This window comes from Hypomesus transpacificus, chromosome 17 (genome assembly GCF_021917145.1).
Source record: "Hypomesus transpacificus isolate Combined female chromosome 17, fHypTra1, whole genome shotgun sequence".
Lineage (NCBI taxonomy): Eukaryota > Metazoa > Chordata > Actinopteri > Osmeriformes > Osmeridae > Hypomesus > Hypomesus transpacificus.
The window spans coordinates 1,139,749-1,209,282 of record NC_061076.1 but is presented as its reverse complement, the minus strand read 5'-3'; the positions used below and the strand labels follow the sequence as shown (position 1 = coordinate 1,209,282).

General features: G+C 50.1%; 4 protein-coding genes across 5 annotated transcripts; 2 read left to right on the top strand and 2 right to left on the bottom strand.

The window, feature by feature from the left end:
• Positions 1–2,192: 2,192 nt before the first annotated feature.
• On the top strand, positions 2,193–5,508 carry myl4 (myosin, light chain 4, alkali; atrial, embryonic). Its single transcript, XM_047039123.1, has 6 exons — positions 2,193–2,493; positions 3,851–3,878; positions 4,118–4,267; positions 4,410–4,583; positions 4,826–4,903; positions 5,168–5,508. The coding sequence occupies exons 1-6, from the start codon at positions 2,389–2,391 to the stop codon at positions 5,194–5,196; spliced, it is 564 nt and encodes a 187-aa protein (XP_046895079.1). The 5' UTR covers positions 2,193–2,388; the 3' UTR covers positions 5,197–5,508.
• A 14,396-nt stretch (positions 5,509–19,904) lies between these two features.
• On the top strand, positions 19,905–27,045 carry maptb (microtubule-associated protein tau b). The gene is made up of 8 exons (XM_047037515.1): positions 19,905–20,625; positions 22,777–22,829; positions 24,215–24,302; positions 24,471–24,718; positions 25,424–25,516; positions 26,021–26,102; positions 26,378–26,484; positions 26,753–27,045. The coding sequence occupies exons 1-8, from the start codon at positions 19,935–19,937 to the stop codon at positions 26,966–26,968; spliced, it is 1,578 nt and encodes a 525-aa protein (XP_046893471.1). The 5' UTR covers positions 19,905–19,934; the 3' UTR covers positions 26,969–27,045.
• Positions 27,046–30,062: 3,017 nt separating this feature from the next.
• Positions 30,063–54,104, bottom strand: kansl1b (KAT8 regulatory NSL complex subunit 1b). Of its 2 annotated transcripts, none has more exons than XM_047037514.1 (14): positions 54,003–54,104; positions 46,647–47,898; positions 37,624–37,765; positions 37,111–37,203; positions 36,044–36,144; positions 35,485–35,641; positions 35,193–35,370; positions 34,831–35,025; positions 34,495–34,668; positions 33,941–34,134; positions 33,667–33,794; positions 33,220–33,444; positions 32,617–32,872; positions 30,063–31,577 (listed from the first exon to the last, which is right to left on the bottom strand). In XM_047037514.1, the coding sequence occupies exons 2-14, from the start codon at positions 47,789–47,791 to the stop codon at positions 31,359–31,361; spliced, it is 3,207 nt and encodes a 1,068-aa protein (XP_046893470.1). In that variant the 5' UTR covers positions 47,792–47,898; positions 54,003–54,104; the 3' UTR covers positions 30,063–31,358. The 2 variants fall into 2 exon arrangements, with proteins under 2 accessions (XP_046893470.1, XP_046893469.1); XM_047037513.1 differs by lacking the exon at positions 54,003–54,104 and adding an exon at positions 52,662–53,139.
• Positions 54,105–56,908: 2,804 nt separating this feature from the next.
• Positions 56,909–66,351, bottom strand: cdc27 (cell division cycle 27). Its single transcript, XM_047038737.1, has 19 exons — positions 66,177–66,351; positions 64,948–65,023; positions 64,454–64,601; positions 63,979–64,104; positions 62,787–62,884; positions 62,429–62,598; positions 62,034–62,248; positions 61,796–61,907; positions 61,142–61,257; positions 60,919–61,018; positions 60,114–60,318; positions 59,758–59,930; positions 59,413–59,565; positions 58,810–59,018; positions 58,504–58,621; positions 58,119–58,247; positions 57,885–57,959; positions 57,577–57,739; positions 56,909–57,469 (listed from the first exon to the last, which is right to left on the bottom strand). The coding sequence occupies exons 1-19, from the start codon at positions 66,201–66,203 to the stop codon at positions 57,384–57,386; spliced, it is 2,499 nt and encodes an 832-aa protein (XP_046894693.1). The 5' UTR covers positions 66,204–66,351; the 3' UTR covers positions 56,909–57,383.
• Positions 66,352–69,534: the final 3,183 nt, after the last annotated feature.

Below are 69,534 nucleotides of genomic sequence, written 5' to 3'. Positions count from 1 at the left end.
GTTTAGTTAGTGTTTACATATTTTTTATAAAAGCCGATGTGTCTGTGTTACTGAGTCGCCTGTGTCTTAAGCTACTGTAAGTGGCCTTAAGCGATGGTTTCGTCTGCAGCTGGTCCTCAAACCATGTTAGACTAAGTGTTGCTTCATGACACGGAAGAGCAAGTGTCTATCAATTTATTTTATGAATTCTTTTGCATTTAATTAATTCACTAAGGCAATCCTGGCTCCTTAGATTATGCCTATTTACCAATATTTGGGGTGACCTGATCTGAGCGTGTGGAGAGCGGTGGGCATTTCTACACTCGGTTATTCTCTGAGAGTTCTGGAACCTGTTGGGCCAGGAGAGATCGCTTTGACGTCTTTTTATCTTTAACCTGTATATATATATATATATGTTATATCTATCAGATTATATGTCAATCTATTTGTGGGCTGCGATTTAGCAGTGTTGTAGTATTTTGTTCACCCGCGCATAGAGGCCTCGAGCACCGGGCGCGTGCTGTGCATCTGTGTGAAGTGAATGCAGACTGCAAATCTGCTGAGGGTCTGATCACCCGCCACCAGTTTCCAAAAGCCGGTTTATATTTCCCGTCGTACGTGGTTAGTTACGGGTAAGCGAGACCGTGTAATAGATTCGACACATGTTGTGGTTATGTCAGTATAACGCGCCTTGAGATTGCCGAACTGACGTTCCCAAGAGTGTGTGGGTCTCACGCCTCAGAGATTCCTCTAACTGGCACAGGTATTTGTGGCGAATGCTGAATGTTCAAATATGTATTTCTTTTTTAACAACTGTTAAATAAAATGTCCCACTGCTTAATCTTTTGGGATATCGAGTTGAAAAACTAACAGATCCACTCAACTATGAACTTCAAATAACCCTCAAAACAGCACATCCAGTGCAGAACAAGACTCTTTTGACTGATCAGAGAAAAACACATTTCCAGAAGATTCGGTCATAGTCTCTCCCTTTCTCTCACAATTTTTTTCACTCTTGTTTTCAACCCTTTTTTTTTCATTTTCCTCTCTTCACTGGAAGACACATTCTCACTATACGTTCCCATCCCGTCTCATGGGAGTAGACCTCTCCGTATCCCCCAACAGACTTAACACCTACAGTAAATCTACGGTTACTTTCCGAGGGACCGGCTGTGCCAACACTGACTTATTTAGGGTTTAATTATGAGCACCACCTACCGCGGCGACTACAAGTCTGGGACGATATGTTTTTTGGAGTTTGGAAGATGCGTATGGTTGAGATTTTCAAGATGTAGGCTATAGTTCAGAGCAAGGCCGTTATCATAATATATATTGGGGGGACACATCTACTTTGGGTCAGCCAGCAGAAACTTTTAGTTCGGCCAAAATGCAGACTATCATTGAACCAACGGTAGTTGTTGATAATTTGTCGGTAGTGAGTGAGCCAACCTTGTCACCTAGCGGCACCTAGCGGTTGTAATGGAGAGGTACACACCGCTGCTGTCTGTGTCTTTGCTGTTGACGCAGTTGACCAGAAGATAGCAGCACGCACCCACTCAGATACTGAATCTAGACTCATATTATAAGAGATTTTAACATGTTCTATAGAACTTCTTCAATCTGCACCATTCATGTGCGGACAGTGGTGTAGTCCACTGACGTAGTAAACTCGATGCCAACGAGGATGTCCCGTACGCCCTACTGTAAACAAGCAGGGTCACGTGGTTGGGGAGGCCACATGGAGAAGGCCTTATGCCCATTACTTTACACTAGACTACAACCATAAAATAACAACAAAGCAAAATGAAGGTAGATGCTTCCAACATTAAGATCCAATCCATTATCTAATCTCACTCCTACACCTCTCATCTCTTCTCCTTCACTATTTTATATTTTGTCTTCTCCTGAGGATTCCTGGAATGTGTGGAGTCTTTGGGTGTTTCAGCACACGTGTGTGTGTGTGTCTGTGTGTGTGTGTGTCTGTGTGCGTGTGTGTGTTTGTGTGCGTGTGTGTGTCTGTGTGCGTGTGTGTGTCTGTGTGTGTGTGTGTGTCTGTGTGCGTGTGTGTGTCTGTGTGCGTGTGTGTGCGTTAAGATGTCAGTGGGGAGAAGTCAGTCTTCCTGTCCTTATATAGGAAGTGTGTCATGTTGTTGGAGGTCTGGTCTCAGTTGGGACCTTCAGAACCGCTATAAAACCCTCCTCTCCTCACACAGCATCCTGAGCTCTCACACACACACACTCTCTCTCTCCCACTCTCTCTCTCCCACTGTCTCTCTCCCACTGTCTCTCTCCCACTCTCACTTCACCCACACACTTTTGCTGTAGCTCTTCTCCCACACAGCCTTTCTTTAAAGCACTCACACACTCACACACACACTCACACACTCACACACACTCAAGATCAAGAGAATGGCCCCAAAGAAGCCAGAGCCCAAGAAGGAAGCAGCCAAAGCGGCCCCCCCTCCGGAGCCAGAGAAACCCAAGGAGCCCGAGTTCGACCCCAAGAGCATAGCGGTGGGTCAAGGGTGGATGTCGCGTGTGTATGTGTGTGTGTCTGAAAATGTGTGTGAAAGTGCGGGAATGGTTTTCTGTGTGTGTGAAAGTGTGTGGGAATGGGAATGTCTACGTGTGTGTGTGTGTGTGTGTGTGTGTGTGTGTGTGTGAGAGAGAGGGAATGTGTGTGAAGGAAGAAAGACTGTGATGCACTGTAGAGACAAGGTTTACAGCACAGTCTACTGGTAGACAACTCTGTTCAAAAGAGCTTTGCCACCATTTTTCTGTATTCAAAGCCAAGCTCATCATTCCACAGTGTGTCCATGTCTTGTTGTGTGTTTGCGTGTGTGTGTGTCTATGCCTTTTTGTGTGTTTATTTGTGTCTATGCATCTGTGTGTGTTTGTAGAGTATATTTCTGTAGTTTGGATCAAGGTGTGGAACAGTTAAAACATGGTTTAGGCAGAGTGACTTTTATTTTTGCTTATCTCCAGGCATGATCTCTGAGGTTCTAGGTGGAGACACAAGTCTTCCACATATATTCATCCCTCAGAGATGTTTGAGGGAACAGACTTGTGTGGATTGACAAGACTTTGGGATGAATAAATCACATTTGTTCATGGTCCACTGTCAAGAAACTGAAAAAAGGTGGATCTCAGCTGTCTATTCTGGTTTCCTCGACTCCTCTTTCCCTTCCTTCCTTCCTTCCTTTCCTCACCTCCTGTCCGTTCCTCCTCCCTTCCATCTGCTCTGACTCCGTAAAGAGAAACTGTTGAAACACGGATGGCATCTCATTCCTGGTGGACATCCGTTTAGCCCTCCTGGACGGAGAGGAAGGTACTCTAGAGTATTGAGATGCCCCCGGGATTACAGTCCTGTACCAGGAGCTGTTAACGTCACACTGTATACATAGCACCACCCACAGAGAGAGGACGAGAAGCATCTCTCTCTCTCCATACCTCCGCTGGAGACGAGACCTTTATCCTAGGATCGCTAACGGCACCCACAGGGAGGATCAGCATACCTCTGTGTGTGCGTGTGTGTGTCTGTGTGTGTGTGTGTATTTGTGTGTGTTTATAGTTGACAGGAACTCCCATAAAGAGTTGTGGCTCCAAGAATACCAAGCCCTTGTTTCAGGAGGGACAGATTAGGGTGTAACCAAACTCTTCTTCAGAAACAGACAGCTGATGTAAGAGTCCCCTGGGGTCTCTATGCCTCTACAACACACACACACACACACACACACATGGACACACACATGCTCACACACACACATACACACACGCACACATACACACACGCATATGGACACGCACGCACACACTTACAAACACACAATTTCTCTTTGACCTTCTGATTTTGTCTTTCCTCTCCTCTCAGATTGAGTTCAGCCCTGATCAGATTGAAGGTAGGCAACCATCACAGTGATGGAGAATCATCTTATCTCACTCTTGACTCTTGACTCACTATCTATGGCAAGGACAAACAATAATTACACTAGGTGGCTATGCTGAAAGGCTAATGTTTATACATATTATAGACTGTGAATTACAGGTTATTTATTGTAAGAGCATCACCATACCTACACTCATGCACAGATGTCGTTGCTGTGGTAACGCCCCTCTGTCTCTCTTCCTGTTCTTCCAGAGTTCAAGGAGGCGTTCATGCTGTTTGACTCCACCCCCCGCGGTGAGATGAAGATCAGCTACGCCCAGTGTGGTGACGTCATGAGGGCGCTGGGGCAGAACCCCACCAACTCTGAGGTCATGAAGGTGCTGGGCAAGCCCAAACCTGAGGGTCAGTATGATTGGTCCGTTCATGCTTGAGGGTCAACATGATTGGTTGGTTTTTGCTCCGGGGCTCAGTGTGATTGGTCCCTCTCTCTCCCTCTCTCCATTGTTCTCTCCCTCTCTCTGAATCCCTCCATCTGCTCCATCAGAGATGAACACTAAGATGATCGACTTTGAGACCTTCCTGCCGATGTTCCAGCATGTGTCCAAGTCCAAAGACCAGGGCACCTTCGAGGACTTCGTCGAGGGCTTGCGAGTCTTCGACAAGGAGGGAAACGGCACCGTGATGGGGGCGGAGCTACGTCACGTCCTTGCCACTCTAGGTTTGACTCCGCCCTCACCCTGTGTCTTACTCCTCCCACAATCCAAAACTCAACTGATGAAAACAGAATATTCAGTCTCTTTGCTCCCCTAAAGTTAAACGAAATCCGAGTTTGCATGATCCGGCTGGTCAATGATATTCTATGAGAACACTGAGAGGTTCTGGAACGGTCATGGTACCTCAGAGTTAGAATGAGCTGAGCTGTGAGTTCTGGGAGCTGCTAACATTTGTGGTGGCTTGCAGGGGAGAGGATGTCGGAGAAGGAGGTGGAGCTACTGATGGGAGGCCAGGAAGATGGCAGTGGCTGCATTAACTATGAAGGTACTAAGACAACACTACAACTACTACAGTTCTACTACTACAGTACCACCACTAAAATACTACTAGTACAGTACTGAGAACCTGTCAAACAATTTATGACTTTACATTTGATTCTGTCTGTCTGTCTCCTTCACTCTGTCTCTCTCCCCTTCCCTCCCGTTCTTTATTTGTTCTCCCTCTCTGTCACTCTGTCTCTCTCTTTATCGCACTCTCATATCTTTAATTCTCTGTATACCTCTCTCTCTGTCCCCCTCTCTCTTTCAGCCTTCGTCAAGCACATCATGGCTGGGTGAAGGAGTGTCCCTATGTTACTCCAGATTCAGATGAAGCTCTCCTCTTCTCTACTGTCCTCCCTCAGGATCTCCTCACCCACATGGCTCTCTCCTCCCTCGCTCTCCACCCCTCCCCTCTCCCCTCTTCCACTGTCTAGAAAGTGTGTGTGTGTGTGTGTGAGTGTGTGTGCATGTCCTCAGACAGGACGAGGAGTTAGGATATCACTGTGTCTCTCCACGGCTAGTCTCTCCACTGTTCTCTCATCCAGAGGTCTTATTTATTGACGTTAGCTCTACGTCACGTCAACTTTTCAACAATAAAAAAACGTTTGTGTCAAACGCTGTCTGAAGTGTGAAAGTCTGTGTTACCATGACAACGGTGTCTCGGCGGCCGGAATATCTTGGATCTCTTGAGTTAGCTGAGTTAGCTGAGCTAGCTAAAGTTAGCTGAGTTAGATGAGTTAGCTAGAGTTAGCTGAGGTAGCTGAGTTAGCTGAGTTAGCTAGAGTTTGCTAGCTACCACCACAGAAACGACTCCTCGGGGCCACAGCAGAGGAGCCACTAGCTTTCTGCCATGACAGCAAGATAAAGACACATCATGGAAATGTCGCTGAGGACAGCCACTAAACCACCTCAACACACACACACAAATGCACACACACACACAAACACACACATGAACACCTACGCTCAAACGTACACACATTCATAGATACACACAAACCTACGATTACACGTACACACACACACACACACACACACAGAGACACACACAGAGACACACACAGGCACACATGCAGACATACACACACGCACTGACACACACACACCAGTTGTCTAGGTTGCTGTCCTGTGCTTTGGGTGGGATAAGAGGCCAGCTGCTGGCACGCCCACACCTCTGGAGGATTCTGGGTAATGGGGAGTGATGAAAACATTTAAACAGGTGGGGGACCTCGTCAATGTTTGGGGAAGGCTTGCAGGGAAGCTGGTGATTGGCTGGGGGAGAGAGGGGCTTGGGGCAGTGATCCTGGGGGAAGCTGGTGATTGGCTGGGGGAGAGAGGGGCTGGGGGCAGTGATGCTGGGACAGGCTGGTGATTGGCTGGGGAAGAGAGGGGCTTGGGGCAGTGATCCTGGGGGAAGCTGGTGATTGGCTGGGGGAGAGAGGGGCTGGGGGCAGTGATGCTGGGAGAGGCTGGTGATTGGCTGGGAGAGAGAGAGGCTGGGGGCAGTGATGCTGGGGGAGGCTGGTGATGTGGAGATGTTTTCGTTGTGAAGCATCCAAGACCAGTCTGTGAGTACTGAGAGCAGAGAGCATCAGTCACTCTGGAGTCTCTGGGACAACTGCTAGGATCTCTGATACTCCCAAAGCCGCTACCTAGGCAACGACACAGAGATGCAGCTGCTGCTGATCAGCACCACACACACACACACACACACACACACACACACACACACACACACACACACGGATGTCCTTCTTATAGGAGGTTATCCAAACAGTTTGTTCTGACAAAAATGTGACAGTGGTCAGAGCTTAGCTTCTCATAAACTGCCACGACCTGTGTGTGTGTGTTGACACAGGGATTCCCACAAACATGATCTTATTCACACATCCTTATTGGGATCCACCCCAGCTGCTGCTCTCTTTTTGTCTTTGCACACCAGCTTACAGAGAGAGAGAGAGAGAGAGAGAGAGAGAGAGAGATAGAGAGAGACAGAGAGAGAGAGAGAGAGAGAGAGAGAGAGAGAGAGAGAGAGAGAGAGAGAGAGGACAGGAAGACATGTGTTGCATAGATGCACTCTGGGCATAAAAAACGAATCACGGAGGCTAAAATCTCTCACCAGATGGGAGTGCAGTCAGGGCTTCCTAAGTATGTGTGTGTGGGTGTGTCACCTAATGCCAGACAATCCTCTGGACAAAAGCCTTGGCCAGTAAACTCTCCCTAACTGACGCCCCCCCCACCACCTGTCCAGGAATAAACTCTGACCCGTCTGGGCTCTGGCATGTGTGTGTGTGTGTGTGTGTGTGTGGTTTCTTGACCCTGTGTGTGTGCAGCTTCTTGTCTGTGTGTGTGCGTAGCTGTATTCTGTGTGCGTATGCGGCTGTTTGTCTGTGTTTAACTTAACGTGTGTGTGTTCCGAGGGCTGAGGGATGGCAGTGAAAGGAGCAGACAGGCGTTCCTGACATGTCTGCAGTCAGAGCTGTCTGAGGCAGGTTAGCAATCAGAGCTGTCTGAGGCAGGTTAGCAGTCAGAGCTGTCTGAGGCAGGTTAGCAGTCAGAGCTGTCTGAGGCAGGTTAGCGGTTAGCAATCAGAGCTGTCTGAGGCAGGGTAGCGGTTAGCAATCAGAGCTGTCTGAGGCAGGTTAGCAGCAGCGTGACAGGAGAGATCAGTCACACCCTGGAAATACCTGCAGGCTCTGTCTGGACGCCGGCCACACCGCACACGCTAGGGGAGGCTCAGAGGTAAGCCAGGGCGCGAGGTCGAAGGCAAGGTTGGCCAGGAAGAAAGCAGACAGTAGGCTAGGAAATAGGAGATTTGATCGACCAGGAGATGAGAGAGGGAGTCAAAACAGAACCGTTCCTTGACTTTAAAATCCAGTTGGAACTTTGTACTTCTGATCCTTGATCTTCTACTGTACTGTCTATGTGCACTCTTTGCACTCAGCTTTAGTCAAAGACAAGCGCACCCAAATATAGGCCCGCTGTGAGTAATGGCAGGTAGGGATCAGGGTAGACTAGGGTATCTCTAGACTAGAAGGACCGGGGCAGGCTCAGGAATCCAGGGTTTGTAGGCCTATGGAAGGGGGGTTGTTGCAGGGTTGGGGTGAGCCTAATTCTGACCTTGCAACTTCGACATACCACCACGTTCCTTTAGTAGTTGGAGCAACACTGCCCTCTTGTGGTACACGTGTGAAACAACACCAGACAGCTTCTCATTCTATGACCTTTGGTGTAAATCCAGCATCCTTGCTGCCAGATCAAAAAAGACAGCTGCCCCTCTTTATCTCTCTCTTTATGCCCTTCAGTCTGTGTCCCTCTCTCTTTTTTTAATACCTCTTACTTAGTCTCTTTACCCTCTGCCTTGGAATCTTTATACCCAAATTATCTTTCTCTCTCTCTCTCTCTCTCTCTCTCTCTCTCTCTCTCTCGCTCTCTTTCTCTCTCGCTCTCTCTCTCTCTCTCTTTCAACCCTCTCTGTCTCTGTTCTCTCCCTCTCGCTTCTTTGTCTTCATTTGGCAGAAACTGCATGCTCACTCTAGTGGTGTGGTTGCTAGGCAACTCCAGGGGCCATCCCCTCCCATCCTCGTGGCTCCAGTGAGACTTCTCGTCCAACTGGTGATGTAACAACAAACAAACACACACAAAGGGGTACCTGATATGAGATCCCAAATGTATGTTTACAAATGCATGTGTGTGTGTGTGAATCTTGATTAGCAGGTTTGTACAAGTGTATCTTTGTAACCCACTAGTGTAACATACCCTCAGAGCATCACCGGTCAACACCACACCCAGGGAAACAGAAATCCTCAGCAGTATTCAGAGCTCAGCGTTTTCTTGACATATCTGGAACATGCCTTGTATAAACCATAAGTCTCTGACATTACATTAGTTTGCATCTGGCATAAAACTTGCTTTGCTAGAAATTCACCAGGAATTGCTTTAAGAAACATCAACATTTTTGTTTTTTATTTCTCTTTGCCAAATGTCATTGTTTGGTGTCAAAATCCTTTCTAATGTCTAAACATTGTTGTAGGCTGCCCCAAAACACATTGTAGTAGGCTGCCCCAAAACACATTGTTGTAGGCTGCCCCAAAACACATTGTTGTAGGCTGCCCCAAAACACATTGTTGTAGGCTGCCCCAAAACACATTGTTGTAGGCTGCCCCAAAACACATTGTTGTCGTTCAACATGTTCTGGTATTACATTCTGGCCGTTTGTTGGTCCTCTAGCGCCCTCCTCCTTCTGGCTATTTCAAGTACTCTTCTCTGCCGGGGTGTGCACTGACTGTCTGAGACTGCAGCTGGATAAAGACATTACAACTCTGTCTACCAACCAGGTAAGAGAAGCCTGATTTCGTTATATCACAGAAAATAAAAATAAACGGTATTCTTGATAGTTAGAACTTCACACTCTACTTTGAAAGCCGTGGATTAACGACAAATTCGAGGTATTTCGTGGGAGACCTGAAATCCGCCGTTGTTGCTCTTCATCTCCCATTGAGCCACACTGTCTTTTCACCGTTGCCTGGGTGAGGGGATGGTTACAAAGCTAGCTGGTTCGCTAACTAGTAACTGGCTTTTACCGCAACAGGCAATGCGCATTGACCAAATCATGTGTTAATAATCTGATCAAAAGTGGCCTAGCTCGCAAGAGAAAATGTGCCATTTTGAAAAGACAGTTATTAGTTGCTATATAACTATCTGTGATTTGTGACAATGTGTAGTTTGTTATTCGGCCGTCACATAATTAAAAACAAAAACAAAAAAACAACTGAGGAAACAGCTAGCGAATGGTACAGTAGCCAGCCAACGATCAAGATGATGCACCGTTTATGATAAAGGTGTGAGGGCGCGAAGACAGCTTCTCAGTAACGTTAGCTATACGACTTTTGCCTGAATGAAGAACGTTGGTAGCTAGACAGCGCAGTTTTTCACATGGTTCGCTTCATGACAGCAGAGTTTTTCGATGTTTTTGAAGATGAACAAGTTTAGTGCTGAATCACCGTAAATTTGCGTAGTTTTCAGCCTGCGCATTGACGTTAGGATTCCGTTAAGCTGCTGTCCGCGGACAATGGTGCTGATGTTGGCGGAACAGTTACCGGGGGCGCAGGCTACGCCTTTTACTCCGGCCCTGACAGTGATACTAGCTCTAGGTCTACAGAACAACGTTTAATCGTTTTCATAAATGTTTAAATCATGCCAATTAAAGCTCTTTATTAACCGTTTAAACTTGCCAGTCGCTTCAACAGGGTGTAGGCTATTTACAATTTTCAGTTGATGAAAGTTACATTTTGATTTAGCAAACAAGTTAATTACGACGGAGTGTGCAACTCCAAACTAGTCCGGCCAGAATATGCTCGCCTTAACACTGAAAATGCAATTTATCATTTGCTTGACATAATGCTGCTTTGTCTGTGTTAGCCTGTGTGCTTGGGTGGAAAAGGTTTGGGGTTTTGAGATCTGGTTTAGATGTGGTAGATTCAGACACACAATCTCAGTCAATTTGAAATCCGTACTACTATGGATTTCTTAGCCAGCTTTAGTTTCTGATAGTCTCCAACATAGCTTACGAGTGTTTCACGTTGTGCATTAGACATGAGAGACTGTCCCTGGTCGCGGACACACCTTTTCATTGCAATGTGTGCGACGCCGCGGGAGATCCTACCTACTACCCAGTTTCCCGTTTCACCTGACATCTGATTGATGGCGTTCACCCTATTATTGAGCCTTTGTTATTAGGAAATCATTTTGGCTTAAAAAATGTCAATTGAAATGCATCTAGCAGGTCTTCCGCTCTGACTCCACGCCCATCTTGTGAGCGTGCGCTGGTCGCTAGGCCGCTGTGCAACGGTTGCTAGGCTGAACGAGAGCACAGTTAGATTAGCCTAGTCGTTCCTACCTAACAAATTGGCATTGCTTTCTAAAGAGATCCAAAAAATCCCCACACGATTAGTTTAAATGTTTTTCTTCAGGCCCGAGTGAAGTCAGGCCCGAGTGAAGTCATTATTGTTTTGATGTTGATAAGTAATCAAACAGATCAAGTATGTTTGAATCAGTGTCGAAACGTGACGGACCAGGTGTTGTGCTAATTGACTACAGTAACGGAGTCTTACATCCGTCTAATCATATTCCTGCAGCTGTCTGCCTAACAGATACTAATGGTCTATTCAGCCGTGGTGTAATGTGATTAAAGTGACCACTCTCTGGCGGAAGCACATGTGCAGCGTGTGTAGCCAACAAGGCTAGCCGCGGGTCTGGGACAGGGTACAGCCTGCCGCAGCAGAACGCAGGCGCTGTGAGATGTTACCGTATCAGTATTAAAATGAGGCTGACATGTAGACTTCTGTGTTTATTCACGAGATGAGTAAATTGGTCTACAACAGTCCTTTATCTCCACCACGTCTCCATTTGCATAGACCAGGATGGAGTAAGTGACACACATTTCTCATCCTTCTATTCACCTCTCATCATCCCTCTATCTGTCATGGAGATAGAAGTGATAGAAAGAGGAATATACTTTTTTGAATATTCATGCTTTTCAAAGGAATTGAACATTTTATCTACATGCATCCGGCCTGTATAACACTAGTCCTGTGTTTTACAATCTCTGCCCTGAACTTTCCCTTGGGGGAGGAGGGAGGGAGAAGAAACAAGTAGGAAGTGTTGTGTGAAACAAAGGATAGATGTCGTTTTGTGATCTAGTTTCTTACCCATCTCTCAGCCAGGACAGGGCTTTGGAATCTAGGTCAGAACTGCACACTGAGGCCATCCTTGGAAAACACACACACACACACACACACACACACTTAATACACACACACACTTAATACACACACTTGGAGTTGAGATGGAGGGCTGTAGTGGAGGGGTGTGCCAGGGGTAGTCTGAGAGCATTAGTGATGACTGACAACGTCTTCTCCTTGACCTAGGACCACTAAGGCTCAGGGGACAGAGAGGGAGAGACAGGGAGAGAGAGAGAGGGAGGGGAAGAGAGAAGGGAGGAGAGGTTTTGCGGGCCTGGATGTCACAGTGACAGCTCTCTTTAAGTCTCTCCAGCAGTGACACTAACACTAAGAATCACACTGTCTCCCTCACAGGTCTCTGAGCTGCCCTAAGTTTCCAACAGACATACAATAGCCTAGCTTATCTCTCACTGCCTGTCTGCAGTATTATGAGAACTAGTAGCTAGTTAGTTAATTGTCAGTTCTCAGACTCTTCTGGATTGGCTAGCTTCATTACAGGCCCCTCCCACATACACCCTAGCTGCTAGCTTCATTACAGGCCCCTCCCACACTCACCCTAGCTGCTAGCTTCATTACAGGCTCCTCCCACACTCACCCTAGCTGCTAGCTTCATTACAGGCCCCTCCCACATACACCCTAGCTGCTAGCTTCATTACAGGCTCCTCCCACACTCACCCTAGCTGCTAGCTTCATTACAGGCCCCTCCCACATACACCCTAGCTGCTAGCTTCATTACAGGCCCCTCCCACATACACCCTAGCTGCTAGCTTCATTACAGGCCCCTCCCACACACACCCTAGCTGCTAGCTTCATTACAGGCCCCTCCCACATACACCCTAGCTGCTAGCTTCATTACAGGCCCCTCCCACACACACCCTAGCTGCTAGCTTCATTACAGGCCCCTCCCACATACACCCTAGCTGCTAGCTTCATTACAGGCCCCTCCCACACACACCCTAGCTGCTAGCTTCATTACAGGCCCCTCCCACATACACCCTAGCTGCTAGCTTCATTACAGGCCCCTCCCACATACACCCTAGCTGCTAGCTTCATTACAGGCCCCTCCCACATACACCCTAGCTGCTAGCTTCATTACAGGCCCCTCCCACATACACCCTAGCTGCTAGCTTCATTACAGGCCCCTCCCACACACACCCTAGCTGCTAGCTTCATTACAGGCCCCTCCCACATACACCCTAGCCGCTAGCTTCATTACAGGCCCCTCCCACATACACCCTAGCTGCTAGCTTCATTACAGGCCCCTCCCACATACACCCTAGCTGCTAGCTTCATTACAGGCCCCTCCCACATACACCCTAGCTGCTAGCTTCATTACAGGCCCCTCCCACATACACTTTAGCTGCTAGCTTCCTGATGACAACACCTGCTGTCCTACATGGATGGATGAATGGATGGATGGCTGGATGGATGAATCATGGATCAAGTGCTGGCTAAACACATTTTACTAGTAAGAATCAAGCAGTATGCCAGTTGTCATGGCTACTATCTTGCCTATATCTGTCCCTCCTCTCCTGACCCCTCCCCCAGAGGGCTCTCATTTGCCAGGCAGACCTGCACAGTCTACTGGTGAATCTGCATCAGATCAGATGTCACTGTGACCTTTCACCTTTAACCCCTGTTTCTGTCATTCTATCCGCGATTTGTCATTCCCCTCTGTGTGCTTGTCTCCCTCTTTATCCACCTCTCTTCCTTCTCTCACTCCTCTCTTTATCCACCTCTCTTCCTTCTCTCGCTCCTCTCTTTATCCACCTCTCTTCCTTCTCTTGCTCCTCTCTTTATCCACCTCTCTTCCTTCTCTCACTCCTCTCTTTATCCACCTCTCTTCCTTCTCTCGCTCCTCTCTTTATCCACCTCTCTTCCTTCTCTCACTCCTCTCTTTATCCACCTCTCTTCCTTCTCTCACTCCTCTTTTTATCCACCTCTCTACCTTCTCTCACTCCTCTCTTTATCCACCTCTCTTCCTTCTCTCACTCCTCTCTTTATCCACCTCTCTTCCTTCTCTCGTTTCCTTGCTGTCTCTTCTCATCCTGCTCTCTTTTCCCTCCTCCCGCCTCCCCTCCTCTCCACCCTCTCTGTTCCTCTTTAATCCTCCCCTCCCCCCCCTCCCCCCCTCCCCCCTCCTCTCCTGTGTTGCTGCATCATGGTGTTGCTGGGCGTGTCCTTCACACTGAGCATGCTCCACATCCCTGCAACACCGCAGGCATGGCACATGGCTTCATCTCTCTCCTCTCCGTCTCCTCCCCGCTCTCCTCAGCGCTTCCCTTCTTCCCGTTCGACATCCCGCCAGCCTCTCTCTCCCTTCCTCCAGGACTGCCTTTCTCTCTTCCCTCTCTTCCTCCCTTCCCTGTCTGTCACTATCAATCTCTCTCAAGTCCTTTTCTCCCTACCTACCTCCCTCCCTCCCTCCCTGCCTCCCTCCCTCCCTCCCTCCCTCCCTCCCTCCGTCATCCCCTTTCAGACAGCCACTCCCCGTTCTCTCCTCCAGACTCGTCCCTCTAAGCTGTACGCTGTGTCCTTGCTCTGGTCTCTTTCTTTGTTTTTCTCTTTTATCTCAATTCCCTCTCTCTTTTTGTTTCCTCTCTCCTCCATCTTCCATCTGTCTCTCATCTCCCTTTTTCGCCCTCTCTCTCTCCCTGCCTCCCTCTCTTTTTCACTTCCCCCCCCCCCCCCCCCCCCCCCTCTCTCTCTCTCTATCTTCTTGTCTCTCTCTGTTTATCTCTCATTGGCCCTCCCTAGCTGCCTGGTTATTTTCTATCCTGTGTTTCTCAGTAAGCCACTAGGTTAGAGTGCGCTCGATCAATTTGTGTTTGTAAGGTGCTCCCCACTCCACATTTCTCTCGCGCTTTCCCTCCTCCCACTCTCTCTCTGTCTCTCTCTCTATCTCCCTCTCTCTCTGTCTTTGTCTCTCTCCTCCCACTCTCTTCTCTTCTCTCAGGCAGAGACCATCAGCCCTCTCTTTCTCTCTCTCTCTCTCTCTCTCTCTCTCTCTCTCTCTCTCTCTCTCTCTCTCTCTCTCTCTTTCTCTCTCTCACTGCTCCCACCCTCCCCTTTCTTCCCCTGCTCTGCTTGTCTGCTACTTCTCTGTCTGTGTGTGTGTGTGTGTGTGTTTGTCACCAACTGTGTCTGTGTCCTATTCTCTGTGTGTGTGTGTGTGTGTGTGTGTTTGTCACCAACTGTGTCTGTGTCCTATTCTCTGTGTGTGTGTGTGTGTGTGTGTGTTTGTCACCAACTGTGTCTGTGTCCTATTCTCTGTGTGTGTGTGTGTGTGTGTGTGTTTGTCACCAACTGTGTCTGTGTCCTATTCTCTGTCTGTGTGTGTGTGTGTGTGTGTTTGTCACCAACTGTGTCTGTGTCCTATTCTCTGTCTGTGTGCGCTGCAGAGAAGCTGGGTGAATATTAAGTAGTCTGGCTGTCTTGTTGTGGGAGCTGGCTGTTCACAGGACATGCTGCAGGCCTGCAGTTCCCTACAACTCCTCCCTCTCCCTTCAGCTCCTCCCCCTTAGCACCAGCCCCACCCCCTGACAGGCTGCAGGTCTATGATGCAGATAAACCATCACAGCTGATGAGGCAGGCAGACAGACAGACAGACAGGCAGACAGACAGGCAGGTGGGCAGACAGACAGACAGACCTCAGGCATGTCCTTCAGCCTCTATTCTTCTGCAGATTAGATAAGTACTGGGCACATGGCCCTTTGGCAACTTAAACAGTGTGTGTGTGTGCGTGCATGTATGTGTGTGGTCTCGTGTCGATGCTGGTGGTGACATGGGGATCAGTAACCTCATTAACACCTGGAGTTGGAGCATGCTCAGTGTGAGGCTGGGGTCAGTGTCCAGGCCTGGCAGGGACACAAAGAGGATGACCCCTGCTGGGTAACCCTTATGACCCCTTATTAACCCCTCCACCGACTCCTCCTCCACAGCACTCTTCCATGTCTGGCGGATGTTTTAAGTGCTTTTAGACTCTTAACCAATCTGGTTCTTAATTTGTTATTGTGTCAATAAAGTGTTGTTGACGTGTCCTTGACTGGTTTAGCTGTGTCTCTAATCTGTCTGATCAGCAAACTGCTCCCAGCCCTCCTCTCTCTCCCCTGCCCTCCCCACCTCTCTCTCTCTCTCTCTCTCTCTCTCTCTCTCTCTCTCTCTCTCTCTCTCTCTCTCTCTCTCCTGCCCTGCCCTCCTATCTCTGCCTTTCCCACCTCTCTCTCTCTCTCTCCCCTGCCCTCCCCACCTCTCTCTCTTCCCCCTGCCCTCCCCTCCTCTCTCTGCCTTCCCCACCTCTCTCTCTCTCCCCTGCCCTCCCCTCCTCCTTACCCCCTGCCCTCCCCTCCTCTTTCTCCTCCTTCCAATCATTAAAATAATCAAAATCAATATTTTGAGATGAAAATCTCTTAGATGTAGTATACTGACCTCAACTCTACCCCCTCTTGTCTCCTCACAGCCTAAACTCACTCTGAGATGGATCAACACCAGGACTCCGCCCCCAGCCTAGATGGCCACGCCCACCAGTTCAACTCCGGGGAGAGTGTGGGTGTGGCCCCAGCAGTAAAGGAGGTGGAACAGGAAGTGAAGAAGAACGGGATGCCAGACTCACATGTCAAAGGTCCGGAAACTTCTTTACTCCAAAGATTCTAGAACTCTTGTTCTTTCTGCATGGCACATAGAACTCTTGTTCTATCCCCAGGGTACATACAACTCTTGTTCTATCCGCAGGATACATAGAACTCTTGTTCTATCTGCACGGCACATAGAACTCTTGTTCTATCCTCACGGTACATAGAACTCTGGTTCCACTGCCCAATTTTTTATTCCTTATTTATTGGCTGGCTGCCTGGCTGCTGGCTGACTAGCTGTCTGCTGGCTGACTGGCTTGTCGGCTGACTAGCTGTCTATTGGCTGACTGGCTCGTTGGCTGACTAGCTGTCTGCTGGCTGACTGGCTCGTTGGCTGACTAGCTGTCTGCTGGCTGACTGGCTCGTTGGCTGACTAGCTGTCTGCTGGCTGACTGGTTGGCTGACTAGCTGGCTGGCTGCTCACAGGGCAGGGATGAGGGGGAAAGAGGGTAAAGGCAGTCATGTTAGCTTGGCTCCGTCATGTTAGCTTGGCTCCTGCATGTCTACTGACTAGCTGGTGCTGAAGAAACCCCCCTAGAAGCTCTTTTCACGTTCGTTAGTTGCTGCCCTTGCTTTATGCTTGTAGATAGTCGTGTGTGTATGTGTGTGTGATAATGCTGTTAGCTGCAGTGTTAATATTTCATGAGCTCTCAGCTCATTATGCTATACTAGACTCCTGGAATGAGGAATGAACCAACAACGATAATTTCCTGAAACCTTATTTCCTGATGGACTTCTCTCAATGCCGAGCTAATCTTTTTTTTCTTCTCTCTCCTCCCATTCTTTTGTCCTCCATCTCATTCACCTTCCTATCGCCTCTCTCTCTCCTCTTATCTCTCTTCTATTCCCTTTCGTCCTACACCTGACCCCTGACCTCTGACCTGGACAGTACCTGGAGGGACGGCCGCTGCAGGTGAAGGTACGGTGAAACCTCAAGAGACTCCTCCAGAGTCCAGAGCGGACACACACACACACACAGTAACAGCTTCAAACTCCATTCACACACACTCTTAACATCCTCAGATCCAGGATCAGAGCATAGTTTGTCCAGTTTGAAAGAACCGCTGTGTAATTGATCTGACCCCCCACCCCAACACCACCACTTAGCTGTTTGGATCTCCAGCCATGCAGGCCTCCTTAAAGAGAGGGTCACTCTCATCCTCATTAGAGGCCAGTAGATGTTATTGACCCGGTGATGAGCTATGGAAGTATTGATGTTGTGTTTGACAGGGTGTCTGAAGCACTCATCATGGCTGTTCCCCAGTGTCGCAGTAGAGACTGGAAGGGGCAGAGCAGAGCTTCTAATGGCAGGGTGGGTCTAAGACCAACACTCTCCTGTCAGACATGAGGAGAGATCGGAAGAGATACCAGACATGTAGAGAGATCGGAAGAGATACCAGACATGTAGAGAGATCGGAAAAGATACCAGACATGTAGAGAGATCGGAAGAGATACCAGACATGTAGTAAATTAGGTAGAGATAACAGACTTGTACATATACATGTATATACTACAGATTGTGGGGAGATGAGATGAATAATCTAGAGATATGTAGAGATAGGTAGATATAGCACACATGTAGAGAAAGGTAGATCTAGCACACATGTAGAGAAAGGTAGATCTAGCACACATGTAGAGAAAGGTAGATATAGCACACATGTACAGAAAGGTAGATCTAGCACACATGTAGAGAAAGGTAGATCTAGCACACATGTAGAGAAAGGTAGATCTAGCACACATGTAGAGAAAGGTAGATATAGCACACATGTAGAGAAAGGTAGATCTAGCACACATGTAGAGAAAGGTAGATCTAGCACACATGTAGAGAAAGGTAGATCTAGCACACATGTAGAGAAAGGTAGATCTAGCACACATGTAGAGAAAGGTAGATCTAGCACACATGTAGAGAAAGGTAGATCTAGCACACATGTAGAGAAAGGTAGATCTAGCACACATGTAGAGAAAGGTAGATGTATCAGATATTATGTCTCACACAGATGAGGTTATCCATGCATACCTGCTCGGTGCTAGGTATTGTATGACCACAGACAGAGAGGCATGCAGACAGACAGGCAGATAAACAGACAGACAAACAGACAGACAGGCATGCAGACTGACAGATAAATAGACACAGACAGGCACACAGACACTTATTCAGCTTTCTGGCCCATTCCCTGCCCAACCCAGCGATACTGCAGTAGAACCTATCAGCTAATGTACCGGTCTGCATCCCCCCCTCCTCTCCCCAAAGAAAAAAATACATTGATTCATCGTCATGGCAATTCATTAATCGCATAGTGTTTCCCGCACTGGTGCCAGAGCGATGCTGTGTAGCCGTGACGACAGTGCTGGGCTGTGTGTTCTGGTGTGTCTGGGCCGCAGTGTGCCTGGTGTAGACGATGCTTCTGTAGAAGTCGTGTTTCTGTGTGTCTGTGGCCCATCATCATACAGTTCAGCTTGTCCTGTCTTCTAAAGAGCCTGTGTTTGCTGTTGCATTAGAGCGATGCAAGGCTGACCCTGGCAAACTGAGCTCCTGACCTATCAGGAGATCTAACCTAACCCCAGGAAAGCCGCACTGATTGGTTGGTTTGGTGTTTCATTTGTGGGATTTGCTTCCTTCCTGTCGATGCCAGCCAATCCTGCGGTGTTTGCCCTGTGTGCTTCTGTCACTGCTTCAGTTCTCCTCGGTTTCTTTGGGTGTGTGGGTGCACGTGTGTGTGACTGAGTGTGTATTTGTGTGCACGTGTGTGTGAAAGTGTGTGTCTGTTTGGAAGTCCAGTGACAGTTGTTAATCCCACAGTCTGTCTGTCCGTCCGTCTCTGTCTGTCTGTCTGTCTCTGTCCTCCTACCTCTGCCCCTTGTATGGCCAGACCTCAGCCCCCAGGACAGCCTCATGAAGAGGCCAGCCTCTAATGGGAGGCCCTGCATCAACGGAGGGAGCAAGGAGCAGAGCGAGGATGAGGAGGAGGAGGAAGAGAGGGGTGGGCTGAGAGCAGGGTCTGTAAGCCCCAGGAAGTCCCCCTCAGCCCCCCTAGCACCCAGGCTCCCCTCCCCTCAGACGGGGGGGCAGGAGAGGTGGGAGGGGGGCACCAGAAGCCCTGGAGAGCACCAGGAGCCTGGGTCTGAGGAGGAGGACGAGGAGGAGGAGATGAGGCGCAGTGCCAACCCTGCTCACCCCCACGCTGAGACAAAAGTGAAGAGGGGGGAGGATGAGGAAGACGACGAGGAGAAGGAGGAGGACGAGAGAGAAGAGGAGAGAAGGCCGGAGGCTCCAGTCATACCTGCCCTGTCGCCTCACACCCAGCCCAGCCCTGACCAAGAGGAGGAGGAGATGGAGCGCTGTTCTCCTGGCATCACCCTGTGTCCGGAGGAGAAGAAGAGAGTGTTGTCATTTGACTACAGAGAGCCGTCTCCCTCTCCACTGTCCCCTGCTGCCCCGGGCGTCCTTGTCACCCCCCCTGAAAGCAGGAGCCCAGACTCGCTCCGAGCCGACCCTGGCTCCCCCTTCTCCCCCAGCGCCGCTGGAGACCCCAGCCAGGACAGCCAGCTCCTCCCACGCAGCCCCACTCAGGAGGAGCAGGAGGAGGAGGAGGAGGAGCAGGAGGAGGAGCAGGAAAAGGAGGAAGAGGAGGAGCAGGAGGAGGAGCAGGAGGAGGAGGAGATGGCTCCACCCTCGGTCCCACCCCAGGTTGATCTGTCAGAAGAGGAGGAGTCTGAGCAGGAAACTCCAGATAAGACCACACCCACTCTGGAGAAGACCACACCCATTGTGGAGAAGACCACACCCACTCTGGAGAAGACCACACCCATTGTGGAGAAGACCACACCCACTCTGGAGAAAACCACACCCATTGTGGAGAAGACCACACCCATTGTGGAGAAGACCACACCCACTCTGGAGAAGACTACACCCACTCTGGAGAAGACCACACCCACTCTGGAGAAGACCACACCCACTCTGGAGAAGACTACACCCACTCTGGAGAAGACCACACCCACTGTGGAGAAGACCACACCCGCTCTGGAGAAGTACCTGGAGTCCACAGAGGAGACACTCATCACTCAGAACCTAACTGCAGCCAGGCCTGCAGACACCAGGGCTGTAGACACCAAGGCTGCAGACACCAAGGCTGCAGACACCAGGGTTGCAGAGAAGAAGAACGGGAAGCCAGTGAAGGCTGAAGCTTCTAAAGCTCCTCCCTCTGCAGCCAAAGGCCCAATCAGGAAAGAGAAAAAGAGTGTGGCCTCCGCTGCCCCTCCCCCCAAGACAGCCGCAGCCAAACCCCAGAAACCCCCCCCTAAAGAGGCTGCCCCAGCGAGAAAACCTAACGCACCCGGTCCCCAGGTCAAAGGTCTGTGTTCTGTTCCTATCCTAACTCACACCTCCCTCCCCTCCCTCCCTCCCTTCCCAGATGTGTAGTTCGTCACTAGAGCCACAGCCCCCCCCCCCCCCCTCCCCCCCTAACGTGCATCGTCCACTATGGAGGGGGTTTGCCTGTAGACACTCTGGTCTCTCCCTGCTGTCTGCCCACCTCTTCCAGCCTCTCTCTCTTCCAGCCTGTCTGTCTCTCTGTCTCTCTCTTCCAGCCTGTCTGTCTCTCTGTCTCTCTCTTCCAGCCTGTCTGTCTCTCTCTTCCAGCCTGTCTGTCTCTCTCTTCCAGCCTGTCTGTCTCTGTCTCTCTCTTCCAGCCTGTCTGTCTCTGTCTCTCTCTTCCAGCCTGTCTGTCTCTCTGTCTCTCTCTTCCAGCCTGTCTGTCTCTCTGTCTCTCTCTTCCAGCCTGTCTGTCTCTCTGTCTCTCTCTTCAAGCCTATCTGTCTCTCTGTCTCTCTCTTCCAGCCAGCCAGCCAGCCTGTCTGTCTCTTTCTTTCAGCTGTGTGTCTCTTCCAGCCTGTCTGTCTCTCTCTTCCAGCCAGCCTGTCTGTTTCTTTCAGATGTGTGTCTCTTTTAACCTGTCTATCTGTCTGTCTTTCTCTATCAGCCTGTGTGTTTGTTTGTGTCTGTGATTGTGTCTGTGACTAACCCTAACCCTCTGGACGTGATGTCAACAGTCTGCATGAGGAGCATGCTTATTGGTTGTAGTTGTGGATGTTTGTGCTGCATGTCCACCATTCCCCCCACCTCTCACCTTGTATTCTGACACACACACACACCCTGCCTACTGTATCATGTTCCATGTAGCGTGTATGTCAGCAGGCTGTGTCAGCGGTAAGAGAATCCTCTAGGTCGTTTGACTAGAGGGTCTGTTTCCTTACTGCAGTGCATATATGATAGACTGTACTAGCTACACGCACACACACACACTCACATACACACGGAAACACACACACCTGCCATTCTCCGCTAATCAATACAGAGCAGGGAGCTCTCTCCCAGTGCTGACCATGAGAATCCTCTAACCCCGTCTGTCTCCCTCACCAGGGACCTCTACCAGTAACCACCCCATGGTTCCTGACCACTCCATTACTGGGAACCAGGACTAAGGAGTCTATCAAGGTCGCTCTTTAAAAGAGCACCTTTAACGAACGCATGTCAATTATACATGAGTGTGAGAGAGATAGAAGGGAAAGCGAGGGAGAGTGGGAATGGGAGAGAGGGAGGAGAGAGAGAGGGAGAAGAGAGAGAGGGTGAAGAGAGAGAGGGAGAAGAGAGAGAGGGAGAAGAGAGAGAAGGAGAAGATAGAGGGAGAAGATAGAGAGGGAGAAGAGAGAGAGGGAAAAGATAGAGAGGGAGAAGAGAGAGGGAAAAGATAGAGAGGGAGAAGAGAGAGACAACGAGAGAGGGAGATAGAGAGAGATGCTCTCGTCTCCCACTGATCCAACATACCTGAACATCAACAGTCTGTCACCTCACCACTGACCAATCACACGCTACCATCTCACTACCCACACCACACTTCTTCTTTCTCACCCAGTCACAGGCAAGAGATGAGTCGGGGGAGACGGACGCAGGGTCGTTGAAACATCATCATCCTCCTCAGTAGCTGAAGCAACTGTAGCCATCACTGAACCATCTTATCAGAGAGACAGAGACCAGAGATAGCACAGAAGAGACTCACCAGAGATTAGACTTTGGAGAGATCAGTTTATTAAAGTGTCTGAAAGTTCCTCAAATCCCAGTAATGCCATGTCATCTCCACACAGAGGAGTCATTAGACCCAGCCTCGGCTTCTAAAGGAGTGGGACCGTGCTAATGTAGCTTCCACTTGTCAACACTGTCCTTCTAAACAGAGACAGGGCCTGACAACCATACTCCAGTGTAAGACAATCAGCCTCTAGCTATCAACACACACACAATCACAGACTAGCTCCCGAGGATCGCGATCCGTCGTGACTTGACGTGTGTACGGTCTACATCAGCTGAGTGAAAGCAGAGAGACCACAGACCCACACAGCCTGCTGTAGGAGTGGGCCTGGAGTCACACTGAGACAGAGAGGGGGCAATGTTTCATACGATGCAACCACTAAGTGTCACCCCTCCCCTCCTCCCCCCTCTGTCCCCTCAGCCAAGGCTGCAGCAGGAGCAGGAGCAGGGAAGACTGCCGACAAGAACACCAAGGTACAGTGGTCTGGATGCAGCTGACATCATGATAGCATGCAGGCTACGTGGCATAGCTACCTCTGCACACCTGCAAAGATGTTGTGAGGTCACCATCAGAGTACCTGCAAAGGCTTCACAGTAACATGTCACATGGCAGCAGCTGCACAGGCACACCTGGGCTCAATGTCTGACACACTCCCTGTAGACCACCACGCCGTGACCTCTATTTTATGAATGGTTCATTCAAAGAAGGTGAACTAGCAGATAGCCATCACTGTGTCCTACTGTGGTGAAGAGGTTTCTATGGAAGCAAATCAGTGACATGTTTTGAATTTTGAACAGCATTGAATACTTAATATTGAAATTTGAATACCACTGAATGTGTTGGTTTTGCAAGAGTTTAAAATTGAAATATGAATTTATTTCCCAAAAATAAAATAATAATTCTGAGGCTTGAATTTTTGGGATCTTAAATTTACCGTTCAAATTTGAGCAACCTGAATTTCTGAATCTTGAATTTTTGGGGGGGGATTTAATTGTATTTATGTTTTAATATTTAAATACATTCATATTTCAATATTAAAGAGGCCTTCAAAACCAACAAATTACATGCCGTTTAAATTTCAATATTAAGTATTCAATGTTTAAAAAATTCAAAACATGATGTCACTCATTTGCTTCCATAGGTTTCTGTCCAGATATTACTGTGTGCTGTCAGACACACACACACACACACACACCAAACACACCTAATCCCAGAGTTTTCATTCAACCAATCACTGACCAGGCCAAATATTATCTTTAATTCTCAGTTGTTTTTCTTTTCTTTTTTTTCTTTTACACTTTCAGGCTACTTTGGTTTGTTTAAGTTGGTTGCCATGGTTCCCATTGATCATGTATTGTTTGCTGTTTCAGATTGAGTTCAACCATCGTTATTGAAGAGTGTTTTCTTCCCAGTTCTGTTTTCTTTGTGTTTGATCACACATCCTCTCTGTCACCCCACTGTAAGAGCCCCCTGCCCCACACTAGCAAGGCCGCGGTCTCTAAGCGACCAGCGCCGATCCAGCCCAGCCCCTCCCGCCTCCCCCCCTCGTCCTCCTCCCCACTGCCCCCCTCCTCCAGGCCCAGCCCCCTAGCTAGACCAGGCAGCACAGGGCCCAAGGAGCACAGGCCTAGGGTACGTAAGTAGCACACCTGCAGAACCACAGTTCTGTGTTCTGTGTGTGGAAACACACGCACACACGTGCAGTTATGTACACGGACGCAAACACTAGCCCATACACAAACACTCTCACACACACACACACACACACACACACACACACACTGGAGTGTGTTGTATCGCAGACAGCTTGCTGTGTTCCTGTGCTGTCCACTTCTAACCTGCTGTTGTGTCTTTTCAGTCTGGGGAAGGGAAGACCTCCAGGACACCAGGGGGCACAAGACCTGGAGGAGCAGGCTCCCGCATGCAGGCCAAGACCGCAGCAGGAGGTTAGCAGCTCTACCACCCTGCCCCCCCCCACCCTGGCCCCCCACCGCCCCCCCCCCCCCCCCTCCCTGGCCCCCCAGCCTGCCCCTGCCGCCCTACAGCCTACATGTCTGTCATCTTGGATCTGCTGCACGAAGGCATTCTAAAACCTTTCATCATTCCTCCCTCAGTGGACCCTCCCCAGTCTGGAGAGAGGAGTGGCTCCAGCACACCTCGCTCGCCCGCCAGCCGCTCCAACACCCCCAACCGCGACGTCAAGAAGGTGGCTGTGGTCCGTACCCCCCCCAAGTCCCCCGGGTCCATGAGGGGGCGTACTGCGGCCCCCCTGACCCCCGCACCCCCCATGCCAGACCTGAAGAACGTCAAGTCCAAGATCGGCTCCACAGAGAACATCAAGTACCAGCCTGGAGGAGGACGGGTAGGAGAACTCACTTCCTGTTTCCTACTTCCTGCTTTCTTCCTGTTTCTGTTGAATGATGGGAGGCCGTGTCTCCGCTCACTTACCACCACCTGCTGGGATTACACACACACACACACACACACTGCAGCTCCATCTCTGAGGAACCTCCATCGAAAACCCCATCGCCTCTGACCATGTGTCTGCCTTCTCTGAATTGCATTCGAATAAGAACGTAACTGACCAGTGTGAGGAGACCAGGGCGCCCCCTGCTGGCTGTGCTGGTGCACTGCAGGTGTTACCAGAGTAGGCTCCTCTGTGGTCAGTCCATGACCTTCTCCTGGGGCTCTCTGAGAGGAGCGTGGTGTCTGTAGGCTCCTCTGTGGTCAGTCCATGACCTTCTCCTGGGGCTCTCTGAGAGGAGCGTGGTGTCTGTAGGCTCCTCTGTGGTCAGTCCATGACCTTCTCCTGGGGCTCTCTGAGAGGAGCGTCGTGTCTGTAGGCTCCTCTGTGGTCAGTCCATGACCTTCTCCTGGGGCTCTCTGAGAGGAGCGTGGTGTCTGTAGGCTCCTCTGTGGTCAGTCCATGACCTTCTCCTGGGGCTCTCTGAGAGGAGCGTGGTGTCTGTAGGCTCCTCTGTGGTCAGTCCATGACCTTCTCCTGGGGCTCTCTGAGAGGAGCGTGGTGTCTGTCAGGAAAACAGCTGTCCTCTCCTGGCTCCTCCAGGTGCAGATTCTGGAGAAGAAGATGGATCTCAGTAGCGTCCAGTCAAAGTGCGGCTCTAAAACCAACATGAAACACACCCCAGGAGGAGGGAATGTGAGTAGTACTGACACACACACACACTCACATCTTCACAGCAGTGGCGTCCCCATGTGTCTGAGCTCTGCCACGACAGCAGTGCTGGGCGGTCCTGCTGGTGAACGGCTCCATTGTGTCTGTTTACCTCCACTCATCTCTCAGTCAGCAGGTGGTCTGTGCTGCTGCGCTGCCCTCTGCTGCCCTCTACAGGCAGAGCAGAGCAGGACAGACGCTGGCTCTCAGGACCCGCTCTCTGTCCTTCATCCAGTGTATACCTCCCTCATCACACAGCATGGCGTCTCCCCCTCTCCCTCCCCTCTCCCTCCCATCTCCCCCCCCTCTACCCTCCCCTCTCCCCTCCCATCTCCCCCCCCCTCATGTCCATCCTCTGTCCACTCAGGAGGGTTCCAGAGGTCAACTCAAGTCTACCTGCTGGGACTGCTCCCTACCCATCATTTCCTGCTCTTGACCCCTGTGTGACCCCGGTCTGACCCTACACCTGTTGTCTGCTCCTCTCTCCAGATCCAGATCACCCACAAGAAGATCGACCTTAGCAACGTCACATCCAAGTGTGGCTCCAAGGACAACATCCGTTACAAACCAGGTAGGTACATGGATATACCAGCAGATCAGCAGGCTGGCAGACCAGCAGGTAAACAGACCAGCAGGTAAACAGACCAGCAGGCAGGCAGACCAGCAGGCAGGCAGACAGGGACACAGACACACATTCAGATAGAGGCACACAGACAGACAGACAGACAGACAGACAGACAGACAGACAGACAGACAGACAGACAGACAGACAGACAGACAGACAGACAGACAGACAGGTGTATAAAATGGTGTATCTATGTGTAATTTAACTGTTTTGTCCACCAGGGGGAGGTAATGTGGAGATCAAGTCAGAGAAGCTGGACTTTAAGGTCCAGTCCAAGGTGGGCTCTCTGGAAAATGTAGGCCATGTGGCTGGAGGAGGGGCCAGGAAGGTAAACCCACTTGACCCCACGGTGTGTGTGTGAGAGTGAGTTGTACTCCCGCGTGTGTTCTGCATGGTAAGATGTGTTGTCCATAATGAGATGTATGAATGTGTGTGCACCCTCCTGAAGTGTGTGTGTTGCATCCCAGGTGTTTCCTACTTGTCTGAGACCCCCTTCCTCCCCCCCCCCCTTCCTCATCTTCCTTTCCTTCCCTCCACACCCCGCTCTCCCACCCCTCCCTCTCTCCTTCCCCCATCCCCTCCTCCCCCCTGTCCAGATTGAGAGCCACAAGCTGAGTTTCCGTGAGCAGGCGAAGGCAAGGACCGACCACGGCGCAGAGATCGCCGAGATCCCCTGCAAGTCCTCCGCCGACGGCTCGCCCCGTCACCTTAGCAACGTGTCCTCTCCCGGCAGCATCAACATGACCGAGACACCACCCTTATCCTCATTGGCCGACCAGGTCTCCGCTTCCCTCGCCAAGCAGGGCCTGTGATTGGTCTATCTTCCCCTAAGCCGATCACCGCGGTAACCCCGCCGTCTGATCCCAAGGGAAATGAAAGAAAAAGCATATCTCTCTCCCCCTCTCCTCCCCCCTTTTTACGTCGCTCGCAGGATTGACTGACCAGGAACGCAGGTGCCAGCGGCTGGCTCCTGATTGGTTAATAGCAAGCTAGCTAGATAGTTTGACAGTGAAACAGCAGTATTGTGAAGATGCTGTTATCAAGACACAGGTTCTCCAATCTACTCTTACCTTAATTGGTTAACTTCAGTTCCCACTGTAAACCTTAGTACAGACAGCTAGCCACAGCTAGCCACAGCTAGCCCCCTCCTCTCCGATATCCACGTCTTGGTTACCTGTGGCTCCAGAGGAGTACTCCCATGAAACACCCTGTTCTGTATTACACTGTTTAACCGGGTCAAGTGCCAAATAGTTCAGTTACTGTGTGTGCATCGTTCCTGTTACTGGCCATCTCAACAACTTCTTTCTGTGTCGGTCGCCCACCATCCTATCCTGCTACTTCAGAAATTAGCGAAGATAATATTTATTCGCTTTAGAATTCCAGTGTTGTCTTGGCTACAGACCAGTGAGGTAGTGCTAATGTCCTCCAGTCAGTATTAAATCTCATCTTTTCTTTTCTAGAAAAATAAATTATTTAGCCCTTTTTCATATCTCAGACTGTCACAGATAAAATATTGAATGTCTGGTTGAATAATTAAGTCCACATTCATGTTAAACTGGGTATTGCCAAATAACCATTCATTCGGTTTTACTGGACCCAGTCTGGGTTGCTTACTAAACCAGTTTGAGATCCAGACCCCGTGACAGACTATAATAAGCCCTGGTTGCCATGGACTGCCTTGGTTACACTTCTCCTGGACGCATCTTATTTTGTCCTGATGTCAGTGGAACCTGTTGTACCACGAGCCGATGATCATCTGTTGTTGTTTTTGTCCTCCTAGTAGGGGGTTGTCAAGGCCACCTGACACTAGAACGTTGCTGTGGGAGACGGATACTCGTGACAACAATGCAAATAGCCCGGAAATGAGAATCGATCAAATCGGATTTCAGCGTCGAGGCCTACCGATTACCTGCAAACAAAACACTTTTTGTTATCGTTCAACTAGGTCCTTTAAAGTTTTGTGTTGTGGATAGTTGATCTGACAGAAAGATGCAACCTTATTATTACAGGGATATTTTTCAACCCCAATGTTGCCTGACGGCGAAGTGAGAGAGTTAAACACACGAGAATATTCAACCTTTGACATCAACCATAAACACATGCATGACATGGCAAGCAAAAACGCGGACTTGAATTAGCTCTCCGCTCATCTCCTATGGGCGTAGAAAGTGCCTACCTCGAAATCCTACGGTAATCTTGACACTTCAGCGACCACTGAGTCAGTGGCACGTGACTATTAGGCCCATCTATTAATGGATTCTGGTTTGCCAAACATGATCATGCCACAGCAAGGAGAATCGCTAGCACTAACTCAAATGCTAATCTCACTGGCCGCCTCGCATGTTCTCTAAAATAGCCTACCGGACAATTAAGGCAGACCTTGCTTAGCGCACTACTGCTTTCCTAACGAATTTTACAAAAGTAAATATTTCTTCGCTAAAACGAAAAAATGAAAGAAAAATTAAATACGAGCGAAATTTTAAATGCCTAGAATAAACGCTTTAAGTTGCACATGTCCTTTCCTTATAGCCCACTACCTTTAGGCTACTAGTCGCTTTTGTGGATGTAAGAAGATAATGTGACAAACGCTTGTAGATGCACCCGCTTCCTCCCGGCTGTTAATTTTTTATACGTTTTTTATACACTTCCTCACAACACGAACGCACCATTTGTCCCGTTTCCCCTTAGTTTAGTTTTTTTTTTACTCTGTGGCTCTGCTGCAACCGTTGCTTCGTTGCTAGTTTGCTTCTCACCTTGGTCCCACACTTAAATATTATTATTAAAGATTCAAATTGAAGGCTCTTGTGGAAAAGTCTGTTACGGGAACACTAGAACTGCCTACCTGACGGAAGGTGTAGCCTAGGATGAAATTCGTTCGGAATGGGTTATCAAATTACGCTTGATTCAGTTGCCTTTGATAAACATCTTCCTTCAGTCAATCATTATAGAAAACGACCTTTAAAATGCTAGAGCACTTTGTGGAGAGCGATGTTATGGAAACGTTGTTTGAAGTTCTTAATGTAACAGGATCCAGGTGACACTTCGCGCCCTTTTTTTTTTACTTGCGCGGGCGTGGAAGGGGCCTACATTTTTCAACCAAATAACGTTTTCTTTAAAACACCTTAATGACATCCCACAAATTAATCCAATTGTTGTTAAGTCAAATTTCGTGTTAGTCCTGTCAGGCGTGAATGAGCCACCAGGTAGCGCAACTGTGTTCATTGTTGTCCAAGTTCCAACAGAGGCTCAGTTTAAACAGGCCCACTCTAACATGATTTACTGTCACAGCCCTGTGAAATCTTTCCTCCAACACAACGGTTAGCCTTCTTATTTTTTAAAACACGGATAATTTCATACAGAAAAGTTAAGAACAAGGAAGAAAATGTGGGCTACACTTGCTATTTTTATTTGTTTACAAGAGCCGTGGTCCTTTCCGATAAACGGAGCAGCGGAAGTTTCCTGGTTTCTGCTAGTGATCTTCTAATTTACAGTCTATAACTCAGTTTTAGGTTATGTTCCTCTTTGGCTGTTCCCGCTTGACAGTATGGTTGTCTGGTTGTAATGTGCTTTAATTAAGGTTCATTTTTGTTGACACTGATGCTCGTTGCTGTAAACGTGGATTTGGAAATAAAGTGGATATTGAAAAGCGTCTAAGTTTGGTTCGACTCATGACTGTCTAGCTTCATTACTGCACAGAAATGTTCTCATCCAAGAAGGTACTGAATTAACTAACGTGTAAAACATTCAACCTTGAGCTTTTTATTGTAATGATGTTCAGGAGAACTTGTCCTTATTTATCGTTTGTTGTGTGGGTCTGCCTCGCTACGGTCTGTGGATGTGAGCGTGTAGTGTATTCGCATCGTGTCATTTCTTTTTTGGGTGTTACAGACCGTGAGACGTCACGTGTACAATATAATCCACTTTTATTCAGAGAAGCACAAACGATGTCTGTCGAACTCCACAACCATCCAGAAAAAAAGCAGTTTGTATCTGCTTTCGCTTAAGGAAAAAAAAGTGTTTAATATCCTGTATGTGTCTCGTATCTATGCAGCCAGGGTCGCTAAGAACCTGAACACCAAACACAGTTAAGAATCAAAACAAAAGTATTTACAAAATATAATATTCTTTTGTACAAACTATTACATGCTAGGGGATATAGCAGACCCAGCCACCCTCACCACAGTGGAAACTCTAAAGTATGAAAATAACTCACAACAAAACATGGTGCCAGATGACTCACTATAGTAACACACTGACAGAGGAGAGAGGGGAAGTAGGGAGGAGGGCAGGAGGGGAGAGAGGGAAGGTAGGGAGGAGGGCAGGGAGGTAGGGAGGAGGGGGAGAGAGGGAAGTGGGATGAGGTGAGGAGAAAAGTAAGGAGTAGAGAAGGAGAGAAATGTGCTGGTTGGGCAAGGCTGGGGGGGAAACCATGACTGTAGGAGACTAAAAGAGGAGAGTGAAAGAGAGACTGACACACAGGAGAGACAGACTGACAGAAGAGAGACAGACAGACTGAGGGAGTATGGCTGGAGAGCAGGGAGGGAGACAGACAGACTGAGGGAGTATGGCTGGAGAGCAGGGAGGGAGATAGACAGACTGAGGGAATATGGCTGGAGAGCAGGGAGACGGACAAACGAGAGAGACAGAAGAGACAGACATCTGAAGCTGAAGGACCGGGTGACCAGCGATGCCAGGTCAAGCCTTGGGAAAGGGTGTGTGAGTGGGGGTGTGTTGGAGGAGGAGGGTGTGTGTGTGTGTGTGGGGGGGGTGTGGGGGTGTTGGAGGAGGCTGTGGGAGAGAGGGTCATGTTAGCTACTGAGTTGTCTGAAAGACATCACATGATGAGGGGGGGAGGAGCCCTGGAACAAGCTGAAATTCCACCAATAGCAAGCTGCGCCCACGCCGGTCTAATCTCATCATGGAGGAAGGAGGTCTGATCTTGTCTCTGCACCTTCCATCTGTTGGTGTTCCGGTTCCATCTCTCCACCCTGTCCCTCTCCTGATGGATCTGGGCTCTCATAATGACTGGGGAGAACTGGAGAGCTGTCTAAACAGCAGCCGGCCTCTCTCCTCCCACGGTGGACCTTCACGGTGGAGGAGGTGGTGGAGGTGGAGGAGGTGGTGGAGGTGGTGGAGGAGGTGGAGGAGGTGGTGGAGGTGGAGGAGGTGGTTGCTCTCTGAGGGGGTTAGGGACGGCAGGCTTCATCGAGGGGCGTGTCTGTGGGCGTGGCCTGTGGAGGGTTTCTGCTTGCTGGCTTGGTCGGGCGGGGGGAGTGGGGAGGGGAGCGGGGAAGGGGTGCGGCAGGTGGAGGGGCGACGCAGGCTCCGGTAGGGCCGCTCTGCCTCCTCCTCTGGCTCCTGCTCCGGCTCGCCGTCCAGGGGGAAGGAACGCCGTTCCCACGGCAACACCGGTAGGAGCACCTGGACGACAAGGAAAAAGACAGATAGATATATTTGTTGTTGTGTTAAATTCCTGACAACTACGTTCCTGCAAGTAGTGTTGTTTTTGGCAACCTGTTTTAATTTTAGTTTTGGACAAGTCTTTGTGTCAAGCTGTCATTTTAGTTTTTATTAGTTTTAGTCACGTTCATACTCTTTTTAGTCTGGTGAAGTTTCAGTCGCCTAAAAGTCTGAGGATTTTAGTCTTATTTTAGTCAGACTTATGCATGACTATTTGTCTAGTTTTAGTCGATAAAAACTGATGACATTTAGTCTAGTTTAAGTAAATACAAATTGTATTTTAGTCTCTTTTCAATCAAAACAAAGGTAGTCTAAGCAGTAGTCTCAGGAAGCATGTTAATGCCAAAACCATTAGTTTAATGTATTGGTCTAGAATAAGGTATTCAAAGTCATGTTGTTGATGCCAAATTCAGTTCAGTGTGATTGCTATGTGAATGACAAAACTAGCTACAGTATTTGGCCAACAAGGGGAGTCAGTCAGGTAGGAACTAAGAACCCACTTTACACTCTCATACAAACAAACACACACACAGTACACACATTCAGTACACACACTCAGTACACACACTAGTCACATGTGTTAACCCACTTTACACTCTCTCACAAACACACACACGTTTGGCTCAGTCGTTTTCAGCTCCAGTGGCTAACGTCTAAAGCTAACGTCTAAAGCTAACACTAAAATGACACATCAACCACAGCCTCATGAGTTGGCTAATAATAATAATAACGGGACTAAACTAGACAAAATAACGTTATAACATTTCGTCTCGTTTTTATTTTGTAAACCACATTCTCTCGTTTTTATTCGTCAACAACATTGCATTATACATTTAATTATAGTCATCGTCACATGACTAGCATTTACGTTGTCTCGTCTCGTTTTCGGCACGTGATAACGTTTAGTTGACGACGATATTGAGTCATAATTTTCGTTGAGGAAAGCAACACTAGCTGCAAGGCAGTAACAGGTGTTCAGGGTGAGGTGTGAGGGGAGTACCTGGTCCTCGTAGGAGTTGTCGGGCGTGGAGCAGCGCGTGTCGTCGCTGGATACCAGCCGCTGGGGGTCCCTGGCCCCGGGGGGGTAGGGGGGGTAGGGGGCGAACGCCATGTCTGGGCTGGCCGGGGAGCAGGGGGAGGAGCCATAGTCCTGGAGTGCCTGGAAGTGGGAGGAGTCAGGGGAGGAGGGCTGTGGGGTGGAGGGGGTGGTGCAGCACAGCAGGGGTGTGGTGCGGCCGTCCACCGACTTGTAGGACCTGCAGGGGGGGCAGGAGAGGAGAGGGCGGGGCGACAGGAGAGAGGACAGAGAAAGAGGGAACATCTGTTAACACAAGGCTGACATGAGGAAAAACTTGAACAGAGCAGAACATGTAGTCTCTTTGCTGAAAGACAGAGGCAGGAGATGAGTCAGAGGTAGACGAAGGGCTCAGAGACAAGACAAAGCAAGAAGAGACAGCAGAAGAAAGAGGGGGAGCATTAGGGAGACACAGCAGGCAGGAAGTGGAGAGTGAAACAGATGGCCAGATAGTAAGAGAGAGAGATTCAGACAGACGGACAGAGACAGACAGTGAGACAGACAGACAGACAGCTGAGTGGTGCGTACCTGCTGCCCCTCCTCTTGGCCACTGTACTGGTGTTGGTGGCCGTGCTGGAGGAGACAGCAGCCCAGCGGTATCTGGTCCTCTCCTGGTCCTCACAGGGCTGGTGGAGCCTGGAGAACACCTGGTCAGACAGGTCTTCCACCTCCACCCCCTCCTCCTCCTCCTCCACCTCCACCTCCTCCAGCCTCTCCGCAGGGAGTCTGGAACACACGTCCACCTCACGCCAGCTGGGGGAACAGACCACACAGCTCAGGGCTAGCTCCAGCTGTAGTGTGTGTATCTGTGTGTGTGTGTGTGTGTATGTGAGAGGATGTGTGAGCAAGTGTGATAAGGAGAGAGAGAGCCATACATATAACCTTGTATCCTAGTAAGCCTAGCTGTAGTATGCGTGTGTGTGTGTGTGTGTGTGTGTGTGTGTGTGTGTGTGTGTGTGTGTGAGAGAGAGAGACCTGGGGGTGATGATCTCCTTGTACTGCAGCTTCTCCACCCGTGTGGTTGCTGCCACAGACATGGGGATGACGATGTTGTTGATGTCAAACGAGCTCTCGCCACGGCGACGGCGGGTGGGCTGCTGTTGCTAGGGGGGGGGTGGGGGGGAGATGATGCTGTCAGTCATCAACACATCACCACCTCTACAGGGATGCAGCACACACACACACAGCCTGCTTACACTGCAGCACACACACACACGCACGTAGGTAGGTGGAGGAGGATGGTCCTCACCAGGGAGCAGCTGAGAGAGAAGGGGCCGGGGGCCTCGAAGGAGGAGGCAAGCTGCCGGGCCAGCGGACTGTAGGCCTGGGGGGCGGCGTGGGTCAGGTGGGGGCCGAGTGTGTGGGGGGGTGCGTGGGAGGAGGTGTGGAGGCCGGGCAGTGATGGGTACGGGCTGCCTGAGTCCATATACAGCTTAGACAGAGCTGGGGGGGGGGGGGGGGGGGGGGGGGAGAGAGAGACAGTAAGAGCGAGAGATATGAATGATGAGAAATCAAAAGGTGAGAGAGAGAGGGAGTGGGGCAGCATGAAGAGAGAGGAGGGAAGGGGAGAGTGGGAGACATAGGTTTAAAATACATTTCTCACCGGCAACACATTTATCCAAAATAGACTCCTATAGATGGAGTGACAGAGAGTGAAAGCAAACAGAAAGGGAGTGAAAGAGAGAGAGAAAGGAGAGTGAGAGAGACAGAGAGAGAGAGAGAGAGAGAGAGAGAGAGAGAGAGAGAGAGAGAGAGAGAGAGAGAGAGAGAGAGAGAGAGGGGATGAAGAACAGGGGTTCTCACAGTCCATCCTGTCCAGAGAGAGCTCGGGGCGTGGCCTCTTGCGTGGGTGGGGCTTGTCCGTGCTATGGGCGTGGCTGCGTTCTCCCCGGTAGTGGGGCTGCAGCGAGGAGCCTTGGAGGCTGTGCAGCTGCTGCCTGTGCAGCTTGTCTGACCGGACCCTGGAGTGGGGGCCACCTGGGGGAGGGGGGAAGGCTGTCATGGTTACCTCCTTAACAACACAGAGCCCAGGGTGGCTGTGGAGGAACAGCTTAGCCTCTCTAACCCGGACCAGGCCGAGCCGGGCCAGGCCGGGCCAGGCCAGGGATAGATGGTGTCTGTGTAGCGTGAGGGACTCACGGCCAGAGGAGAGCAGGGAGCTGGTCTTGTGTCTGTTCTTAGAGAAGGAGGAGGTGGAGGAGAAGGAGGAGATGGAGGTGGAGGAGGACAGTCTGTGTTTCAGAGACAGCTTCTTCAGGGGCTTCATCTTATTCAGAGGACGGCTGTTCCACTCCGACTTCAGCATCCTCTGTAGGTGAAGACCCATGGCCACATCTGGAGGGGGAGAGGGGGAGAGGGGAGAAGAAAGACTATTGAAACATCCATGTCTAATATGCCTCCAGCTGGTCTCTCCTTGGTGCAGGCGTGGGGTCTACTCTCTCTCTATGAAGACATCCCAGCTTGCTGACTGCTTGCTGGCAGGCTGCTTGCAGGCTGCTTACCGTCTGAGAGAGAGAGGACAGGGTGCAGGCTGGGGTCCAACTGAGCCAGTCTCTCCAGCAGGGGGCGATCATACAGGCCCTCCGGCCCAGAGGAGGGGGAGGAAGGGGTGCGGCCAGCACAGGTCACACACTGAGGGTTGAGCTCACACACACACCAACACACACCCTGACTCTGCACCTGGAGGAGAGGACACAGGTGCTGTGGTGTCAGTGAGGCTGCGCTCAGGTTATCCTGAGGCTGTGCTGAGGTTATCCTGAGGCTGTGCTGAGGTTATCCTGAGGGGGGGCTGACCTTGCGGTGGAGGTTGTTGAGGCTGGAGGGTCTGAGGAGGCGTCGTTTCTTATAGCTGAGGAGAGGCCGTGTGCGGGCCGAAGTACTGCCCTGCTCCTGCAGGGGGAGCTGTGTCTGGCCTCGCTGATCCTCCAGCTGAGCAGAGGAAGAATGAAGGCTGGAGGAGACACAGCTAGTTATTTTGGAAGCGGAGATATGGAGACTAACTCCAGCACACAGCCTGCACACCTGTTACTGCACTGTAGGTCTGGTGCACCACGTCATCACCCCCTGAGTGATGTCATCTGGGTCAGTAAGGGGTGTGGTGCTCATTTGAATATCATTTTCACTTTCCTACAGTTTGTGGCTGTCCCAGCTCTGCTGGTAAACACTTATATCACAGCTCATGATCCCAGTGTTGCCAAGTCCTGTCACCAGCTGCTAGTTAAAACACACACACTGTGACACACAGCAGCTGTTACCACATGGATTGTGTCTACACACACACGCACGCTGAAGAGCACACAGAGCACACTATGTACTCACACACACACACACACACACACACAGTGGGTAGTACCTGTTGATGACACCGTTGACCTGCCTCCCGGACACACACCCTTTCCTCAGGCTTGTTTCCATGGAGCCGGAACTGCCCGTCCCTGCGTCCAAGCCGCGCTCCTGGAAACAGAGGAAGGCAATTGGCATGGTTACCATGACAACGTCCCCCCCCTCTCCCCCCACCACCATCCTCTCCCTCCCATGTCTGTGTTCCTCCCCCTCTCCCCCGTCCACTCTAGAGTAGAAGGGGAGAAGAGAAAAAGAGAGAGAGAGAGAGAGAGAGAGAGGAGGACCAGGTAGAGAGAGAGAGGAGGACCAGGTAGAGAGAGAGAGAGCTCTAGTCTTCCAGGAAGAGGAGTGCACTGAAGAGGCAGGAGGGTGCCACCACTTGGCAGGGTGCAACAAAGACCCCCACTGTGTCTCCACCCCCTCCAGGCCTGCCACTGTGTCTCCACCCCCTCCACCCCCTCCAGACCTGCGACTGTGTCTCCACCCCCTCCAGACCTGCCAACTATCCCTCTCTTCTTCCATTCCCCCCTCCTTCTCCATCCTCACCCTCCTCCTCATTCCCCCCTTCACTCACTCACTCACTCATCCATCCCTACTTCCTCCTCCCTCCATATGGAGGTCTGGTTTAGTTCACAGGTAAACAGGCTGCCTGCCTACTAGGCTACAACACACTGGTTTTAGGTTGGTGCTGAAGCCCAGTTCAGTGGAAAACACAGAACCTTGAAACAACACATGTAGTAAATCAATATTAAATCTAGCCAAGTAGGCTAACTAGCTGAGGTTAACTGACTGAATTACAATGGAAAGCAAGATTAGCTACATTTTCCCCAAATGGATTGATGTCTATACCTCATTATGTAGAACTTTTAAAACGAGTTTTATGGCAAATACTTAATTTGCGACAAAATGTGCACATTTATCTACACTTCAGGAGCTACAGTTAGCTTGAAGCTCATTCAGCGTTCTGTTGCTATGGGTGACCAGAGAAATCTGAACCTCTGTGTTGTCATGACGTATTCAGCCTAGGGCACAACCAGAAAGTGATCTGACCGCTGATGCGCTTAACTGACATCTTACCTGTGTAACCTGGACAACGGCAGGCTCCGCCTTCACCTCCCCATCCTCAGCCAATGACTCAGAGAGCGTGGGGTCCCCCAGCAAGATGGAGCCCTGTGATAGGTCAGAATCATGGTTAGCAAGAGAGATGCAGAGAGGATTGGTTGCTTGCTGGGTTGATGGGGGGAGGTGGAGAGGAACTTGGTCAGGCTACATGAGGGGGACAAAGTTTGAGACGGATGAGCTGTGTGTGTGTGTGTGTGTGCCCATCACCTCTATCAGTGATGTAAAGACTTAAATGTTGCCAGGGCAACGATGAGGAAGGGTAGTGTTACCTTGACAACCTACAGCAGTGTTGTGGACAGTGTTCCAGTGGCCTATTTTGTAATAGATGTTAGGTCTTCTTGAGCTTTGTGTGTGTGTGCGTGGACCTTGCTAAGGCATAAGTGTGTGTGTGTGTGTGGACCTTGCTAAGGCGTAAGTGTGTGTGTATGTGTGGACCTTGCTAAGGCGTAAGTGTGTGTGTGTGTGGACCTTGCTAAGGCGTAGCTGGCGGTAGATGTCCGTGTGCTGTCTGATGCGGTACTCCAGGTCGGACACGTGGGCCTGCAGCCAGCTCCAGTGGCTGATGATGGAGGCTCTCTCCAGGGCATAGCGGCCCTCCGCACGGCGCCACCTGCTCACACACACACACACCACCACACACAGGGGGAGTTAGACAAACAACAGTCACCTGAATGCTACACAAAAACATCTCTGATCTCTGTCTCACACACACACACCAAACTCACACAACTTAGCAAAGCACACGCACACACAGGCAGCTGCGACTCAGTAAGGCACACACACAGCTCCCTCCCAGCTGATGTGTGTGTGTGTGTGTGTGTGTGTGTGTGTGTGTGTGTGTGTGAGAGATGAAGGAGGGTATAAGTCTCAGATATCAGAAGAGAGAGAGGGTGAAGGGCAGGGTTAGAGATGGAGGGAGAGACCATGGGGTAGAGAGAGAGCAGCTTTGTTCTACAAAGGCAGGATTACATAACCTGCTCTGTCCTAAAGATACACACTCCTCTCCTTTTTCTCTCTCTCCCCTCTCCTCTGTCCTCCACCCCCTCCCCTAACCCTCCCCTCTCCCTTAAGAGCTGCATCCATCCTCCATCTCTTTTCTCAGATTGTCCCTCTATTCGATGGGCAGATGCATAATGAATAGATCACTGCCTCTAACCAGACTTTCCAGCCAGACATTTTACACATGGAGGAGAGGAGGGAGGGGGGAGGGAGGAGAGGAGGGAGGTGGGAGGGAGAACAGGAGAGAGAACAGGAGGGAGGGGGGAGGGAGGGGGGAGGGAGGGAGAGGAGGAGGGAGGGGGGAGGGAGAGGAGGAGGGAGGGAGGGGGGAGGGAGAGGAGGAGGGAGGGAGGGGGGAGGGAGAACAGGAGGGAGGGGGGAGGGAGAACAGGAGGGAGGGGGGAGGGAGGGGGGAGGGAGGGGGAGGGAGAGGAGGAGGGAGGGGGGAGGGAGAGGAGGAGGGAGGGAGAACAGGAGGGAGGGGGGAGGGAGAACAGGAGGGAGGGGGGGAGGGAGAACAGGAGGGAGGGGGAGGGAGGGGGGAGGGGGAGGGAGGGAGAGGAGGGGGGAGGGAGAACAGGAGGGAGGGGGGAGGGAGGGGAAGGCCGTGAGCAGCTGCAGTACCATCCAGAGCCAGCAGGGGCAGCAGAGAGAGGAGAGGGAGAAGAGCAGGGTAGTAGGTCACGTCATACGCACGCATGCACACAGACTACAGCCAGAGGACTGCATTATATTGTGCGTGTGTGTGTGTATATACACACACTTTGACCTTGAAAAAAATGCCTTGTCTGACTCATTGCCACACCTGTCTTTCCTGTTCTCACCCAGGAGTTGCAGCTGATGTAGTTGGTGTGTGTGGTGTTTGTGTGTGTGGCGTTTGCGAGTGTGTGTGTGTGTGTGTGTGTGTGTGTGTGGTGTTTGTGAGTGTTTGTGTGGTGTTTGTGAGTGTGTGTGTGGTGTTTGTGAGTGTTTTCAGAGCCAGTGGAAAGCTTTACTGGACAGTAAACAGAGAGACCTCCAAATGATGTCTAGCTGCAGCCAACCCAGATACAGCAATGCCCCTCTCCCTCCCTCCCCCCCTCTCTCACTCCCTCTCTCTCTCTCTCTCTCTCTCTCTCTCTCTCTCTCTCTCTCTCTCTCTCTCTCTCTCTCTCTCTCATACAGCATGTACACAAGCGAACAGGAAGTGAAAGAGCAGTGAAATCAGCAACAGAACTGCCTCCCAGGAAGTCAAACACACACACGAGGAGGAAACCCCTGTGCCCTTTTCAGACCACATCAGCACCAAAACACATGCTGCTTCAGAGAGCTGGGCAGAGGGGAGGGAGGGAGGAGCAGAGGGGAGGGAGGGAGGAGCAGAGGGGGAGGGAGGGAGGAGCAGAGGGGAGGGGGAGAGAGGAGCAGAGGGGAGGGAGGAAGGAGCAGAGGGGAGGGAGGGAGGAGCAGAGGGGAGGGAGGGAGGAGCAGAGGGGGAGGGAGGAGCAGAGGGGGAGGGAGGGAGGAGCAGAGGGGAGGGAGGGAGGAGCAGAGGGGAGGGAGGGAGGAGCAGAGGGGAGGGAGGAAGGAGCAGAGGGGAGGGAGGGAGGAGCAGAGGGGAGGGAGGGAGGAGCAGGGGAACAGCAGGGGGCCAGGAGGAGAGAGACGAGGGAGATGGAGACAGACATAATAAGAGGGGTCAAGGAGAGAGGGAAAAGATTCTAAAGAGGTGAGAAATAGAGTCCGGGTGGTTGGTGGGAGAGCAAGGGAAGGGAGGGAGGGGGAGAGAGAGAGAGACAGAGAGAGACAGAGAGAGAGAGAGACAGACAGACACAGACAGACAGAGAGAGACAGAGAGGCCTGGCTCACACCTGCGTTCCAGTTGCTCTGGTCACAAGCCAGCAGCTCTAAGAGCATCTGGTCACTCCGTGCATTAGAGTGCACCTCCAGATAAAACTCAAGTGTCCACTTCCCCATTCTTTAATGCAATGAAACACATACATCATCCTTGTTTGCTAAGACCACTGACGTTATTGACTTGCATGAAGCAATGTCTGAAAGAATCAAAAGAGGCTTGGTCTATACATTTGTGCCTGTTGTTGCCTTTTTGGCACCTGCAGACTTGCTGAGTATGTCACCTGAGGGGGTCATCCTGGCTAACCAGGGGAGGGCAGCTGAGGGGGTCATCCTGGCTAACCAGGGGAGGGCAGCTGAGGGGGTCATCCTGATTAACTAGGGGAGGGCAGCTGAGGGGGTCATCCTGGTTAACCAGGGGAGGGCAGGTGTGTTCAGTCCTTCAGTGTGGCTCACAGCACACTGGAGACCCTGTACCCTGCCCTGCCCCCCAGAGACCCTGTACCTCACCCTGCCCTGCCCCCCGGAGACCCTGTACCTCGCCCTGCCCCCCGGAGACCCTGTACCTCGCCCTGCCCTGCCCCCCGGAGACCCTGTACCTCACCCTGCCCTGCCCCCCGGAGACACCAGGAGTGGAGAGGGCCACAGAAGAAGGGGCAACCACTCAAGGACAAACGTGGCTTTCCACAAGCGTAAACACACTTCATCTCAGACCTGTAGACAGGCCACACCCCTGGAGGCAGGCCACACCCCTGAAGGCAGGCCACACCCCTGAAGGCAGGCCACACCCCTGGGGGCAGGCCACACCCCTGGGGGCAGGCCACACCCCTGGAAGCAGGCCACGCCCCTGGAAGCAGGCCAGGGCGACAGAGCAGGTCTTCTAGGCATGTCTGTTCCTGTCCTGCTGCCAACATGGCAACCTGCTGAATCATCCGGGACGATCGTTTACTGAGCCTCATCCTTCTCTCATCAGAAACGACACGTTGGGTTTTCTCGTCACAAGAAAGGCCGGATTCTCTGTGCATCCACTGAGCTCTGAGGGCTAATCCACTCTGACCGACTCAGCATTCCATGAAGTTCCAGAAATCCCATCGCCCGTGGCAACACTGAAGGGAAAGCGAGAGGGGGGGGGGGGGGGGGGGGGGGGGAGGGGAGAGACGGAGAGCAGAAGGAGCTGTGTGTGTAGTCTGTGGGTGGGGTCTGAAGAACAAAGGGTTTGATGTTGTGAGAAAGCCACATCCCTCCCCCTCACAGTCACATGACCAGACTCCATGGTGCTGCAGAGAGAGAGAGAGAGAGAGAGAGAGAGAGAGAGAGAGAGAGAGAGCGAGAGCGAGAGAGCGAGAGAGCGAGAGAGAGAGAGTGAGAGAGAGAGAGCGAGAGAGAGCGAGAGAGAGCGAGAGGAGTTGAGAGGCTGGTGAAAATACTGCTGAAACTAGAGAGGGGGAAACTAGTGTGAGAGAGGCTAGTGTGAGAGGGGCTAGTGTGAGAGAGGCTAGTGTGAGAGAGGCTAGTGTGAGAGAGGCTAGTGTGATCAAGTAAGGGTGATGAAACTAGAGGAGAGGGCAGATCGAGGGAGGGAGGGAGGGAGGGAGGAGGAAGGGGGGGGGTGAGTCTGGGAAGGGCCTGCATCTCACTTCCTCTTCCTCCTGGAAAATCACTGGCAGCAGTCAACTGTCCTACTCAGTTGACACCAGTACAACACCAGCAGGTTACCATAGCAGCAGTAGAGACCAGTACAAAACCAGCAGGTTACCATAGCAGCAGTAGAGACCAGTACAACACAAGCAGGTTACCATAGCAGCAGTAGAGACCAGTACAACACCAGCAGGAGGTTGCAATAGCAGCAGTAGAGACCAGTACAACACCAGCAGGTTGCCATAGCAGCAGTAGAGACCAGTAGAGACCAGTACAACACCAGCAGGTTGCCATAGCAGCAGTAGAGACCAGTACAACACCAGCAGGAGGTTGCAATAGCAGCAGTGGAGACCAGTACAACACCAGCAGGTTGCCATAGCAGCAGTAGAGACCAGTACAACACCAGCAGGTTGCCATAGCAGCAGTAGAGACCAGTACAACACCAGCAGGTTGCCATAGCAGCGCTGTGAGCAGCAGGCTGTAAGAAGCTGTGTGGTCATGGTGATGGAGCTGGTATGATGACAGTGCCAGGTGGTAGGGAGGCCGAGGGGTGTGGCCTGCCTGACCAGGAAGCCACTCCCCCTTACAGTGATAGGACATGATCCAGGATGGAGCAGGAGAATGAGAACCATCTGTAGGCTTTACATTGGCTCCATCACAGAACACACACCAGCACAATAACATGTCCTGTTGGAGGACACTGATAGACAGGACCTGCAGCCGACACAGGCTCACACACACACACACACACACACACACACACACACACACACACACACACACACACACACACACACACACACACACACACACACACACACACACACACACACACACACACACACACACCTCAGCAGTCTTCCACCATGTTGCTTCTCGTCAGTGAGACACATGGTTGAACTGATGCCACGTTCAGTGACCTCCCCCATCACCCCCTCCCCAACAACCCCTCCCCCTCCTCAACACCCCCTCCCCCATCCCCCTCCCCCATCCCCCTCTCCTCAGTCGTAGCCTGGTTCGGTAGATAAGGCAGTGTAAACTGTAACAAACATACCCCATCTTCTGTCTGTCAGTCTGTGTGTGTGTGTGTGTGTCACACATGGTCCTCTAAGGTTGCACCACAGATAACAAACCTGATTCAACATTCTGGAGTGACCAACTGCCAAACCCTAGCCCCCCTCCTGCAGGAACCGGCTCCTAAATGTGCCCACTTGTGTTCAAACCCTGTGAGCGACTGGGTCCTCTAATCTGTCGTCGTCTTAATCTCCAGACTGATTAGTCCCTCGTGTGTTAAACTACAGCCGTGTCTGTTAGCGATCCATCTGTTGAGGTAAACAATGACAACAACAATACCTACATTCTACCATCTAGTAAACAAAACCCAGGATCATGTAATGGTGGTATATCATCTTCATCAAGGCCTACAACAACTAAACCTACAACCTCTAGCTGAAACCAGCCCTGGTCCTACAGGCAGCAGGAGATCCTGTCACCATAACCCTACAGGCAGCAGGAGATCCTGTCACTATGACCCTACAGGCAGCAGGAGATCCTGTCACTATAACCCTACAGGCAGCAGGAGATCCTGTCACTATGACCCTACAGGCAGCAGGAGATCCTGTCACTATGACCCTACAGGCAGCAGGAGATCCTGTCACCATAACCCTACAGGCAGCAGGAGATCCTGTCACTATAACCCTACAGGCAGCAGGAGATCCTGTCACTATGACCCTACAGGCAGCAGGAGATCCTGTCACTATGACCCTACAGGCAGCAGGAGATCCTGTCACTATAACCCTACAGGCAGCAGGAGATCCTGTCACTATGACCCTACAGGCAGCAGGAGATCCTGTCACTATGACCCTACAGGCAGCAGGAGATCCTGTCACCATAACCCTACAGGCAGCAGGAGATCCTGTCACCATAACCCTACAGGCAGCAGGAGATCCTGTCACTATGACCCTACAGGCAGCAGGAGATCCTGTCACCATAACCCTACAGGCAGCAGGAGATCCTGTCACTATAACCCTACAGGCAGCAGGAGATCCTGTCACTATGACCCTACAGGCAGCAGGAGATCCTGTCACCATAACCCTACAGGCAGTAGGACCCTGCAGAGCAGGGGAGCAGGGAGGAGAACAGAGACCGTGTGTTGCTTGGTGACGCTGTGACTTGGAGCAGGTGTCATGTTGGGAAACAGACAGCAGCTAAGAACAGAAGAGGGGGAAGGAAGGAAGGACAGAAAAAGAGGGCAGAGAGAGAGACAGAGAGAGAGACAGACAGAGAGACAGAGAGAGACAGAGAGAGAGACAGAGAGAGAGACAGAGAGAGAGACACCCCAGATTCAGACATTTCCACCCATGTTAACTATGTAACCTAACTGGTTGAGGAAAAGGAAGTAGAAGCAGCCATGTGAGGTGAGGAACACAGGCTGAACAGGAGACAGCAGGAAGGAAGACAGACAGACTGGACAATCATACCACAGACCAGACCAGACCAGGGGTAATAGAGGGGAAAGATAGAGGGGAAAGATTGAGGGGAAAGATAGAGGGCTGCTCTATTGTTTCTCAGCAACAAAGCAGCACAGGAAGTTTTTCTAACTCGACAGGAAACCACCACTGCTGCAAAAAATGACAATAAACAAAGAATTGTAAACCAATCAGAGCTAGGATCCCACACACACACACCATAAAAATGAAAAGAGGTACAGAAGGAAGCAAGGAGATGAGGCAAACAGGAGGAGAGGGGGACGAGAGAGAGATAGAGAGAGAGAGAGAGAGAGAGAGAGAGAGAGAGAGAGAGAGAGAGAGAGAGAGAGAGAGAGAGAGAGAGAGAGAGAGAGAGAGAGAGAGAGAGAGAGAGGTGTGTTTGTAATCACAAATACACCACAGGCCAAATACAAATGAGGGTGGAAAAAAACCAGAAGACAACATTCCTTGGTCCTCCTCCCTAACAGCAGTGCGGCAGGCCCAGACCCAGGCCTGGCCCACTTGTTATTGCCAGACCAGACCCAGCATCAGGATCCATGACTCAATATCAAGATCTCTCCTCCTATAAAACACCCATGTCAGCCACTCACCACGTGTACAGACATCCCTCATGCACCCTCCCTCTCACACCAGCAGCATACGTGACACGTGTTAACTACGTGATGCGTGTGACGTGTTGTGGACAGTGCAGGACACCGTGGTGAGCTCAAAGGGCTCGTGAGAAGGGAGGGGGGGGGAGATAAGGATCTTCAGGTGTGGTCGCACCAGGAGAAGTATGCTAGATTGATAACGGTGGTTCTCAAAGCGGGTTCCTCGAACCATAGCCAGGAGGTCCGCTAAATAACTTGTAAATTATACAATTCTACTGCATCATTAAAAAGTGAAAAAATATATAATAATCTACGGATGGGGACCAATTAAACAAGCATATTGTTTCCAGTTAAGAGCACAAAAGGATATTCTGAATGGCTGTTACAATTATGGGGGGTTCCTTGGAAAATGTTCTCCCCTGTAAGGATCCCTTGCCCCAAAGAGAGACCCTGTGACAACACACAGGTACACAGGTACACAGGTACACAGGTACCCTATCAAACATCTCAGACGAGCATATTAGGAGTTCGATCCCAGACAGGCTTCACATCACCCTGGTGTGGTCGGCAGGGCTGCTGCTCCTTTAACAGGCCCGTCTGCAATGGAACAGGATCGGGTCTGGAGGTGGTTACTGGAGCCTAGGCCTGGATGTTAGTAAATATGCTGCTGCCCCCCTCCCCCCCCCCTCCAGTCTACGGTAACTATGATTCATCAGTGGTCTCTCTCTCTCTGTGTCTCTCTCTGTGTCTCTCTCTGTGTCTCTCCCTGTGTCTCTCTCTGTGTGTCTCTCTCTCTCTGTGTGTCTCTCTCTCTCTGTGTGTCTCTCTCTCTCTGTGTGTCTCTCTCTCTCTGTGTGTCTCTCTCTCTCTGTGTGTCTCTCTCTCTCTGTTTGTCTCTCTCTCTCTGTGTGTCTCTCTCTCTCTGTGTGTCTCTCTCTCTCTGTGTGTCTCTCTCTCTCTGTGTCTCTCTCTCACTCCATCTCTCGGCCTGCATCTCTGTCTCAGTCTATGCTCCAGGGTCATAATCTGGGACTAACCCTGTTAGTTGTTATGCAATCACCATGTGACCAGATGTAGGTTATCCCTCATGTGGCTGGCTTTAGCACTTCTCTCAGTCCCACTCTCTCAACACACACACATTCACACACACACACACACACACACACACACACACACAGAAAGAAAAAACAAGAGCCAGTCAGACTAGGTCTAGCCTTGAGGACAGGCAGGCAGTCAGATTAGGTCTAGCCTAGCAGACAGGCAGTCAAAGGGACAAGCATAGCCCAACAGACAGTAAGCCAGGCAGTCAGACAGACAGGCAAACAGTCAACCAGCCAGCCAGCGGACTCTTTCAGAAATGAGCACAAATAGACTCGCTAACACTGCTCCACAAAGCATGAAGAGCATCCTGCTTTGCAGGCCGGTCTCCATCTCTCCATCTCCCCCTCCAGCATAGCAGTGACCTGCAGCTGAACCCTGGAGCTGGTATCCTGGGTGAACTGGATCGAGTTTGATCACACTGGAACCAGGGTGACTCACATCCTACTAGATCACAACAAACATCCATTCCAGGCTCCTTACAGCCCCCGTGAATATCATCACTTCTTTCTCTCTCTTTCCCCAGCAGCTTTCTACCATTTCTCTTTGATCATCATTCCTCTTTTACCCACCTACACTCACTCAAACTATCATTACCTCTCTTTCAAGATGTTGTATTCCCCTCCTCACCTCTATCTACCTCGCTCCCTTCTAACCCTCTTCCTACCTCTATCTTTTATCTGCATCTCTCTCATCTTACATAGTTCCTGCCTTCATTCCATCTCCATGGTGACACACACCCCCCCCCCCAAAAAAAACATTCACTTCCCTCCCGAAGCCGAGAGAAGCAGAGAGAAGCCGAGAGAAGCCGAGAGAAGCCGAGAGAAGCCGAGAGAAGCAGACTCACAGTGACACGTGGCGCTGGTCCTGCTCCGCCCTGCCGGCCTCCTCCGCGTCTGTCTCCCCCCCTGAGCTGCTCGCCGTGGCGTCCGAGTCAAACCCCGCCTCCACGCCGCGCAGCACTGCACTCCCGCTCACGTACAGACGCTCCAACTCCAACGGCGTGGAACCCTGCTTCAACAGCCGTCCAATCCCGTCCCTGTCCTCTTGGCCCCTCCCCCGGGCTCCGCCCCCTCCCACGGTGTGCTCCAATAGGCCGTCGAGCTGCTGCTGGAGGTGTCGCTCCACCTGCTTGGCCTGCACCACCTGCAGGCGTCTCCTCAGGTGCCTCAGCCGGCCGGACATCTCCCCCTGCCGGCCCTGGCTCTGCTGGGCTCGCTCCTGCAGCCAAACAGAGCCCTGGACCAGCCCCTCCGGCCCCACTTCCACCTCCCCGGCACCCAGGCCGTCCTGGCTGCTCACCGGGCCGCCGGTCACCAGCTGGAGAGGGGTCTCCGTGCCTCCTCCAGCCCCCAGATTGTTCCCGACACCTTCCTGCCCAGTCACGGTGGTAGAGGGGGAGGAGTAGTCCTGGGTTAGCGACGGAGGTCGGTCCGAAGGCTCGCTGTGCGGGCAGTTGGAGGGCGTGGCGGCGGTCGCCGGGGGAGACCGCCGTTTAAGACAAGGTGCTGGATCTGAGGACACTCCAGTCTGGGGCTCCGCCCCTCCTCCGAAGGGAGCGTGCTCTGTAGAGGCTGTGGTGGTCTGGGAGGGGAGGGGGGAGGAGCCTCCGTTCAGGGTGGGGCCCAGGTTCCTACCCTGCTTCTTGGCCTGGCCGTTGAGGGGGGGCTGGGCCGGGGTGTGTATGGATCTCCTGGGGGGTCCAGGGGCGGGCAGCAGGCTGGGCAACAGGGCCTGCAACTTGGACGACGGCACAGGTGTGACATCAGAGCAGAGGTAGGAGGCCACCAATGGCTGCAGTTTCCCTACGCCCCTCCCTGCTTCCTCCGCCCTCCTGCCACGCCCTGCCCCTCGGGGGCTGATGTTGTCGGAGTCCTGGCTGGTCTCCATGGCGCTGGGGGAGAGGGCGGAGGAGGGCTGGGCCAGTTTGAAGCGGATGCGGTGGGCTGCTTCGTTGGGCGCGTCGGTCAGAGCTGGCGCCATGGCAGCCATGCAGCGCGGGGAGGGGGCCGGCCAGCAGGGGGCCTCGCCCGGGCCTGAGGCCAGCTCCACCACACCAGCCCACTGCTGCTCCTCCTGAGGCCTGGGAGAGGGAACACCTGGGGGGGGCAGAGACAGAGGGAGGGAACAGGAGAACATCAGACACTGTATTCAACAGAAAAGCCAACCACACAAACACACACAGCGCTACAAGACCACCTTTTCACAGACTACACATCCTGATTCATCCCCTAGCCTCGACCCTGTGCTCTGGAGCCTGTGCTCTGGGCCCTGTGCTCTGGAGCCTGTGCTCTGGAGCCTGTGCTCTGGGCCCTGTGCTCTGGGCCCTGTGCTCTGGGCCCTGTGCTCTGGGCCCTGTGCTCTGGGCCCTGTGTTGTGGAGCCTGTGCTCTGGGCCCTGTGCTCTGGACCCTGTGCTCTGGACCCTGTGCTCTGGAGCCTGTGCTCTGGGCCCTGTGCGCTGAGCCCTGTGCTCTGGAGCCTGTGCTCTGGGCCCTGTGCTCTGAGCCCTGTGCTCTGGAGCCTGTGCTCTGGGCCCTGTGCTCTGGTCCCTGTGCTCTGGGCCCTGTGCTCTGGTCCCTGTGCTCTGGTCCCTGTGCTCTGGTCCCTGTGCTCTGGAGCCTGTGCTCTGGAGCCTGTGCTCTGGGCCCTGCGCACTGGGCCCTGTGCTCTGGGCCCTGTGCTCTGGAGCCTGTGCTCTGGGCCCTGTGCTCTGGAGGTCGTACTGAGCAGGAGGAGAATGGTAACCTAGGACATGGTGTATGAGAGCAGAGCTCATGAAGATGGGTTGCAGGGTGGGCAGGTGGCAGGCTAGGTCCACATCTTAACCCACTAGAGGTCTGGTAACCACACACTGGCTGTGTTCAGAGGGTTGTGCGTGGGCATGGCTGGCGACGGAAGTTGGACAGAATGGGGCGGTAACGTAACTCCCCAGATGATCTGTTACACATACCCCAAAAATACTTGGCAGGTGATTGGATGAACCATGTGTCACTCATCGTCTATCACAGGCTAACAACCATGTCAATAGCTGCCAGTAGTTCCTCAGAGGGTGCTGATTGGTCCAAACCGATGTGGTTTGGGCAAAAAAGAGGAACTTTGGCAAGATGGATTCTCATGCGGTAGTGATCTCGAGAACCCAGCTGTCTACCTAAGTCGGGGAGGGGGACCAGATGTGTTGGTGAAATCCAAAAGTGTATGCTGCTGTGTGTGTGTGTGTGTGTGTGTGTGTGCGTGTGTGTGAGAGAGAGGGGAGGGCCACTGCACAGTAGCAGCATCCATGTTAGCATGAGCTGCAGGAGCTAACAGCTGATAGCACCAATGTAGGTCAAAGCCTTTGCATGACTGACACCCCCCCATGCTGACAGCCCCCAGACAGTGTCTGTGTGTGTGTGTGTGTGTGTGTCTGTGTGTGTCTGTGTGTGTGTGTGTCTGTGTGTGTCTGTGTGTGTGTGTGAAGAAGAGACTGCCCTCAAGTCAGACTACACAGCATTTATCCCACTGTGTGATTGTGTATGGTGTCAGGGCTTCCTTTGGTCACGGACACCTGACTAGACAACATCAACCATTCAGTGTTCACGAAAAGTGTGTGTTGTGTGTGTGTGTGTGTGTGAGAGTGAGTGTGAGAGAGAGACAGTGTGGAAGGGAGAGAGAGTGAGGCTATACTAGACTGCTATCCAGTATGCAGGCGGTACTAGTGGACCAGAGATAGAGCAGTAACACTGCTACTGATATTTCTATGGAGTGAAAGTTCTAGAACACCGGATGTTTATTCCGCCTGCTGGCAGGGGCCAAGTCACTGGCACCATCTACTGCTTTCATCTGGGCTAATGGTGTGTGCTTGTGTGTGTGCTTGTGTGTGTGTGCGTGCGTTAGCCTTGACCGGCAGCTACAGAAGGTTCAGCTGTGTCAACTGACAGGATGACACAGCAAGCGGGAGCAACCGCCATGATGTCACCAAGTTGAAACGAAATGTTTACTATCGAAACTCTCCATTATCTCTCTCTCGCACACACACAAACACACACACACACAAACGTGTGAAATCGTTTCTGTCGTCTGAGTGAGCACCAGATCCACCCTAATCTGTTCCTTCTGTAACTGACATCAAACTGATACTTCATAAAGTACAAGGTCTACAAGGAGCGGAGTCCTGGTTTGTAGATTGAGGTCATGAGAAACTGCCACTGAACCAAACAGTGATAACAAATGTTAATAAAACTAAAATGGCTTGACTACAGAAAGTTCAGTCCTTTCCATTTGGTACAAAAACAAAGTAAATAGAAATGTATATACTAGATAAGATACCCAACTACAATAATTATCTCACACTAGGTGACAGAACTTGTACAGCAAATCTCTTACAGTAGGAATTGAAATATAGTATGCCTTTATAAGAATACTTTATCAAACATGTAAATGAATGTAATTTCATGACTGATTGAAGGTAAATAAAACTATCATGACAACACCACCTCCACGTTGCTAGACACACGTTTCCTTCCCTGATACCAGGACGTTTGTCTGGCTGCAGCGTAGGGGGAGCAGCCATTCACGAGCCAGCCTGGGACCCTGTCTGACTGCAGCATGGAGGAAGCAGCCATTCACGAGCCAGCCTGGGACCCTGTCAGGCTGCAGCATGGAGGAAGCAGCCATTCACGAGCCAGCCTGGGACCCTGTCTGACTGCAGCGTGGAGGAAGCAGCCATTCACGAGCCAGCCTGGGACCCTGTCAGGCTGCAGCATGGAGGAAGCAGCCATTCATGAGCCAGCCTGGGACCCTGTCTGACTGCAGCGTAGAGGAAGCAGCCATTCACGAGCCAGCCTGGGACCCTGTCTGACTGCAGCGTAGAGGAAGCAGCCATTCACGAGCCAGCCTGGGACCCTGTCTGACTGCAGCATGGAGGAAGCAGCCATTCACGAGCCAGCCTGGGACCCTGTCTGACTGCAGCGTGGAGGAAGCAGCCATTCACGAGCCAGCCTGGGACCCTGTCTGACTGCAGCGTAGAGGAAGCAGCCATTCACGAGCCAGCCTGGGACCCTGTCTGACTGCAGCATGGAGGAAGCAGCCATTCACGAGCCAGCCTGGGACCCTGTCTGACTGCAGCGTGGAGGAAGCAGCCATTCATGAGCCAGCCTGGGACCCTGTCTGACTGCAGCGTGGGGGAAGCAGCCATTCATGAGCCAGCCTGGGAGTGTCAGAGACTCCACAACAACACTGCTCAGAGAAGCCAGGCCTACTACTGATGTAGCACACCAGCACGTGGCTGGAATTGGGACAAGGCTGTGTGTGTGAGCGTGTGTGTGTGTGTGTGTGTGTGGGGGGGGGGGGGGGGCAGGCTGGGTACCACTCACCACCAGACAGGCTTCTGGTTAGTTAGCCAGGCTTCTGAACCTCCCTGGCTAGCACAGCCATGCCCAATCCCCTGGACGAACACATGTTCCAGCTCACACACACACACACACAACCCAGCAGCAACCAAAGTCAAGATCTAAAATTCCTCTTGTAGCAGTATTTTCAGTGAACGATTAACCAAGCTAATTATTACTGATGAGAAGTCTGCAGGAAGACAACCCTACACACACAGACTACCCCCCCTCCCCCCCCCCCCCGGACAGTCCACATCCCTGAGATCCAGTGATCTTGGAAGCATCGGACGACGAGCGCTGAGATCATTCCCTCCATGCCAGGGACAGTAACGCAACACACGCTTATATAACGGAAAACTACTGGTCGTCTGGCTGGGCCCGGTCGGACGGGTGAACGTGGTATCAGAGGATCGCATGAACGAGGAGAGAGGAGGAGAGAGGAGGAGAAGGGAGAGGAGAGAGGGGGGGCCTGCAGTGAATATGATGAAGACACTATCTGCACTGTCACTCCTGCCTTCATCCAACTGCAATCAAGATCAGTGAATAAAACGACTGATTTGTATCCAGCTAGGTCGCCATCAGTCTAGTGTGACCATGGACTGGGTCTTAAGAGCAGAATCTGGATAAGGATCAAAATAGAAACTCATCCCAATCCCTTTTTAATTAATTACGAACGAATAGACTCCATTAAAAACAGATCTAAATTTAGGATCGTCCTTGCAGGTCTAACTGCTAGTTTTACAGAATATTGCAACACAAGCTGTTGCGTTATCAGGGGCGGGATAAACGCATACCTTTCCCCACGATGAGGTTTATACATTTAATGACAAACACAAACCTGTAGGCTGGCCAGACTTCATTGATATAAAATATTTACTGTGCCAATTAGTATAACGTGGCGCCTGTAAGTGGTTACGCGATTATATAACCCCATCGTAATTCTTAGTTGTGAGGAAATAGGTCCAAAACTGTTATGGGAATGGGTGTTACCGCATTTATGGGCCACAACATTCAAGGATTACGGTGAAGGACTACAAATATTGTCGGTAGCGCTGGCGTTGGCTCGACAGAATTGCTCGGGTGCGTACCGTACCGTAGCCTACATAATGCACGAGCAAGTTCAGAATGCGGCGAGCTGCATTTCTCGTGGGCAGTGGAGCGGGCTTGCAGACCCGCTGTTTCCAGATGCATTTCACCATATACTGAGACTGAATGAGAGATCTTCTCTATGACAAACTTGACATTGATAAGCGTAGGACAAGATAGTAGACTATTTCCATATGGCGAAATGCCTTAGCCTACGTCTGGTTGCGTTTGCAAAATGTAGTTTATTTTCTCTTCCCCCGCTCTGTAACTTTCGTCATATATAAACTAGTGGCCTACTACTTCCTTGAGTAGGTAGGCGGTTGTTATCTAACAAGCAAGAGGCAAAGTTCCTTCTGGGTTTTTTTTACCACAAAGATAAAAGTGACAAAGAAAAAAGGAGGAACCTACCACGTGATGAGAACCCAAGTCCGGGGAAATTGTAGAATTAAATCCCCGCCGCGGATAGGTAATCGTGTGTGCGATCAAGGTGCATTAAAAAAGAAAAAAATCATTTGTTGCAAGACCGCCTATTCACAAAACCCGAAGAGTGCGCTCTAATTCTGAAGCCAGTATTGCTCCCGGAATCACGAAATGGGCGAAACAACGAATAGTTCAGGAACCGCGTCAGCCTGCTCTCCGTAATTAGAGATGCGGTGCAAATCTAGTAGATTTTCACACCGGTTCTATTTCCAAATATCCTCAAATTGTTCGTCTCTTATTCCGAGATGATTTTTGTTGTCAGGTTTATATGCAATTCCCCCGTTAATCCGTTATTCTCGTTGCCGTTTCAGGGAGAGCGTCACACGGAAAATGGCGGCTCGGTCCTCTCTCTCGAATTTCAGGTCTGACAAACAGAGCCGTAGAACGTCTTTGCGGCCGGCGGGAGACATTGCTCATACTCGCCACTAGAGTAGAACAGCATCGAGGACACGCCTGTGTCCGCCAGAGGGCGACAAAGATACAGCCCTGCCCTTCTGTTGTCCTCCATCATGGCCCAATCATGTCTCCGGCCTAGGGGGCCTGGCCTGCTAGTGTGAACTGAAGGGTCCAAACGTACACTCTTCAAAACAGCTCATCAAATGCAACAAGGAAACGAGTAAAACGAAAAGCAGGTGAGCGCCAGTCAACATGCAGTAGTGTACCTTACCCATAGCATCAGCAGTCTCTCTAAGACAGCAGCCTTCTTTAAGCAGCCTCATCATCATAAAGTTCATCAACAACATGGCCTTTTGTGGCTCAATTCTACGGTCTCCATTCTAACTGATGCTACTTAAGGACTTCAGCCTAATCTGCATTTCCTCCGGATTCATCACCTGCTGAGAAATATGGGCTTGAATCCATACGGCGGGAATGACTAGAACTGGGCCACATGTTTGACATTCCATTCAGTAAAAAAACGGATTAGATCATGTTTTAGAAGAGCTGAACCGGGACATTTGATCATAAAGCCGTTACTGACCAATCGTCGCTAGTGTCGGTGCACCATCTCGTGGTAAGAAATAGAAACTGCCTCTGAGATGGCCCAAAGGCAGCATCAGAACAGCAGCGGCTGTGTGCAATGGTAATCCAGCTGTCAGCTTTACTCACGAGCAGACAGATTTCCCCTAACCCGTAGTAATAATAATAATAAAACACAAACGTTCCTATTTTCAAGCACTAATGCGTGTCTAAATAAACCAGTGTTCTAGCCTTGGATATACAATATCATCCATTGAATATTAACTGACCTGTCAAGAGTAAAATACATACCTCGGAACAGCAAGATGGCTCGGCCATACGTATATATTCTCCATTTCGTGGTTACCCATGTCACTGCGCCCAACAATCATCCTGGTAGACTGTCAACCCGTTCTAAAACCGAACAAAAGAACATTGAGTTAGCTACAGTACACGTAACTTTGATACATTCGTCAGAATAATTGTTTATGAAAAAAATTATGAGACAGTTCATATGAAATGTATAGCTTATAACAAACAGTACAGTGCTGTTATAATGCCACATTGATGGGATGTAGCTGGTATCAAAGTTCCATGTCCTGAATGTGACCGCTGAGACTGGGGAGAACGGACGGCGACAATCACTGAACTCAGTGCTGTATCATTTAGTGCTAGTTAGCTGGCTTATCAACGTAAATATTTTAAACAAAATATTCTTCAATCTAGTGTTCCCGGTAATATATAAATAACTAAAATATGAACACTTAAATATTAGTTATAGATTCTTCTATATTTTGTAAAATGACTACAAAGTTGTTTGCTATAGTTAGCAAGCTTTCTAGACAGCATCGGTAAGTTAGCTATCTTGTTACTGACATAGCTTGCTAGCTAGCAATATCTCTAGTAAGCTAGCAAGCTAGCAGCAGCTGACCGACACATTGGCCTGTTGACTGAAATCCCGAGACAGTTTTACCTTTTAATTTTAATTTGAGTCGCACAAAAAATATAAATTTTGCAAGATAAACTACTTTGTAACTATTTCTATTCATAGTCTCTGTCGACATCACCAGTTTTCAATATTTACCTGCAATAAACTCAGTTTTATGTAAGAGAGTAGAAAACTCGCCTTCGCTCACCTGCACAAGTCGACCAGTCTTGAACCGGAAATGCCCGCCTGTGCACGTCTGTGATTGCACAGTTTTGTAAAACAAGCACGGTGATTTGCTGATGTACCTGCCACTCAGTACAGATGAGCCCTCCATTGAAAGTAAATAATACTGAAGTTTATCAGATATTCTCAAAATGTTCAAGCACGAAAACATTTTAATTGAACATCACTGTAGTCGAGGTTAATGGTTGTGCACCTCAATCACAGTTAGTCAAACAAAGCCTTAAGGTTCTCCGCTACTTGGAGCTAAACGTTTGCAAACCATATTTACTTTGACGATAGCTGTTCAACTACTGTTGTCTAATACTGAGTGGTAAACAACATTATGGGGGGATATTACCTGTTCAAATATATTATCGCACAATATCGAGGCTTTATCATTTCATGTTGGAGCTTCTGTGGTTCGCTTGAATCTGTGTGAATTACTTACCTTTAGACATTCCTCAACATTTTGTGCTGTCATGCTACACAAGATTATGGGTTCACATATAAAATATGACCATTATTGATAAGGAAAGATATTATTGAAGGAATTAAACAGTATTCTTAGCCTGAAACATTGAAAGTATACGTGCCAGTTTTCATGTTAAAGCATTTCAGATTTCAGATTGTGTGAAACTCTTTTACACTGTGGCAGACACTGATATTTGGGTGCATCAGCTTCTAACGAACTGTTAAATCAACTGTAGTCCAGTATTAGTCCAGTCGAGTAGTCTAGTGAGTTATACACATCAGTAAACTCAGTCTGGCCACATGTTTTGGAGTAACTGATGTCTCCAATTTTTCTTTCAACCCCTGGACTACTGTGAATCCAATACCCAGCGTTGATGGTTCAGGTTCCAGCTTGAAAATGTAACAGAAATCCCTCATTCAGTCTCCACTTGTCTAGATACTTTTAAGTAACCCTTAGTTGCAAACCCTTCTGAGGAACCCAGACGCAAGTCAGGAAAAGATTGTTGAAATTAGTTTATTCTAGTTTCCATACTTTAAAATGAATTACACATGAATAGTCATTCTGTCTAGGACAGTAGATTCTTTTTTATAATCAAGACACGTTATGTAATGTGAAATGATAATACTCCAACCTCTCTGTGCAGAGGTTAAAGTTTACAGATTTAATATTCACCATATACCTTAGAAAAAAGCACCAAAAGTTGACAATAGGCATCTCCATTCCTTGATATGGGGCAGCTTGTCGTAACGTGTTATTTCATCAAGTTGGCCTTTCTCTCTTGTAGGTCAGACTCAAGCACATAAAGCACACATGTAACACACACACACACACTCAGCACAAACACAAGGCGGCCAGTTCAAGGTTGCTGAGACATACTTGGGGGGCTTTCTGATGTAAGCAACACAAAGTCTGAACGCTATTATTGTCAGAAAGTTCTTGAAACCACTAAAGAACCTGTTAACGGTTCACGCCTGGGTAAGAAGGGTCTTGTGGAATGGAGGCGCAGATTTGTCGTCTTGAAACTGGACCAGTCAGCTAAATGTCATCGCTGATTGAAGTCCTTGGACAGACTTGAGCTATGAATCGAGTATCAGTCAAGTAAATGTCTCAGGAATATTTAGTATAAATAAATAAAAAGAAGTCTGATCTTTTTAGTTTGGCTTTTCAGGCGTCGCCTAAAGTCTTGGTTTGCCTTAGGAGGTCCCCATGCATCCCCTTTGGTCCCAGACACACATCACACATACACACTAACTCGCCTATGGATCACTGGATTCTCAGTCAGGAAGAGGCACTTCTTCAAATAAGTGGTTAAAGAACACTTAATTCCTCTCCAACAACAACAGTCAACTTCTAACATCACCAGTCTGCCTGTGTGACATCAGACAAGCCAAAAGCTTCGATAGGCCACAACCAGCTAGCCAATGGTTTTGATCGGTTGAGGTTAGCCAGCCCGTTGCTATGATGGGCAGAGCTAACTCATCTTCTGCTCCCTGCACACTAACACTGACCAATCAGGAGAGCTGCCTGCACACTAACTGACCAATCAGTAGAGCTGCCTGCACACTAACTGACCAATCAGTAGAGAGAAACCAGAGCTACAGGCTATTCCACAAGTGTTTATTCAGAGTTATGATGATAAAAAGAACATAAAAAACTAAACATTTAAGACAGGGACTTCCATCAAGGATTCTCTTTTATTTATCTTCAGGGGCAGAGAAGTCAAAGTGATGTCTGCCAATGATGGGCCAATCAGCACTTAGAAACAAGAGGGAAGAGGACTAAACCAATAACAAAATCAGCCTGATAAGGCTTCAGGAGTGGGGTTAGATGGTGATAGGCCAATGAGGGCTAAGGCATGATGGGGCAAGTTTGGGTCTTGGGGAGTAGAAGAGGACGAGGGAAGGGGGGGGGGGGACCAGGAGATAGCGGATGATGACGAAACAGAGATTCAGAGGTACTGAATTAGCAGCAGTTCGTTTTCCTTTTTCTTCTTCTTCCTCTTTTTCTAAATAGCGGAGTCATGTGGCTCCAGGTTGGCATGGTTACAGTCCAGGGGGCTGGGGGGGAGGGGCTACAGGACCTCGTCGCTCTCAGCTGTGTGCAGCTGTGTGTCGTCAGCATCAGTCATGCTGCTTTCCTGGGACTCCTCCACTTCCGCTGCAGGGGAGCAACAGCGGGTCAGAGGTTAAAGGTTACCAGGACAACACAAGCATAGAAGCCCAACGACCCGACAACCAAAACAAAGGCGTAAGGCTGTAAGGTACCTGAGTCGTAAGGGTAATCTTCAGTCACAGGCTCTTCGTCATCAGGCAGGTATCTCTTGTCAATGGCTTCTTTGATCTGGTTGTTGGCTCCTTTGGGGTCGAGGTCCATAGCCCAGGAGAAGTTCATGAGAGCCAGGTGGGTCTGGCCCAGCTTCTTATACACCTGGGTGGGACAATGCATGTTGGAAAACACACAGACAGACAACGCATCTCATCTTTGATACTCATTTACCCATACCAATTCCCAGCCATCCATAACAAGGATGATCCAGCTTGTTGTGTAAACAGGTTCTGGCAAGGCCTCTTACCTTTCCTATTAGAAAGTAAACAAGGGACTCTTTGGGCACGATCTGTTTAAGTTCCTCAAGCTCTTGAAGAGCAGCCTGGTAGGAGGAAAAAATGAGGGGAAAGTCATCCAATGGAATCGCTCACAGATAAGCCACAACCAATGAAATGTCAGATACCATCTAGAGGCCAACCTTCCATTAGGTATTGGAGGCATGAGGTGCCTTGTTCACAGCAGACGACGTTGGCATGGTTACCTTGTACTTCTCGTTTGCAAAGAGGATGGAGGCCCTGTGGAACTTGCATAGAGGATTCTTCGGATCTATGTTGATGGCCCTGTTCAGGGTCTCCAAGGCATGATCCGACTTCTTCAGCGCATGCTGCACCTGAAATGCACACAAAAAGTTTAGGGTCACGAGGGTCATCAGATAGTCATCAGCTTTAGTTAGAACTAATGCAAAAATTCCAGGACCAGTAAATGCGAAAGCTAAGCTAATGCTAACTCCAGGACTTCCCAACTAAAACCAACTGGGAAAGGCTAATGTTGAACTACTACGGAGAAGGCTGAAAGCTAGCTAGGTTTAGCACTAACGGCCAACGCCACAGTAACAGTAACTAACGCTAGCGGTGACAGTAACTTACCACTCCGATGTGACAGAGCAGCACAGAGCTCTGAGGGTTGATGCTCAGAGCCTTCTTGAAGTGGATCTCTGCTAGATTGAACTTCTCCTGTTTGTAGTAGATCATTCCCAGCCCATACCTGTAAGACAGAGACAAAAGACAGATCCTGAACACATGACAATGTCGTTTTGTAGCCCAAGAAGTCTGAATAACGTACCTTTATTGTTCATCCCAGGTGTTGTAGAGACCCTAGTTTGTTGACAGCTTTTGGTTTTACCTTCTAAGGTAGATAGACGCGCAAGCAGGGTAATGTGTGTGAGGTCGTACCAGGCGTTGTAGTGGCGGGTGTTGACGCGGATGGCGTTCCTGAAACACGCCAGGGCCTTCTCCAGCTCCTCCGTCAGGACAAACTCGTGCCCCAGCAGGGTGTAGGCGTAGGCGAAACCAGGGTCCACCTGGATGGCACGCTGGAAAAACTTTATGGCAATGTCATGCTCCCTCTGCAGGCTGAAACAGTTCCCTGCAACGCACCACGCCTGGGGGGGGGGGGGGGGGGGGAGAGAAGAGATCATCAAGAAGTGGAAGGATGGGAAAACGAGGAAGGCAAATTGATAAAAGGAGACAGGAGTCAGACAACAGAAAACCAGTGAAACCGAGTCAAATGTGTCGGGTCTTATCCAATACAACAGTGGATCTTGAGGTTGCTGTTAGCTGACGGTGTGTATGTGTGTGTGTGGTGAGTTACCTCAGGTGAGATGTGTGTGGCGAGTTACCTCAGGACGGTGTGTGTGTGTGGTGAGTTACCTCAGGTGAGTATGTGTGTGTGTTGAGTTACCTCAGGTGAGATGTTAGCTGACGGTGTGTATGTGTGTGTGTGGTTGAGTTACCTCAGGACGGTGTGTGTGTGTGTGCATGTGTGTGGTGAGTTACCTCAGGTGAGTTCTTGTCCATATCCGTGAGGTCTTTGGAGAGGGCAGAGAGTGCCACGTCCTTCTGCAGGTGCCACAGCGTGGTGGAGTAGATCTCCATACCCTCCACACGGTAGCTCTCGATGCGACGCACCTCCGAGAAGATCCGCTCCGCCTGGAGAGGGAGCACAGGGCCAGAAGGAACTTCAGCATGTGAGGCTTACTGGTCTCACTGGTGATACCCTGTCTGCTCCTTACTGGTCTCACTGGTGATACTCGGGCTTCTCCTTACTGGTCTCACTGGTGATGATACCTGTAGGCTGTAGTCTCCCTTTCTCCTTTGTGTGTGTGTGTGTAACAGTCTTACCTGCATGTACTCTGCCAGTTCAAAGTGGGCCCTGCCGATCTGGCCCAGTACCCAGCCAGTGTTGTAATGGTGTGAGGGCAGCTGGCTCAGGATGCTAATGGCCTCCTTGCAGTTGTAAGCACACAGGGCCAAGTAGCCACGGCCTATATCCCGCATCAGAGTCATCAGGCCGTCTGGGACAGCAGACAAAACACACACAAGGTCAGCAACACAAAACGACACTTTTATATGGACATCATTGAATCATTTCATTCTGGGAAAGGGTGTCCTAGGTTCAGGCAGCTTGGTTCCAGCTCCAGGGGTCCATGGAGGGAGGCGTGTGGGGTACATGAAGACGGTCGGTGGGGTCACGGTACCTGCAGCAGCCTTTTGCAGGCTGAAAGCCTGGAACTGGGGCGACCCCAGGCTGCCTTTGCCATCCGTCATTGATAAGTCAAGCTTGAGAATCTCGATGCTCTCGTTGAGGTTGGAGGGCGTGATGCCGGCCTTGCCCGTCTTCGACTTGGTCTTCCTGTTGGGGATCTTAGTGGGGAACTTCATCTTCAGCTTCTTGCTGTTCTCCTATGGAGGGCGACAGGTCATCAGAGTGAGTGCTGAGGACTCCCTACTCCTAGAGCCAGACAGCCAAGAGGGTTACAGACACAGGAACAGGTAGGGGGGGGCACTCGCAGACAGCCAGCAGATACTTTCATCTAAAGTGACTTTCAGAGAGCTCTTGCTCTGCAGGCGACCACACAGATCTAAACCCCACCCCCTGCTCTTGTTCTTCTCATGACTGGCTTTTGGAAAGGATCGACATTTGGGTTTATGATTGTTTGATACCAACAGGGTTGGGAGGATTTCAGGTAGATCCAAATGACAATCGGAAGAAGAACAAAAACAAGCACTTATTATATGCAGTCAGGTAGACGAGCCTGCTCAGAGAACATTTACATATAGTCATTTAGCAGATGCTCTTATCCAGAACGACTTACAGTAAGTACAGGGACATTCCCCCCGAGGCAAGTAGGGTGAAGTGCCTTGCCCAAGGACACAATGTCATTAGGCACGGCGGGGAATCGATCCAGCAACTTTCTGATTACTAGCCCGACTCCCTCACCGCTCAGCCATCTGACCTCCCTCTGAGAACAGATGTATTGTAGTGGCGGGGGTGGGCGGTACCTTGGCAGTGGAACTGGCACTGGTGAAGAGCCGTGAGCTCCGCCTGGGCTGCACGTTGGGGGGGGCAGCGATGGTGGGGCTCAGCACTTGAGGTGTCGTACTGCACACAGACAAGGAGAGAGAGACTGACGCTAAAGAAGAACCAGGTAGAGACAGGCAGACAACTGGACAGGAAGACAGGCAAAAACCCTGGCCAAGCAGGTGGAAAGCTGAGCAGACAGACCTGGTCTGAGGGGCAGTGCTCTGGGTTTGGTTGAAGGGGATAGGGAGCACTTCTCTGCTGTTACCACTCTGGGAGAACACAGACTTGGTCCCTGCTTGGGAGATACGAGCCACAGACTGGAGAGAGGAGAGAGAAGGGGAGGGAGAGAGGAGAGAGGAGGGGAGGGAGAGAAGAGAGAGAAGGGGAGGGGAGGGAGAGATAAGGGGAGGGAGAGAGGAGAGAAAAGGGGAAGGAGAGAGGAGAGAGAAGGGGAGGGAGAGAGGAGAGAGAAGGGGAGGGAGAGAGAATGGGAGGGAGGGAGGAGAGAGAAGGGGAGGGAGAGAGGAGAGAGAAGTGGAGGGAGGGAGGAGAGAGAAGGGGAGGGAGAGAGGAGAGAGAAGGGGAGGGAGAGAGGAGAGAGAAGGGGAGGGAGAGAGGAGAGAGAAGGGGAGGGAGAGAGAAGGGGAGGGAGAGAGGAGAGAGGAGGGGAGGGAGAGAGGAGAGAGAAGGGGAGGGAGAGAGGAGAGAGGAGGGGAGGGAGAGAGGAGAGGAGAGGAGGGAAGTGAGGGAGGGAAAGATGGACAAGGAGGGAGGGAGAGAACGGGAGGGGAGAACATTATATTTAATTTAATTTAATTATTGGTGTCTTTCCTGTGTGGGTGTGTGCGTGTGTACCTTCTTCTGTGGCGCTCCAGGTGGAGGTGGTTCCATCCCTGAGCCACTATGACTGTAGTTCTGAAGGTACGAGGGGTCTCCCGGGCTGGGTTCCAGGGGCAAGATCCCAAAACTGGAAACACAAATAGGAGAGCTTCACACTCGGATATCTAGCTCAGCTCAGTCACCCAGAGGATCAAGAGCATGTGTGTGTGTGTGTGTGTGTGTGTGTGTGTGTGTGTGGTATACAGCTGTGTACCTGGGTGTGAGTGGGCTGAGTGCTGCGGGGCCCCCCAGTAGAGAGCGTCCACTCCTGGGCTTGTTCTGAGTTTGCTTGGAGAGCATGGAGCCAGCCGGACCCAGAGGGCCCGCGTCCGGGGAGATGACAGACGAGTCTATGTAGGACATTGTGGAGTCAGACGTCATGGACGAGTACTTAGAGTTAGACGACTCCAGATTCAGTCGGTTCAGCTCCTACAGAGAGAGAAATGGATGGAGAGAGAGAAGGTTAACGCCTTGCTCTGCAAACAGACAGTTCAGATTGTTTTGCAACATTGTATGTCTGTGTGTGCCAGGGTGTTCTACATCTGTGTTTGTGTGTCATTGTGTGTGTGGGTAGCAGGGTGTACTATGCGTTTGTGTGTGTGTGTGTACCAGGGTGTCCTGCGGCGTCTCCATCAGGACTGTGTCCACTGGGCGATGCGGCATGTTGTGGCATGGCGTGTGGGCGGGGCTTATAGGGGGCTGGGGAAGAGGTCCACTCCCTCCACAGAAGTTCTGGAGAGAAGTCAGTCTGAAGATCTGCTCTGGGTCTGGACGCTCACCTGGAAACCAAACACACGGAACCTGTTCACATCAACCTTTGACAACATTCTTTAGCAGAATGGAGTAACTGGCAGTTGACTGAATCACCTGTCAATGTCTCTGCAGTGTGTGTGTGTGAGTGAGTGAGTGAGTGAGTGAGTGAGTGAGTGAGTGAGTGAGTGTGTGTGTGTGCGGACGGCAGACTCACCTATCTGACAGAGGGACTCGAAGGGGGACCAGAGGAAGGGATTGAGGCTTAGGCTCCTCTGGTAGCACTCTGAGCCCCGGGCAAGGCGATCAGTTTTGCTGTACGGGAAGAGACAACGGACATGAGGACAAACATACAACTACACGTTACTATGGTAACCATTCCGACTGTCCAGCTGGGCGTAGCTCGGCTGCAGTTTAGAATCTTCAGATGTAAAAGATGAGTTGAGTTCAATAGACAGACGGGGTTAAGGACTACTGACAATGGATCCATCCTTAGGTGGCATATTTTTGGAATTCTAAGAAGTGGGGTGTTTTCTAATCCTGCTCGGGAGATCTGCCTGGAGGATCAGTCCTTCTGTTTACATCCTGACCCCAGCATTCCCCTGGTACACACACACACACACACACACACACACACAGCCTTCTCCAGGTCACAAGGCCTTGATTAGGCACATTATAGCTGCACACAGAAGTGCATTAGCTAGCTGGTCTGTCTGGACTTCAATCTAAGAGCACAGGATGCTTCTGCAGCCAGACTAAGCCCATCAGACTCAGATCCTGTTTCAACTGACTAATGTATGCAGTGACTGACTCAGTATAGTAAGGAACAGATGACAGTAATGTATGTCTGTATAACACAGTCTTCCTTCCTCTCCTGTGATCGAATGGTTATAGCCAAAAGCTTCTCTACAAAGCCATTACCTGTCCATCCTCATGGCAGATCAATGGATTCGAGGGGCCATGCATTAGGGAGCCCCTAGGTTCAGTCCGAGGGGCCATGCATTAAGGGAGCCCCTAGGTTCAGTCCGAGGGGCCATGCATTAAGGGAGCCCCTAGGTTCAGTCCGAGGGGCCATGCATTAAGGGAGCCCCTAGGTTCAGTCCTATCAGCTTGATGACACACCCAGTAGCAGTGCTTAGAACCCACCAACATTCCACTGGAACAATGTGATGTTGACCTCCACGTGTATATTACAATTACATAACAGTTCATGCAACACCCTTCAAGGAAACTTAAGTCGATTGAGATGCAGTTTTATGGGCATATGTGAAGCCCTCTGTGACATTGCTTGTAAAAAGGGCTATACAGATTCCATTTGAAACAGTGAACGAGACCACCCCAGTACATAACTCTCCCAGTGTAAACCAGTTAGTAGAGACACGTGCCAGTGTAACCCAGTGAGACCTTACCAGTAAATCTGTCCGAGCAGAGACAGGGTGAAACAGGCCGAGTCTCCGAACTCTGTGACGAGGTCTTCCTGGCTCTTCTGTTTGTTCAGGACTCCCCCTGTGAGGATCTGCTCCCCCTCCGCTAGCCTGTGCACACGCACGCACAGTCACACACGCATGCATGCATGCCCTATACTGATTCATAGCATGCCAACCACTAGTGTCTGTTCCCATTATTAGCAGCCACCCCGTCCCCCCCCCCCCAGATTCCCACCCCGTCCCCCCCCAGATTCCCACCCGGTCCCCCCCCCAGGTTCCCACCCCGTCCCCCCCCAGATTCCCACCCCGTCCCCCCCAGGTTCCCACCCCGTCCCCCCCAGATTCCCACCCCGTCCCCCCCCAGATTCCCACCCCGTCCCCCCCCAGATTCCCACCCCGTCCCCCCCCCCGTCCCCCCCCAGATTCCCACCCTGACATCCACAGTCTCTCTGCTTACTTGCTGAGATCCACACAGCACTTAGCTAACAGGTATTTGCATTGTGGCGTGGTGCAGCTGTGGCCTTTAAGGAGGCGGTAGGCCTTGTAGGCCTTCCCAGAGCGGTAGTAGCAGGTGGCCAGCAGGAACAGAGCCTCCTCCGAATGAACTAGGGAGACATGACACAGCAGAGCATGGCGGAGCATCAGACTCGTTTCTTTATTGTGGCCTCTCACGTACGCACAAACTGACACACACTGATGAATAGACAGCCGGACATCCAGAAAAACACACACACATGTACAGACGAAGACATACCCACGGTGTGACACCGACAGACAAGCAGAGAGATAATCTACCGGACAGATACGGGATTGTGGTGATGCGCTGTTCTGTGTTATGTTTAACATACAGGCCTGCTTTTTCAAGGATCGAAGTCGTTTAAAGATGACTAGCGATGGATGGACGAACAGGGAGGGATGCATAGGCCTATGTGAAGTGTGTTATGTCATTACCTTCAGCGTACAACCGCTCTGCCAGGAACGCTGCGTCGCGATAGGCATAGTGGTTTAGTGCTTGCCACACAGCAGCCTACACGCAGGGAAGTGAAAGAGGGAACATATATAACATACATACAAGCCCTTCTTTGAAAGCTTTCTATAGCTGTTGAACTAAATTGAGAAGATGATTTACGAGTTAGCGTGATTCCAAACATACATTGAAAAGATTAACATACCGGCCATAACCCAAGTTAAAATGAAGGATAGTCTCCATCTTAGCTACCGTTACACTAGGTCGTTAACGTTAGATATTGTGAATGTGGCGACCACCACGTAGCGCTTCTTAAGCAATATTTAATCATTACAATATTAATGCATTTGATAGTAGCCAAATATTATCAGCTAGCTAACAAGGCAAGCCATTACGTGGGCGAATACATCCATAACTTCATATTAACCAATTAGCTAGCTGGTTATCTATTAGCTATCTAACTTGCTAAACAACATGACACAGCTAGAGCTAGCTATTTCAAATTTGACGAAAGGAATATGACAGTTAGCCAGTTGACGTAGCAGTCTAATAGTAGTAGTCCACTAACCTTAATATTACTACCAGTAAACTGACTAACTAGCAAACGCATAGCTAGCAGGAAGCTGCAAGAAATACGTTAGCTACAGTAGGAAATCAAGTTCATCAACGGGCCTACCAGCTACATTTGGTACGTTTACAAAAGAATAGCAGATCAATCAAAGACCTGGCTAATTGACTTGCGTTAGCTAGCTAATTGTATCGGCTGCCCCTAACTTTAGCAAGCGCATACAGTCTGTAAGCTAGCTGTTAGCCAAGAAACCCTTGATAGCACCTACACAAAAACATTCTTATTCAGAAGGAAAACACCATATAAACCAACTATATAATTAAATTGACAGTTATGTTTCTGGCTACAATTCATATTCGCGATGAATACACTGCTGTTCTATAATCTGGAAATGAGAATCATACACCTATTTTTTTAAATTTTTGGTTAGACTAGGTATGTAGAGCTAGTTTGTGGAGCTAAATACAATGTATACTGCTGTAGCCAGCTAGCCAATGCTACACAAGGCCCAGGCGTTTGTTTTCAGACCTCGGCGTAAGAGTAGTCTAGGAGACCGACCGGGGAGAACAAAATGTAGGCATGAATACATGGCGCTTTTCCTGCAAATGACATCGGTCGGCTTGAAATAATAAACCACTTTTTCACCTGAACAGGTTCCTGCAGCACCGTCATTCCGTTGTCAGGCTCCTTCTCACGTCCTCTGTTATTTGTTTCCCTCTCTCTTCAGTTCCTTTCTTAGCTTGTTCAGTACCCAGGCCTGAAGTAGCTCCGACCGAAGGATTTGAACACACCGACCGTTACCGAGAAATAATGCCGGAACTTGTCGAATTCATCCGAAAAAGGAAAAGCAACTGACGAGGGCTCTGCGAAGATAGCCGAAGAGTTTTTATTTTTTACAAAACACAAAAAGGCAAGCCTAGTACACTAAGGCTTTGTAATTTTCCAAAAAAATTATAATTAAAAGGGGTTTCTTGTCTCTAACAAGTTTCAGTGATGTACTAAAAAACTTAACATCATAAAAACCTTTCCAAATGAAAGAAACAAATTGTGAAATTGTAAAAATCTATGTAAAAATTGTGAAATTCAGATCCCATTCAGATTTATTTTTGAAACCTTTCGAAACTTTTCACACACTCAACGCACAGAAAACGTTTTATAGTTTTGTAAAAACGTTTTTTCGAAAATATGTTTTTAACCCTTTGGAACATATATTTTTTTTATCTTTTTTTTTTTACTTTTGGAAAATAATTTTTGTACGTTTTGAAAATAATGTTTATACCTTTTGAAACGTTTTTCCAAAATAAATCTAAAATATTTTTATGGAAGCAAATCAGTGACATAATGTTTCAGATCCCAAAAAATTGTGGCGAAAAAATTCTGATTGCAAAATCCAGGATCAGGGGTGCCACCAGGAATTTTGGGGCCCATGAAAAAAAAACAAAGTTTATCATTTCTATTAGTTTTAATTTTTGGGGGGACCCCTATCAGTCATGGGACCTTAGAATCATCCTAACTTTTCATTGGTTGAGTCTAATTTGAGTGAGAACGACTTGCCCGGTAGACTGCATAGTCTAAATGTCCATGTCACAAACTAAATAATTTTACATGTTGGTTAATTATACACCAAAAAGATCGAGGAGGACAGCTTTCAAAATATATGGGAAATTCTGCATTTAGCCAGGCGGTACGATTTTTGGTGTGATTTGTGTAAAACTTCTGAGTGAGACTGCATCCCCTGGCACTAGGCTACATTGTTTTTGACTCGAGTTACTCACTGGTGTAACAGACGTGGGCTTGCAAGCTGCGTCAGAGGCTTACCGGCCAGTGTTCGCTCCCACCGGGAGTCGAACCTGCTACCTCTCGACTTCCAAGCGCAACCACTACCAACTATGCCAACGAAAAGCTGGCGATTTGTTGACGCAGGTGGCCTTTTACATACTTGAGGAGTGAGTTTCACCACACACCGGCTACACTGGCAGTGTGTTCACAATGTTGTATTTCACTCCATTCTACACCAAAAATGTCAGGTAGGACTGCTTTTTGCAGATACGAGCCTGCTGAACATAGCCAGGGTCTCTGATTTCTCAAAGCGAGCCTGTTTCATTAGTTGCCTGAGAAACGACCTCCGTTAGCCAGGCTAGTTTTGCCCACTCGGTCAGGCTAAGTATTTGAAAACTAACTTACTTTAGGATATCCGGATATTCGATTAACCAAGCCCATCCCTACGAGGAACACCGAGTTGTGTGGACTAGTCGTGTGCTCGCCTTCGGTAAGAAGCACGCATCACTTAAGGTTCTCCTCTAGGTGGGGAAAGAGGGCCATCTATCACTGACTTGTGTCCATGTAGGGTCTGTATAGACGGTAGCACACGAACGATGATCAGCGTTCCTGACATTTATCTTGCATTTTACTCATCAGAAATTCATGTCACAGGGCACATGCCACTTCATCTATGTATTTAAATGAGGAGCGCATGCTACACTAGATATTCAGTCCTGCAACTCCTGACAAATCACAACTTGCTCATCCCTAATTCATGTCACGTCCCTGTGTGGAGAAGAGAAAAAAAGTATATAGTTATAAAAAAAAACAACAACAATAAACTGGGGAAACTGTTCCACAGTTCATGTGGATTGTTGCCTGTGGACATTTCAACAACAGCACTTGAAGGAAATGAATAATGGATTATGAATAGATTGACCAGCGGTCATAGTTAAGTATGATCTCATGAATTTGTAATCTAATAAACCTATCGCATTAAAGTAAAACAGACTCGACTTGTCCTTGTGATAACAGTTGAGAGAACATGTAGGCTAACTGGGCAAGAAAAGAGGTTACCTGTCACTGTAAAGTCAAGTGTTCACGTAGCAACACCATTTATTCATTTATACCAATGCTCCAGTTCAGACCATGGCCACCCTTAAAAGGTCCTACAGCGAACCACTCGTTTTCTGCTATCTTTATATTCTCCCTGAGGGACAACAGAAAAACATCTGAAAAAGAGCAATTTGTTTTGTGTAAGCAAGTGGTCGAATGACGACATGTTTCTGAGTTCAGGGTTGTTGTTTCTGGCTACATCAGGTTATAGTGGTGAGTGACAGGCCTGTCATGGGAATGGGGCATCTTGCAATAATCTCTAATCCATACTCTACGGCTGGAGAATAGAGAGGAAGAAAGCAAGGGGGGTTAAAGAGAAGGAGAGTTAGAAGGCTATTTATGTGACTCATAAAACCTACTGTGCAATTCCCACGCTGCACTATGACAGCATTGGTTTCAGTCTCGTAGACCAGCTGGTTCTACGACCAATGCCAGCTAGAACTGACTAACACCAGATAGAACTGACTAACTCAAATTCTGTCTCGAACCAACTGGTTCTATGTTAGACCCGCTAAGGGTGACTTAAACCATCACCAACATCACCTAGATCTGTCTGAATGGAAATTACACTATTTTCCTTCGAAAAGTAAATTCAGTCTCCGCAGCAGTAATTCAAAGGAGACCAAGGTATCAGTAAGCAGGCTCAAACCTGCTTTGTCATCACCCTGTATGTTCCAGACAAGTGCCGGTCTTACTGTTCTCACAGTGAGAGAGAATTAAATGTTGTTTCCCTCAAGGATAACTGTCACGCGCTAATGGATGGCAGACATGGCTACAGGCAGAGTTTAACCAGACTTCAGCCTGAGATGGACAGATGCAGGAACACTACTCTCTAATAACCTCACATGTTTCTGCCTTGTTGTCAGACTGCCTGGCTGAGGCTCCAGTGAGAGAAGTGTGAGAGGCCTCCGGTTCTTTTAATCACTGTACATTTGAAAGCCTCCTTTATTTATATATATTTTTTAAATCGAACGCAAGTGTGAAAACTCAGAAGTGGAAGTGGTAATGGAGGTCGTGTGTGTTCCGCCTCTGCAGTACAAACTGCTGGTGCTTCTGTTAAAGTCAACAGGTTTGTTCTGGTCTGGCTGTGGGTGACCTTTGAACCCTCCTGCTGGGTCATTGACTC

Coding starts and splice junctions, on each gene's coding strand:
- myl4 (XM_047039123.1), top strand. CDS start 2,389: ATGGCCCCAAAGAAGCCAGAGCCCAAGAAGGAAGCAGCCAAAGCGGCC. Junction 2,494..3,850: donor TCGACCCCAAGAGCATAGCG/GTGGGTCAAGGG, acceptor CTCTCCTCTCAG/ATTGAGTTCAGCCCTGATCA. Junction 4,904..5,167: donor TGGCTGCATTAACTATGAAG/GTACTAAGACAA, acceptor TCTCTCTTTCAG/CCTTCGTCAAGCACATCATG.
- cdc27 (XM_047038737.1), bottom strand. CDS start 66,203: ATGACGGTGCTGCAGGAACCTGTTCAG. Junction 61,258..61,795: donor CTGGAGCGCCACAGAAGAAG/GTACACACGCAC, acceptor TCCTCTCTCCAG/TCTGTGGCTCGTATCTCCCA. Junction 58,622..58,809: donor ACCCGCCACTACAACGCCTG/GTACGACCTCAC, acceptor TCTGTCTTACAG/GTATGGGCTGGGAATGATCT.
- kansl1b (XM_047037514.1), bottom strand. CDS start 47,791: ATGGCTGCCATGGCGCCAGCTCTGACCGACGCGCCCAACGAAGCAGCC. Junction 37,204..37,623: donor GCCAGCTACGCCTTAGCAAG/GTCCACACACAC, acceptor GACCTATCACAG/GGCTCCATCTTGCTGGGGGA. Junction 34,669..34,830: donor CTCCCTGCTCTCCTCTGGCC/GTGAGTCCCTCA, acceptor CCCCTCCCCCAG/GTGGCCCCCACTCCAGGGTC.
- maptb (XM_047037515.1), top strand. CDS start 19,935: ATGGCTCCACCCTCGGTCCCACCCCAGGTTGATCTGTCAGAAGAGGAG. Junction 24,719..25,423: donor ACCAGCCTGGAGGAGGACGG/GTAGGAGAACTC, acceptor TGGCTCCTCCAG/GTGCAGATTCTGGAGAAGAA. Junction 26,485..26,752: donor CTGGAGGAGGGGCCAGGAAG/GTAAACCCACTT, acceptor CCCCCTGTCCAG/ATTGAGAGCCACAAGCTGAG.